The 66866-nt window shown below is 42.8% G+C and overlaps 1 protein-coding gene across 1 annotated transcript; it reads right to left on the bottom strand.

Moving 5' to 3' along the window:
- Positions 1 to 13139: 13139 nt before the first annotated feature.
- On the bottom strand, positions 13140 to 60612 carry mtnr1aa (melatonin receptor 1A a). The gene is made up of 2 exons (XM_080757792.1): positions 60247 to 60612; positions 13140 to 14344 (listed from the first exon to the last, which is right to left on the bottom strand). The coding sequence occupies exons 1-2, from the start codon at positions 60428 to 60430 to the stop codon at positions 13476 to 13478; spliced, it is 1053 nt and encodes a 350-aa protein (XP_080613918.1). The 5' UTR covers positions 60431 to 60612; the 3' UTR covers positions 13140 to 13475.
- Positions 60613 to 66866: the final 6254 nt, after the last annotated feature.

Raw genomic sequence — 66866 nt, 5'->3', positions numbered from 1 at the left:
TAATTGTGCTGAAATGCGAGGTCATTCCACAGCTTGAGACCCAGTAGGGAATAGGGATAATAAGAGAATATTGTGAGGAAAGGAGTGTTGAGCTGGATCTTATCCATGGTATCTCCATGTAGGTGTATTTTGAATTGGATGGGAGCAGCAACCTGCAGGTGCCGGTGTATAGTTAGTCAGGGAGTAAGGAGTTGTGAACATTTTGGGAGGCTGAAGACCAGGGATAATGCAGCAGGCATTCTGGATCTATAGAGGTTTGAGAGAGCATGCCCGCAGACTAGAAAAGAGGGAGATGCAGTACGTGGTCTATAGCCATGAACCACGTGTATTATGTTCTCTCAACTAGTTCCCTCCGTCCTACAGTATACTGTATGACCACCCTTGCTAACACCAGCATGTCTGTATTTCACTGGTGTATGTTGTTTACTCAAACTACTTCCAAAAAATCAACGCCATCCACAACCACAACACTAGAGGAAGCTCCGCTAATCACATTCAACCCAGATTTGGCTCAAACAATGGGTTAAATTTGGCCGTAAAGGAATGTGAATCCAGACTCTCCTTCAAAACCGCTCTTAAAGAGCACACAGGTGGCTGCAATTAGAAACTGGCCCCAGTATATTGTTTTATACTAGTTATATAGGGAAAGTTATAGCCAAATGGTTTGACCAATCTGCAAAATAAATGCTTACAATAGCTTTCTTCACAAATGTGTGAAACTCCCATGGGAAACTTCATGAGAGCCAATCAAAGTTGGAGTAACTGGAGGGCCTGGGTAAAAAACTGAAAGAAATGTATTTGATATCCACTCATAATCAAAATAAAAAAGAGAGCACTTAAGTTCTACAACCACCTAAAAGACAGTGACCTAGATGCACTCCATAATAAGGCACTCACACACAGTGAAAATCTAGAGAGATGCCCCCTCAGCCAGCTGGCCCTGGAACTCCGGGCACAAACACAAACAGAGCCACGAGATAGAAAACCCATTGGACTAAACCAAATTATAAAACAGCAAAGGGAAAACTATCTGACACATTGGAAAGAAGCAACACAAAAGCAGAGTAAACTAGAATGCTATCTGGCCCTAAACAGAGAATACACAGTGGCAGAATACCTGAGCACCGTGACCGACCCAAAACAAAGAAAAATCTTAACTAGGTACAGACTCAGTGAGCACAGTCTCGCGATCGAGAAAGGCCGTCATAGGCAGACCTGTATCCCGAGAGAAGACAGACTATGCACCCACTGCACACTAAACGAAGTGGAAACCGAGCTACACTTCCTAACCATCTGTCCATTGTACCAAGACATCAGAGACACATACTTCCCACAGATTACAACCACACACAGAGATTTTGAAAACATGACCAATGACAAAAAACTCCCATATCTGCTGGGCGAAGTACAACAATGTGCAAACACAGCAGCAAGATTTGTGAGTTGCTGTGATAGGAGAAGGATATCAAATGGAACACAACCACCCTAAAGACTAATCATTGTGTATATTCCTGCACTATACCTGCATCGAGTTATCTTGGTACACAGAAGTTGATCTATTGAAGATTCTGACCTTCAAAGTACATCATTTTTGGTTTTGATTGTATTGCTGTATTGTTGTATTGTTCTTTCTGCTTTGGCAATGTAAACGTATGTTTTCTCATGCCAATAAAGCCCTTTGAATTGAATTGAATGGACATGATGGACATCACAATCACATTGCACATTGCACAATTGTACAATTTGTAGATGCGTTGCTTACAGTGTGTTAGCACAAGTGCTAGTTTTCACCACCTGTCCACAGGAGACTTTTCCAAAAATACGGTAAAACTTTAGTTTAAAAAAAACCCAATCCATCCATCCATCTTCAACCGCTTATCCGTAGTCGGGTCGCGGGGGCAACAGCTCCACTTCCAGACGTCCCTCTCCAGAGCAACATTAGTGACTTCCTCCTGGGATCCCGAGACGTTCCAAGGCCAGTGAGTCGATGTGTTTCCTCCAACTGCGCCTTGGTCTGCCAACCCCGGGGGTCTCCTCCCAGTGGGATGTGCCTCGAGGGAGACGCCCGAGAGGCATCCTAACCAGATGCCCGAACCTCCTAAGCTGGCTCCTTCCCAGGTGAAGACGCAGCGACTCTACTCCGAGTCTCTCTCGTGTGACTGAACTTCTCACCCGATCTCTAAGGGAGATTGCCAGAAACCCGTCGAAGAAAACTCATTTCGGCCGCTTGTATTCGCGACCTTATTCTTTTGGTCATCATGACCCACACTTCATGACCATAGGTGAGAGTAAAAACACAATCAAGTACAAAAAAGGAATATATACTAATAATATTTTACTGACGTACCCTTTGGAAACAGTAACCGTTCTCCACGTTAAAAAGAATACTTCTTCCCTTGTCCAGCCAAAAAGCCTGCATGCTTTTGTGAGGGCTGTGATCCCAGCCCCACAGTGAGATAAGACTCCTCTAAGCTCTAACCCACACAGTCCACACTCACATTTGCATTCTACTCTAACCTCTAGTATTGACATTTGCAATGATTATATTATATTATAATGCATACAACACAATCTGTAAAAATGGCTTGGTGACAATAAGCACTGTTGTACTAATGTTCTGTTCTAGTTCCTGAAATGGCAACATATGGGGCAGGGGGTGGAGTCATCTATGATGCAGAGGACGATACCAACATACTTGATTGAGACGGGGGGAATTGGGAATTGTTTAGGGATTCCAGTTGGCTCTAATTGCTGTCCACCCCTTTGTGTATTTATTGGTTTGGTCCACCACTATATAAGTCTCCCTCATGTGTCATTTGAACAGGTCTGTTGGTTGAGTTCATTTCCTGTTTGGTTCCACATTATTTTCATTTAAGATATGTTATGTTGACCTCAAGACCCCTACCACTTCAGTTGCTGAAACTTTTGTTAATTATTTGTTACTTTTGACATTAAAACAAACTTTGAGTTTGAAAACATGTGTCATCCATAAGCTTTGACTGCTCGGTCCCTCACAGATTTGCTCATATCAAATCAATAAACGATCCACTGAAGCCAACTTTATCCTGAAGCTAGCACTAGATGTTATGGAAAACGTTCAGTTAGAAGGAAATCTACCAGGCTAATTGTCGAGTACCATCGACTTATGTCAGAAAATGTATAGTATTGGTAAAAGGACTGCCGATTGCAAATATCAGCATGCCGTGCCCGTGATTTGGGGTCTCCCTCTCCCGTTACGTGCATAATTGATTGTAAAGAGTAGGATAATGTCCATTATCTTTTCTTCTTTTCTGAACCGACTAGTTTAGGTTGACACTGCTGCCATTGTAATCGGAGGCAGAGACGTCTTTCCTCAATCAGACGATTAGCTTTTATTTCCGAACAGAAACTTACATAACATCTCCAGCAGGACCGAAAAACATGTGTGGACGGTGCTGACATCTCAGCCAATCACAGAGATGGGATGCTGCATTCGAGCCAATATTCGAGCCAATAACATGGCTGATTGATGTGTTCTAGAACTCTCCATATGATTGGCCACTATTACTAATGTCCCGTTATATTTTGAGCAGCTTTCATGCATTTTGAACGTCCACACAATAATATTAAAGTCTCATCTGGAAAATACAGAGGTCATGTCCTCAATGGTGGCTACGGCCCTGAATAAACCCAAGAATCAAAATATACCACACAATAAATAAATATGTAGTACGGCATGTACATGACCAATTTTATGACCAGGAGTACTTTGTTTTATTTTCACTTTTTGTCTTTTTTTCCACTTTGTTTTTGTTTTGTATTTGTTTTTTGGCTCCTGCTAGGTTTCCCATGGGAGTTGGGTTAGAACAAAGTGAGAGCCGTTAGTAGACACCTTTATGAACACATTTGTGAAGAAAGCTATTGGTAAGCATTTATTTAGCAATTTAAAAAATAATGTGGCTAACTTTCCCTAACTATACCTCAATACTGTGCCAAGTTCAAGCCTCTCATTACTGTAGGTCTGTGAGTTCCTTTGTCTAGATTCCCCCTATATGGCTTACCTTTTCAATAGTTTTTCCTCATTTTGTGTTATTTTAAGCACCCTTGTGTTTAAAAAAATCACACCCGTGTGAAGTGAGGGGCGCTAATATATTAAAGTCTAACTCATGTTGATTAGGTGATATAATGGTGATGTAAAACCAACGGTGCCAACACAAACATTAAACGCCATTAACAATAAAGAGAAAATATGACGTAATGAGTTACATTATGACGTAAATGTTCCCTTCATTGTCAATGGCTTTTACAAAACAAACATTGAACTAAAGGAAAACATTTTACCTTTAGGAGGGGCTAGTGCCCCTCAATAACATGTTTATGTCTGAGTCATAGTGACATGCCTAAATATGGGCGTATCGGGTTTGTTTACTATGGTTATGTCTAGGTAATTGTGATCAGGCCGTGGTCCACCCACGGCCACATCACTATAAGACAATGGGAAACCAATAGCCATCTTCGATTGTTTTCCTGTATCGGTGTGTCTGACGTGGGTGCCTGCCTGGGGGAGACCGGAAGCACACAACGTTCACAGACACTATTGGCTTGAGCTTACCATGCAGGGGTGGGGAGATGAGGGAGAGGAACAACATCCACTTAGGACACAGTTGTGTACCGACTTAGTGGCAAGGCGTGGACTGGAATCTTGGTAAATGATTTAAGTATCTTCGTTTGTTAGACCCCACCAACTATAGTGCTGGGAAAGTGTTTTACCATGGATTTCCGCTGATTGTTTACCAACCATGGCCCCTATGTGATTTAACATCAATTGTCTCAGAGACACAGGGGACAAAGTGTGTGCTTCTTGTTGGCAAAGTAGATTTGCTGAAACAAACTTCGGCAAGGCACTGCGTTTGTTCACTTGCTCCTTAGGTGTGTTATTGTTCATCACCAATACAATCATACTATTACATCTTTCACAGGCAGATGTGACTGCACACACTCCCCCCCTCTCACTGTCTCTCTGTGTGTACGAGAGAAGAATTGGATCATTCATGCCTAAACAACACTGAGAAACACATCTATTCCTGGCCTACTACATAATGCAGCACCTAGAGTTCTATAACTAAAGAGAGATGAACACATTACACCAGACGTCAGCACTCTGCACTGGCTTACAGTGACTCATATAATTCATTTTAAAAATATGCTGCTCCTCTTCAAACCAATCTCTGACTTGCTTTTTCTTTTTTTTATAAAACCTTTTGTTATCTCATAGTATTTATATCCAAGTATTAAGTAAAGCAGTGGTTTTCAACCCTTGTCATTTCAAGGCCCATTATTAATTAGGCATTTGCGCCACGGGCCACCATTTGATGACATTTAGCCTCTCAGACCCAAAACTAAAGGATATTTTGTTGTCATTGGATAATATTTTGTCTATAATTAGGCTACATGCTTTTGGCAAATGTTGAACAAAATAATAATTATTCTACATTCTCTTTATTGTGTAGACTTCTTGTAAATTAAGTAATGCCGATGTTGGCGAACACTTGAGAGCGTAATATAAAACCAAATGGACCAGTACGGGTCCATTTGTGCTGACCTCATCCCATTTGTGGGATGAGAGTGTTTTTCGTGCAAAATGGATTCAGAATCATGAATAACCCCTAGTTTGACACGTCACATGCACGTAAATTAAAATGTAAAAAGAAATGTTTGCCTTATAGGATGTTAATGGTACCCAACTTTCAACCCCTGAATTTACCATGATCCACAATTTATATAATAATCTATTTTTAATGTTATTTGGATGACCCTAAGGATCATAAAAAACCTTGAACAATTACTATTGCAATTTCTCTTGGGTCAAATCTTAGATTGACTGGCCTATTGAGATGATAATAACCCCCTGCTGTACACACCATACACAGCTAACACAGCACAGTTTACTCTGTAGTCTGTACTCTATGTCCTGCAAGTGACGTCTTGTGAGAAAACGTCCCCTGCAGCTCCCAGATGGGAAGTGTCCTTTAGCAAGACACTGAACAGTGAAACCCAAACCACTCCCCATGAGCAGGTTGGTGCCTTGCTATGGTTGCCTCTGCTATGTATGAATGTGTGAATAGAAAATGCAGACAATTGACCATAGGTTGCATGGCCTACCATCTCCAGTAGGATGGCAGTTGACATTGGGCATGTCCTGACGTAGCTCTTTGGTTCAGACTGAACCGAAGATACTGAACCATTCAGTATCGTGAAGCGAGTCCATTTTGCGCACGCACGCACGCACGCACACGCACACACACACGCACACGCACACGCACACACACACAAAGACAACACCGTACTGGTGCTGTACTGGTGGGAAACTTTTTACTTTATTTAGTTGTTTTATTGTTGTAATTTCACTGTTCCAGTTCATCATACTGAGCTCAATGTGGCCTCCATTCTTTTTTGAGTGGTGCAACCACTCCCTTACGGAGCTATGTGTGTGGCTGGCTGCCTGGCTGGGTATGAGCACGAAAATAGCATGGTTGTTTTTCACCACATGATTTCTGGGTGTGCCAGTACAGTACAGTACAGTACAGTAGTACAGTACAGTACAGTACAGTACAGTACAGTATAGGGACCACACACGGTAACTGTCATTTCTCAACCGTTTCGGACGTGGGGCGGCTCGCCGGAATTGGCCCGGCCCCCTGGCTGTGCTCCTGTGGGTCTGGAACTTCCGGGGACACCCACACAGAGTTGCACCACTCACATCACACGGGTGTGATTTTTATTTGTTTGAGTGAGTCAAAGGGAAAACACACACACACACACACACACACACACACACACACACACACACACAGTTACTAAAAAGTATGTCCACAACACAATGGTAGAGTGACCTCCACTGTGAGTCATCGCCTGTCTATCTTCTACTTTTTTGTCTCTTTTTTTTGCCTCTGCCCTTCGTCATTCACTGTCGTTCTTCACCTTCTCGGTCTCTCGTCTTCTTCTCTTGCCTTCTTATTGTCATCTCCCACCCCTTTTCACTCCCACTCTTTTGCTTTGTACCCACCCCCCCACCCTCCCACTCCCCCCTCACCTTCTCTCAATCTCTCTCCCCATTCAGCCTATCTCTGAGGTGACCTGTATGATTCTTGTGTGGTCAGGCAGTACGTAGGGCTAACATGCTCTATTGTGAAAATAGGAAGAGGAGTGTTTAAGGGAAAACGATCCATCCACCGAGGGAATAGCTGGCTGTAAGTTTTGAGCAAGCAAGACAGAAAACTGATGAACAGAAAGAGAGGGCCACTGAGTCAGAATACTGAAGAAAAACAAGAGCACACATCACACATTCGTTGGCTTCCCCAAGGAAGACAAATTAATTCAGCGTCATATGCACGTCTGCTAGTGTTATGTGTGTCGTCGGCCTGAATCCACCTCTCACATGGAAACAGTGAAACGTGACCTTGTTGTGATCTGTTTTTCTTTCTTTCTTTCTTTCAATTTGTATTTATTTATCTTGAACACTTGCCATATCTGTCTAATATCGTGATATGGATAAAATGATAATATTAGGGATGTCCTGATCAAGATGTTTTTGCTCCCGATCCGATTCCGATCAATTGAAAATGACGTGATCGGCCCCGATTTCTGGGACAACCCTATACATCTCATTACCCACTGTACCTAATTTGGTGTTCATAACGGGTAAGGACTAATATTAGTCTTTGTCAAGTACCACAAGCGGGACTTGACCAAGGGTGAGGCACTGGGTGAAGAATAGGTTACAAAATGGGATAAATAGTATTTAATACATACTTATTGGCATTGGATGTACAGAATTCGCAGGTGACAGATTATACATTTTATTGATCACATTTACATTATGTTAACTCAGTCAGGCTATGTGCATAGCAGACTATCTACAGTAGCCTATGTATTTTATTTAAATTTGATCTTACCGGTATTCTTGTGTAACTATCTTGTGTTTCATGCTTACTGCGGTTGTTGACTTTTTGGAATTTTATGAATGATTATGACAGTCGAGGATCCTCCTATAATATTATACCCCATTTTAATTTATTGTGTGTGCCCCTGTCATGATATCCAATGCCACCGCAAGGGTCATGCGATGTGTTAAATAATATAATACCCTTTTATTACAGTTGCTGTGGCCGTCTAAACCCAGTAACCCGCTCGCTCTATACAACACTCACTCCCACACCCTTAGATCTGCAAATAAATTCCTACTCGAGGTTCCAAATAATACCAATCTACACCCCTTGGCTTGGCCTGCAGGGCCTATGCTGTCTATATAGTGTACTTCCCTGTCTGTGTGTTTCTCCCACAGATCATGTGGGCGTCGGCCCACTTGAGACTCCTCATTAGGTGCATTAGGAGCACCTGGCCAGTGCTCCTGGGACCGCTATAAAAGAGGGCATGCCAGCCATTCGCTGTGTCCCTCTCCAGATGACAGCACCCTTCTGTTTCCCTTTACTGTTTGAGTTGCACACTACAACACCCATTCACCATATTAACCACACATCCACACTGACACCACCACTGATCTTACTGACTTCCACATATCATACATTCTGTAAGCATTCTTTATATTACGTTAATATTAGTTACCTTTTGTAAATAAATAAATTTATAATATAATAAAATTATTATTATTACAACATTATTATTATTATTATCTCAAACATTATAATTTACAAGCTTTACACAGCATTCTCCAAAAGAGCAACCCAGCTCAGACCTCAAATTTGACAGGCCAATGTCCTTTTTAATTCCCAGAGGTATAATGCTACACAGCACTTCCGGGGAAGTGATCTCATATATTGATTTTGACATTGACAGAAGCTTTGCATGGTGTAATATGGTTGATACACCCAGGCAGTATTGTGAGGTATAGCCCCTGGGCGTGGTGGGTATCATTGTTTTTCAAGTCTTTTGCCCATTAACTGACCAAGCATTCCCAAAGGGCCTTCTAGTTATGTGATATATATATAACATGGCATGAGTCAATATATGTGATCGCATTGTACCCATTGATGTTGCCTGAAGGCGATAAGAAAATTAGAAACCCACTTTACCACTTGAGCTAGATCATTTTCATGTGGCAGGAGGAGACTGTATTCAACTATTGTGGTCACATGGTACAGAATGGAGGTTTTTTGGTTTGGAGTGAACAATGTGACACTTTTAGACTTGACTGCAGGCCTGGGTGTCAGGTGTGTGTAAATGTTACAAATATTATTATTACTTATGTACACACTTTGATACATTTTGCAATGGACACAATCTTTGGTGTCATTCACTAATATATACGATTAGTAAATCCACAAACCGTAAAAAATGTTTATTTTTTATTTTTTCTCAACAATGAACTTTGCACTGAGATGAGATGTGCTCATAGATGTATGCGGTTGCTCTACGGCTGTACAGTGAGGGCCATGCTGTTTAAAGTAATAAATGACGTTGATGGAGCCGAGGCTAAACCAAACTCAATGACCCTCTGCTTTTTACCATTGTCAACATATGCCCCTTTGTGTTGCTTTATTCTGTAACTATAGACCAGTGGTGAGATCATTGTGAGCCTCTACTGTATCTCTGTTGTTTCTTTTTCAGTCCACCACACTCTCACAGACAGTGTTTCCAGCCAACTTGGCCCCTGCAGCTCAGGGGAGTTTTTGTTTCAGGGGCTTACCCTCACTGCCCTCCTTCACTGGGTCATCTCCCTGCCAAGAAGTGGATCCTAACTGCTGGATCTTGTTTGTACACCACCACTGGTTATGGTTAAGGATTGCAGTACATATAAGACATGGATTTCACTTTGACCACATAGTCATGGTCTGTGATGATTATTACTTGTTGGAACATCTTACTGTACCACTAAACACTAACCACAAAATCCCCTCCCATTAACTTGTATGGAGTTGCTCACCCAGCCCCTTTCACCCCTTCTTCCGGAAAAGATGGAAAAAGTGTGATGCCTGGGGCCTATATGGGCCCTATCATGTGACACGTTTTGCTTCGCTTGCGTACGCAGTAGTGTCATATCCGTGCGCAACCCCGAGCGCAAGCTCATGATTCAAGCCCACTGGACCAAACCCTTTTAGCTCGTTCATGTGTCTGGCTCCTGACGTAATACGCTGCGGTATACCTACGATCGGCCAGCATCCATTGCGCTTCAGTTTCTCCCTCTCATGGATCTGCATCATGTCCCATATTCCACCCTTAATAGGCTAAAATTGGCTTCCAAAGCTCACATGATTGGTCCGTTTCGAACAAAATGCCACAAATCACTTTTTTCCAAATCAGCCTCATGGTGGCGTTATAACAGGGCAATTCCTGTTTTACCTATAACTGCATCGATCTGTATACAACTTATGTATGCGCACTCCCTAGAGGCCCATTTTGTACAAAATGCTGCACATGCTGCTCATCCAGAATTCTATCCTCAGAGATGCTATGAGTGATCTGGCTCTGCATTTCCTCAAAAAAGAAAATTGTTGCAAAAAACAAACAAAAAAACTTGTTTATATTACTCCTAAACATTTTGCCAAACATCACACACACTCTTATCCTCCTGTACCCAGACACCTGTACCCAGAAGGGCACTTTTTCTAGTTCCTCTTCCTACATCTCTTCCGCCAATCTTTACACAGTATCTCTATACTCATGTGCTCAAGACGGATCTGTCCGATATTTCATATTCCATCCTAATTGGCTACATTGGATTGGACTACGTACTGTATGTGCCACCATCATTAGTTTGGACATCATTGTATCCAGATGTTACATTACATTTATGGGTGATACCTTTAATGTTGTAATTTTACTGGAATTTACTGAGCTGGATCATTCGAACTACAGCACATGTTTTGTTACCAGCAGCAGACCATTAGATCCTTGACGGTGACCTGTATAGCCATGTCACGGTGGGGCACATCCATCCATCGATTTTCTTTGGAAATTAAACATCTCATCATCTCATCGGAATGGATAATCATAAATCACCACAATGACCTTGTGAAGTTGAAATGGGTTAGTGGCCACAGGCACCACAAAGAAGGAAGAGAGACAGTCAGAGGCTGAACTGTTTCTTTGCTCCTTTAACATCATATTACCGCTCCCTCCATGTGATGTCGTACACACTGGCGCCAGCATGGGTTCTAAAAGTCTTCAGGATGAACAGATTACTGAATAAATCTGTCGGCGAGCAGTGTAAATCCCTGTGATTTTTATATTTGCTCAACCCCGAACCATTCATTCCTTCCCTGCCCCGCTCTTGGGATTAAAGCAGATAGGGGGAGGGGCAAGAAGGGACGGGGGTTGGGGGGCTGTGGTGGGGATTGTGTGTGAGGGAAGTTGGCTCAGTGGGCGATGGTCCACAGACTATTATGTAATGCTGCATTCACACAGGCAGATGCAAAGATACAACGATTCACAGCATATCATTTGTCACTTTGTATCTTTGTATCTGAAGTTGAAGCCACTTCAATTTATTTGTAGCTTATATCTTTTGTGGCAGCTACAAACGTCAAATTTGCTTTGTAGCTTCACGTCGCTGGCTTCCATTGAAAATGAATGGTAGACTATCTTTGTATCTGACTGTGTGAACGCAGCATAAGTCAAGCGGATGTCAAAGGCACTGATTCTCTGTCCTCTTTCTGTGCAATGCACTCTGATGCCTTTTTTCCATATAGCCCACTAACCCATTTTCCCACACATGTGCAATCATTGAACACCTTTGCACTTCAGAGGAACCCATTGAGACCAGAGGCCAATTCTACAAATGCCTTCTAAATGCAAATGTACAAGCTCGCAACTGTGAGCTTGTACATCTGCTATTTTTGAATAGCCAACGCTGAAATGTAAATTGACACAGTTTTAATGGGCTAACCACCAAATAGATACAGACTTGGGGAAGATATTTTTGATGTGATCACAATCAAAGAATACTTCAATAGAGGAATTACTGTGTGTTAGTGGATTCTGACCTAGCATTCGATGTGAAATTCAGGTCCCAGTGTTAAATCAACCGAGCCATGAACTGTCATGGTGTTTCTTTCCATGGCATATCTTCAGTTTGCTGAAGATAATGCTTTACAGGCAAAGTCATGGAAATATATACTGTAGCTTTGGCTTCCATATATCCACGTTCCCTGTTTGCTGTTTGTAATGCTTACTGCTTCATTTCAGGACAGCAGTGTATTATTTCACACCATGTCCTCCAGTTGCACCTGGATTCAGATTTATATATTTACCCCAGAAGAGGGATCAACCGTGACAGCTCTTCTAAAAATGTGCACCGGAAATGCGATTTTCCCACTCATTCCATCTGTAAACGCCCGCTCTAAACAACCACTTCCTCTCACACACCTAGGGCATGCACGGCAAACTCCCGAGTGATCGTTGAACTTTGAGAATGTAGAAATGTGACTTGTAAGGGTTTTCCAGTGTTGTTTCTGGTCACCATAGACGTATGGAGAGTGGGGTTGGGTGTGTAGTGGCCTTGTAAAGGTGTGTACCATATGCTTTGATGCCTGACGTGGCATCTTGGCCCTGCATGGCGAACCTTTTCTGCATGTCAATCCCCTGCATGTACCTGGTGCAGTACGGCCAAACATTAGCAGAGTGAATTGAGTACATGCATAAAGAAGGCAGAGGATTACAGTATAGGAGCTCTTCCATCAATATAATAACTTTATTCTGCATATGAATGATTCCTCAGATCCATGCTTACAGTACACTGAGAGAGAGAGAGAGAGAGAGAGAGAGAGAGAGAGAGAGAGAGAGAGAGAGAGATGTACTATTCTTTCATTCTTTCAAATGTTATCTGTGTAATGAGAGGGGCATTTTTGCATGGTATCAGAAAAACCACATCCACATTGCTAGCACCCAACAAGTGTAACAGTGTCACACCAAAATATGAGGTCATTTAAATTGGTTAACAATTTTGGTTATGTACCAAGCTTTGTAGAAATGTCCTTATCTTGTAATTACTGTACCATAGCTTGATCTACATTTCTCTGTTTATTCTTGTTATTTTATTCATCATTGGACTGTAACTGTGGGTGAGAACCAACCTGATATCGCACTATATACAGTATATCTATATATCTATATGTATCTACATGAATTGCCATATAAAATAAATACATATAATACATCATACATGGATTTGTTGATATCATCACCGTAAACAAACATGAAAAACAAAAAAGGACATCATATAATATATGAATTTACTGTACTTCAGGTACCACAGAAACAAACAAACAAACAAAAAGTGCTTAGTAAAAGATAAGGATACATTTACCTCTGTTCATCTTTGATTGTATCAAGGTCAAGGTCAAAGCACCGTCCGAAAGGGTAGAGGCCATTACATTTGGTACTTATCTCTGTAAACCCGTCGCCATCCCCTGTCCTTTTTCAAGCTCTTTCAGTGACCCTTTGTGCCCCCACCCATGGCGCTCCCCTCGTGACATGTCTCACACAGAGTCCACTTTGACCTGGTTATTGTTGGTCATGAGCGGCGACGGCTTGCTCTTGAGCCGCTCCACCGCATCATTGGAGCTGTCCTGGAAGAAGATGCGCGCCGTGCACACCGACACCACGATGCGCTTGTACTCGCGGCGGAAGTTCTGGTTGAGCACGCCGTACACAATGGCGTTCAGGCAACTGTTGAAGTAGGCCATGAAGTAGCTGGCCACAAACAGCCACTCCGGGATGAGCGGCACCACGACCTTGGGGTCGATGGCCACTGCCAGGCCGATCAGGTTGAGCGGCGCCCAGCACACGGCGAACAGCACGAACACCACAAACATGGTGACAAAGTTCCGCACGTCGTGCGGTGTCATCTTGGGCCGGTTGTCTGGCTTGACTCGTCGCCTCACCTGGATGACGAGGATCCAGATCCTCAGGTAGCAGTAGGTGACGATCATGATGGGCAGGATGAAGTGGAAGAAGACCACGGCGATGGTGTACGCCGAACTGGCCGACTGCTCGAACGTGCATGAGTAGATTCGCGGGTCGTACTGCAGCGAGCCCACGAACAGGTTGGGCACGATGGCCACCACAGTCAGTGCCCAGATCAGCAGCACGTAGCACACCGAGTTCTTGTCGCTGTACAGCTTGTCGTACTTGAGGCTGTGGCAGATGTAGCAGTAGCGGTTGATGGCGATACCGGTGATGTTGAAGATGGAGCCGATGACGCTGACGCCCATGAGGAAGCCGCTGATCTGGCAGTGCATGTAGCCCAGGTTCCAGCCATTGTGGAAGATGGAGGTGAGGACCAGAGGGTATGGGTAGATGGCCACCACCAGGTCTGCCACCGCCAGGCTCACCACGAAGATGTTTCCTGCACAGAAGATATAGCACAAGCACACACACAATTTTCACACTTTTCTTATAGTTGAGATAAGACGGGAAACAGGGAGAGAGAGACAGGGAGTGAGACGCAGAAAAGGTCATCGGGTTTGGAAATCAAACCTGATCTGTCAGGCTGCATAATAGCCTATGTGGTATGCGCCTTAACCGCTAGGCCATTGGCGCCAACTAACCGCAGCCTAACCCTAACCTCAAATCCTGTACCCTTAAATAATTAATTGCCTATTTATTCACAGCTTCAACCATGAAAAAGGAATATATAAATGACCCGTTGACAACTATTTCCCCAAGAAGGTTCCCTTTTCAGGTGTAAAAAAAGAAATCGCTCCCCAAACACCTGCAGGCAAATTCATATACATGTACATCAACTCACTACACAAAGAGCATACACATCGTAGGCCACTAGCCAGGGGAACTAACTTTGAACCTGATTCATTATATGATTTATATTGTGAAGAGGTTGTTAAAATGACTTTAGTTGAGCTCTGCAAACTCAAGTAAATCAATGTTTTTTTTATGTAGGCAGAGAGCAAAAACACACTGTACTGAGAAGTAGTATACTTTCATGTTTGACTATAATGTAAGGTCCACCCCAGCTGGAAACTATCCCTATATTTCAGCAATACAGTCCAACAAAAACTATTTATAATGTCTCTGGCAAGAAATAGGCCATATACTTCACAATGGCTACTTTAAAAGTTTGTTCACAATATTCAGTAACTTAAAGTGCAATTCCAGAGTAGTTTTGAGATTTTTACTACTGTAGTCTCTGTTAATGACATTACATCTGTCTCTTATGTGTACATTCAGTTGTGGTCAGTTACAAAATCACCTACTGTACAAAATAGTGTTGTACTGATGAAACATTTTGTGGGTTAAGTCCTAAGTGATTCATTGGATGAAATAACAATGTTTATTTTCATTTAGTTTTTTTGCAACTTTTCCATAATAGTTTCATATTTTCACCACCTGTGCATTTGACATAAAGTGCTGTAAATTGGGCTACTGCTAATATTATCGCTGATAATAGTGTGTTTCTTATTCGATGAGAAAATGTGTTTTATACGATATTGTAATGTTTACCCATTTGTCATTACACAAGGGAGCAAATCACTTTCGGCTCCAATGGCAGACAGTTTCTTTTTTTAACTGCATAATTATTGTCTTTTGGGTATGGGTTTGGAGGCAGCTCACGTATCTGTCTGTTCATAGTCCCGTGAGACTACAAACACATTTGGTCCACAGGTAAACAGTAAACACCCTCCTCCCCGCTCATGCATTCAAGTGAAAACAGCCTCCTCCCCTCCCTCGGTATGGACGGAGGAGATGAAAAGTACAGATCGCTCATTTGCCATTAAAATTCAATTCACAATTCAATTCCGCTGTGTTATTTCTGAGATTTACTTTTGCTTGCACACAAAAAAGAAATAATACAGGAGTTACTGAAGGAAAACAAATCAATGCTGTATCCTGTGAGGCTGGGAACACTTGGCCCACAGGCCTATCTCACAAATAAATGTGGTGTAACAGAGGTCACTAAACACGTATTGAGCTATGTTTGCAATAGTTGTGGTTTAAACGATTCAAAGGAGCATTAGTTGAACTCCTCAGGCAGGCGTCTCATTTATTAAACTGCAAGGATTCCAGGTTTATGTGCCTCAAAAGACAAATGGCTAAAATATGCACACACAAATAGAAGCAAAGAAGTAAAAAAAAAAAAACGATTTATAAAACCAAGTATACCGAATTTGTATCTGTTAATACCACTGTTAATGCTGTTAATATACTCTTAGTTAGTGCACTTTGACTACATTTATATCTATACCTGTTAATACACACTAATCCCGAGGCCAAACAGGATAGGCCTACTGTAGTATACCTACTTTCCTTTGGTTTCTGATACTTTATTCCTAATCCCTGCGCATTACAACCTGTTAACACTTTTCTGTTATTGTATCCACCAGCTAGGCCGAAGGTATGGTATGGTATGTTTTGGCCCTTGGCCATCCGTCCGTCTATCCATCCGTATGCGCATGGTAGGAACACCTGATGGAGGGGATGCCTCTCCCTGTACATCTCAGTCCTCCACTACCATTAAACCTCACTGGTAGCACATCTCACAAAGTCACACCTGGCTTACATTGCAAAAGAATCTACGTCCGGTTGCACACACATTTCGGCAAACATGACATAATCTGAGGAGGGCTATGTGCCGTCCATCTGTCCGTCCGTCCACGGGTGGAAGGAACACATTATTCCAACCAGTTCCTTTCCCCTCCATCAGGCTATGGAGGGGATGCCAGCTGGCATCAATTTACACCTCCCTGTACATCTCAGTCCTCCACTACCATCAAGCCTCGCAGGCAGCACATCTCTCACACAAGTGGCCACCTGGACAACTGGGCACCTGGATGGCGTGGTTTGCATTGGCGCTAGAGTGAGACTGGCCAAAGGCCGGTGGAGTTCTAGTCTCTTTAAGGCGTGCAGGTGCCCCCACGAGCACATTGACACTCACATAACCCACAAGCGCATGGAGGCTCACACCCCAATATCCCTGTCAAGTTTGTAATTATGTCAGTATGTAATCTGAAGACTCACCTCTGACGTGATCATAAATATATATATCACGGGTGCTCTCCCCATAGCGAGCTGTCTCGCTTGTTTGTTATGAAACAGGGGTTACCTATGTAACCCAATGATGTATTATACCACTTGATGTTACCTTGACTTGTGTTGACCTTGCTCATTGTAAATCGTTCTGGATTAAGAATGTCCACTAAATGTAATTGTAATTGTCAGGGTCAACCTATTATTTGGTGGGTGTTCCGTTAGTTCAGCGGTTCTCAACCTTGGAAATGTCAAAGATAGTATACCTATAAGGGTCCATTTAGAACCCCAGAGACCCCACTTTGAAAACCACTGCGTTAAGATCTTGTGAAGAGTGAGTGAGCAATTTCCCAGCTGCCACCTGGAGTGCACGGTGCATTTTATTCACACAACTAACTTATGCAATATGAGGGATAGCGTCTGCAAGTGTGTGTGCGTGTGTGTGTGCGTGTGTGCATGTGTGCGTGTGTGCATGTGTGCACAGGCGTAATTTCCATGGGGTTGGTGGGTTATGTCAACCCACAGGCCCCCCGTCAGTGACTAGAGGACTGACAGGAGGAGGAAGCACCCGTCAACGTGTGTAAAACATAACAACAACACGCCACCAGCCTGGACATAAGGAATATACACAAGACTTTGGGGCAAAACTTGCTCTGTAAGCAACAAAGGTGTGTTCTTACATCCTCCATTTTAGCACTCAGTGCATCATTGCTGATATGAATGTTTTCTTTCACATTCTGCACTGCAGTACAACACAAGTGATGCTGCTGATGAATGAGTTTGTAGATTATTATGTGGCCAAAGTAACATATAGAACCATGCCAGAACCGTGCCAAACGGTCCAAATTACCCGACAAATACCTGATTTGCGCATGCGAGGTGTGCGCACGCAGGGCCCCTCTGATAAGAAAGTCCACGGCTGATAAACCCTATCTATGCCACTGGTGTGTGTGTGTGTGTGTGTGTGTGTGTGTGTGTGTGTGTGTGTGTGTGTGTGTGTGTGTGTGTGTGTGTGTGTGTGTGTGTGTGTGTGTGTGTGTGTGTGTGCGGGCATGCCCGCGTGCGTCCCGATTCAGCTCTCACGCGATTGGCTTCCTGTGATGTTAGCGAGTGGCGTAAAGGAATGCGCCCCTCTCTCTAATTAATGCACATGGCTAAGAACTCAATGTTGCGTGTGCCAAGCAAACATGAGTTATGGGTGGGTAATTAAGGCCACCAAAGCACTTGCCTGTCTCTAGAACTTCAGGAGCAAATAGAGGACAGTGGGAGGGGTTTAGCGTTGTTGTTTTATTGTCTATTCTAGTGCAGCATTTTCCCTGCTGTCACCTGGATGAGAGAGTGGTGGTGTTGGTCCTCAGTGGTGCCATTAATTAAGAGGTTATGAATGCTAATGATGAGCTTTGCGTCTAAAGAGAGTTTTTAGGGCTGCCGCGTGAAGAGCCTGCTATCACAACTGACACAAACGTGAGCCATTTCCCACTCACACACACGCGCAAGCACACACTTGTGCGTACGCACGCACGCACGCACGCACACACACACACACACACACACACACACACAGACAGACTCACAGCTGCACGCACAAACACGCACGCAGGAAAATAGTCAATTTCTAAACTTCTTCTGTACTTTTGGCCCTCACACGTATATAGTAATACAAGTACACACACTCACACTCACACACACACACACACACACACACACACACATGCACACATGCACACGCACACGCACACACACACACACACACACACACACACACACACACACAGCTGTTCAGGGCTCGGTTCTGTCAGACCCATAGCATCTCCATGCCTGGGGTGGTACTGTGAGTCTGGGCTGGGAGCCAGAGGCAGCATGCAGGCTCTATAGAGTAGCTCTGTCTGGTCCCTGGTGCTTATCTGGCTCACTGGGCTCCGTCACGTGGTCCATACCAAACATTCCTGCAGAGGACCCCGGATTGTTATTAATTAAGCCTTGTCCTCTTAGATCTGTCATTCAGCTGCCCTCTATAGGGAATTGGGTGCACCTGCTATTGTCACAAGGCTCCATGGCCCATGGGTAAGGGAGGAACTGTGTGTGTGTGTGTGTGTGTGTGTGTGTGTGTGTGTGTGTGTGTGTGTGTGTGTGTGTGTGTGTGTGTGTGTGTGTGTGTGTGTGTGTGTGTGTGTGTGTGTGTGTGCGTGCGTGTGTGTTATGTGCATGTCCATACAGTATATGAGCGTGCACATGAGTGTGCATGCATGTGTGTTCACACGAGTGGAACTGAGTGCATGTGTGGACACGAAGAGTGTGCACGAGTCTGTGCCTGTATGTGTATGCGACTGCATGCACGTGGTTGAGCGTGTATGCTGTGCGCGCGTACGCGTGTGTGTGTGTGTGTGTGTGCACGCACCACCGGGTGCACTTAGTGAGCTTCAGTGCACACAGCTACAATGGAAAGATGTCAGTGATGTTCAGAGCCAGTATGGGGACAGAAATGGGGTCTTCTATAGGCTTCGTTGGCTCTCGCTGGCTGCAGCAACCATGTTACAGGATTTTTAAGTCAGTGCTAAGAGCCTTGACCTTGGCAGGGTCATGTATACAGTCCAGGCTCCACTAGATCCCAGGCCGTGTCTTCTCTCTCTCCAGTCACCATGCCTGGGTTACCGATGGACCCATCACTCACACCCTTTCATTTTACTTAGAGAGAGATATAGACCTGGTGCTGCAGTTTCTTCAACCCCACAAAATGTCACCATTTGCTGTGTAGACTTCTACTGAAACAGGACCTGGCAAGATATAGTTTGTCTGGACCCAGGATCAGGGCTCGACATTAACAAAGTACCCATATCAGTAGGCAGAGATCTGTGATCATCTGGCTCCACTGCGACATACTAAAGCATAAACTGATTGTGCTTATATAACCACGCTCCGCTTCTGTGGGCAACACAAAAGTGCCACTAGCCTACAACTGCAGACAGTTTTTTGTCCGATAAAGTATAGTTTTTGACCGTGACAGAAGCACAGCGTCTCAAGCGAAACGTTGCAAATTGAGTCGACTCTGCACTGTTCGAATTACGTCCCGATAGGCACAGAATCGTGAATCATGATTTGAGGTGAGAGTTTCCCCCACTCAAAGTGACTAGTAGCCAATCACAGCGTGTCCTTGCACAAGCGGTAGAGGCTTTGGGATGACGCAGCTCCACCTACGTTTCCATGGGGAGTTTGTTGGGAAAGCAAAATGAGGAAACGACAATGGAGAGTCAGTCAGTCAGTCAGTCAGTCAGCCAGCCAGCCAGCCAGCCAGCCAGCCAGCCAGCCAGCCAATCAGCCAGCCAGTCAGCCAGCCAGCCAGCCAGTCAGTCAGTCAGTAAGGAGCACATACGTTCTCAGAGCTAATGTAACACTGTCGATGTTGCTTTACAGGGCTAACAGATGTACAGGTTAATGATTGTTCACCAAATCATCTGTGGAGAACCATCAAAACAACTTAAACGGCACACTGTACATTCCCTAAATGTCATACATGTCATACCTCATGGCTTGTATACACGCATGCAGAGATGTTGCCGTCTTCATTCTAGAGGTCAGTGGCCGTTGGCCATGTAGAGTCGAAAGCCTGATTTGTACTGCGCACCGGTGTCACACACTGAAAATAGTAGATCCACGTAGCACACTGTGGGCTTGTAGATGTGCAATGTTGGTGTCATGCACAAGCCTCAGCCAAGCTGCTGTGACTCCCCCTTCAGACCTGTGGTAAGTAATGAAGCCTAGACATTTCAGTGCCCCAAGGTCAACTGCTATAGGCTGCACCGCTGGCCTCCCCAGGGGACTTACAGCCCAAGCTGCTCAGTGAATGTTGAAAGGTTAAGTCCCATTCATACTTCGCCGCATGGCAGTGTTGCGCGTCGAAAAATAGCCGGACTACAACCTCACTGTGCATCCGTGACGTGTTGTAAGGTTGTAGATCTTTTATTTTTAATTATTATTATACTTTAGCCTATTGAAAAATCTTGAACATTTGTGCTAATCTTTGAATGTGTAGTTTTAACCCATTAATCTGACCTAGCGCCATTAGCGTAGATCTACACCAAATGGTATTTTATAGTGCTTATAGATCGATCGAGTCGTGAAGCTACTTACATTAGCACTGGGTTACTAGCTGATGTTGTCAACAGCAATAGAGCATTTTCAGATGAGTGTCGGCGGCCAGATACATATCATTTTGGGGGTCCTTGACATGAAAAACACAACATATGTTTTTCAGATAACTTCTAGGATTGAGAACATATTTGAAGGAATAGGCTCAGGTCTAAATGGGTTAAGCTTCCTGTGGGCCCTCGTAACGTGACCCCATGGCAGGGTATTATGCAGGGCTTTGGCGCTAATGTACACTATGTTAATGTATGGGACGGTATGGGAACCCAGATCTGCATTTCAATAAGTCAGATTTTCTCTTTAACTTGAAGAAGTGGATGTATTTGCATGCCTCAATTGCAATTCTGCAGATGATGTGTCACCTTTCTGCCCTGTTTCCTTTTTCTTCCCATAGTTTGTTCCGATAACGAATTAGTTTGCCACGGATAATAATGATGAGGACCTATATCTTGTATAAGAGATCAGTGTGCGCGTGTGTGTGTGTGTGTGTGTGTGTGTGTGTGTGTGTGTGTGTGTGTGTGTGTGTGTGTGTGTGTGTGTGTGTGTGTGTGTGTGTGTGTGTGTGTGCATGCGTGCGTGCATGCGTGCACGTGTGTTTAAGGGTGACTGATGGGGGGGTCATTTTGCAAGACAAATTGAATTCACTTAAAATATCTCCCAGCTGCCACAATGAAAAATCAGGATTAACGTGCACAACGTGCACACAGTATAGTGACGAAGCGCACATGAAACAAACAGCCATGGCATCTCACTGAGACCATTTTAATCCACAACACACACACACACACACACATACACACACACACACGCACACGCACACACACACACACACACACACACACACACACACACACACACACACACACACACACACACACACACAGAGAGAGAGAGAATTTGAAAGAGAGAGGACCATGACACAGTAGAATAGCCAAATCTACACGCCGAAAGAGCAGATCGCCTATTTTCTAAAACAGTGGTTAATGCATGTTTTTTTTTGTAATCTACATTTAAATGGTGCATTAATATAGCGCCTTTATCCATTCATTACATTCACCCAGACATTCATACACCAATGTCGGAGGAAACTATGCAAGGCACCAACCTGCACATTGGGAGCAATGAGGTCAGAGTCTTGCTTAAGGACACTTCTAAATGAACTCGGGAGCCCGGGTTCGAGCTGGGAACCCTGCGGTTCACATCCGGCCACACTACCCCTGAGCCTGCACTGCCGCCCCATTTACACAGTAACTCCACAAATATTTGTAGTGGAGTAAAACAAAGTACAACATTAGACTAGAGTAGTTGACATATACAGTTTGAGGAAACCATTCAATGGATTTCAATGGACAGGTGACGCCATATTTTTCATCGTTCATCATTTTCGACACATCATCACGCATCACGTTTTCGTTCGAAGGAAGTAATTAAAATCGGATTATTATGGATAGCATTGGCTATTCGAAAATATCGAAAAATACACTTTTTGTTTTTTTCTCTTCCAAAGGGTCCCTGCCCATGGCGCAAAAAGAATTCAGATGGGGCGTCCGCGGCCAATGCACACTGCATTACAGAAAGAACACTAATAAACATATCGTCGCTTAGGTGGAACTGGAAACCGCATATGTCCATAAAACATTACTACTTATAGGTTTCTGCCCGACAGCGATGACATATTTAAGGACCTTGTAAAGCTACGTAAATCTGTCAACTTCCGCTACCGTATGGAGGTATTCCAAGTAGGTGAGAGGGGGGGCTGGGGAGGGGGGGTATATGATGTAACGTGTTTATAGAGTAAATGGGGCGCATACTTCATACAGTATATTATTAAGGAACCAGAAGGCAGGATTTGACAACCTGGCCTGAAACGCCTCCCTGTGGAAAACAGCAATCACAGAGAGATGTCTCAGTGGAAATACATGCAGTAAATGTTACCCAACAGGGTTTAAATTTAAATGCATTTGAACTCAAAGTATTGGAAGCCTTCCCAGAGGCAAACACAATGCCCCCAGCCCACCATACGTTGTACAAACAACCAAGCTCTTTCTGTTCTCGAAATACACGTGGATGCTTCATGCTTACAGGAAAGAGCACCTCCAGATCCCAAGAGAGCTGCCCCAGCCTCCCGTTCCCCACTCACGCACCACTGTAAGGAGAGCGTAACAATGACTTCCCTATTCTCCTCATCACCGTGTGATCGCTGGCGGACTGATGAAGCAGAGTCCATCCGCTGGCGCTGCCCTCATTGAGGGAACCCAGACCATCACTTTATCTTCACCCAAGCATCAGTGTTAACTTTGTTGACTATAGGACTGAAATACTTCAAAAGACTATGAATTTGCTTTCAAAATTAACACTGCCACGACTAAGACTCAAACTGAGTGTTTTTCAAAAGATTACTTAGGCCGGTAATCCAGCCTGACGGCGTGCCGCGGGTTCGAGTCCCGAGCCTGTTGGCCTTTGCTGCATGTCTTCTCCCCCATCTCTCTCCCCCTTTCCTGTCACATTATACTGTACCCTATCAATAAAGGCAAAAACGCCATAAGAAATATATATATAAAAAAAGAGTGGTGCAACTCCCCCCCCCCCCTCTCTGTCTCTCTCTCTCTCTCTCTCTCTCTCTCTCTCTCTCTCATTAGCAGGCAACACTATCTCTCTCTCTCTCTCTGTTTCTGGCACAACAACGCCACTTTTGCCCCTACTGGTACTCTAAACGGACATAGTCACATATAGTCACATAGTTTGGGACATAGAGACATTGCTTGGAGTGGTTGCACCACTCAAAAAGACTACATCACAAATTCCTGTCAAAGTGAACATCGCCCAGCAACATAGCAGAGCTATACAAGCCCACAACACACTGTGTTACGGCACGTTGGGAGCTTGTCGACTGTTATGGGCGCAGGTATTCGGCTCAGACAGACAAAAGGCAGTCCAAGTACAGCACCAACTCAGCTCCAGTTTACTAGAGGGTTTATGTAAGTGCTTAGAACGTCCTCCCTCTCACATGGCCACGGTGTTGCATAGGGTCTCTTATTTTGAGGCTCATGTGCTGTGAAAACACCTGTCTGACACGCTCACGTTCAATGTCCAGAGACCGGGGATGACACAACACCACGGGTGGTGTCACACGGGATGTCACCCCCCCATCCCCCCTCCCCACAGCTGGTGCTCTAGACACAGCGTGACAGGTTCCCTGTCACATTCTACCAGACACAGCCCCCCCGCCGCCACCACCTCCAGACAGGCAGTCCAATGTCATCATGTCACTCTGATTACATAGCCTTCATTTGTCATTAACAAACCCTCCCCCCCAAAAAAATAAAAGACATTCTAAATCGGATGCAGATGGATGCCTGGGCTGGCTGAGTTGAGGCGTCAAACTAAATATTTGTAGTGCTTGTCTAATCTGTTCTGAGGACAGTCAACACAGGAAAAAAAAGATTAATAATGAATTCAGTATGAATTAAAGTGCCCCTCGGGGCACAGGTCTCCACCAGGGCAGGTCACGTTGTGGCCTCCTGGTGGCGCTATAATAGGCCAATGTGAAAAGGGTGCCTTGGATGGCAATTGGATGATTTGAGGCATTTTGTTCCAAAAATGTGTTTTGCAAAAATCCACCTGTTGGTGGCGCTATAACAGGCCAATGTGAAAAAGGTGGGATATATTCCTCAGCCTAGTAGGAAAGTCTGTGAAAGATTTCACGTCAATTGCATGCTGCGTTCATGATTTGAGGCATTTTGTTCAAAACGGACCAATCCTGCAAACTTTGAAAGCCAATGTTAGCCAATTAGGATGGAATATGAAATATTGGACAGATCCGGCTTGAACACATGACTATGGAGATAGTGTGTAACGATTTGGATTTTTGGATTTTTCTTTTTTTGGATTTGGATTTTTGGACAGAATCTGGAGGAGTAATATCCAAAAATGTGTTCTTCAAAAGTCGGCCTCCTGGTGGCGCTATAACAGGCCGTTCTGGAAAATTTTAGGCAGAGGTTCATTGTTGGCATCCAGGGAGTGTGTGCAAAACTTGGCATCGACCACGTTAACGGTGCTGGAGATTAGCTGTACACAGAAGGACGGACACACGGACGGACGGACAGACGGACACAAACACACACACACACACGGACAGAGTGCAAAACATACTCTCTCCCCATGCCTTCGGCCTGGTGAAGACAATGAATGAATGAATGAGCCCTGTTAGCGGCCCCTAGAGGCTTTAGTGCTCCTTATACACAACCAGGCCAAAGAGGTTTGAACTGACTAATATTTCCATATTTAGAGCACCCTTAGTCTGAACTCACTATTGCGGCTAAAACCGGAAAAGAACATTATGTTGAGATATCTTGTGTGGGAAGTGAATATGTTGGCCTAATTTGTGATGCTCTAGTCTAGAGACCAGTGTTACTCAAACATTGTAATGTCTTTTTAATAATATGTTTACCCCCGGCTGATAATATTTGGTGCCAGGGACCCCCATACAAGATTTGTTATAATGTTTAAATGCAACTAGCCGATGTACATAACACAGGGTTAAAGTTGTTAAAGTGATTTTGATGCTATAATAACTCATTTGACTGGGGACCCACTAGCAAGGACCTGTGAGAAGCTCTGCTCTAGATGAAAGGCCACGCATGGGGTCACCTCATTCCATAGGCTTCATTCCCAGTGGGACATGAGAGCATATGCAGCAAATTAAATGGCAATCCCGCAGGGCAAAAAAAAAAAGAAAAAAACTAAATACCATATAAGAAAAAGGTTCGCATGTAGCTCTTTGGGGTCATGCCTCTCTGTACCATCCATGCTCCGGCTGCTTGATTACTGTCAGCTGTAATCACGTGTCATAACAACAGAATATGCGCTAACCTTCAATATGGCATGAACTGTGCCTGGTCTTTCTTAAAGCTGCACTATGTAACTGTCATACCCCAGATTTTAACCAGCGTCTCATGCACGAGAGAAGTGTGACCTTCACGTTAAAATGAATGTCAAACCAGAAACAGCGTTATACCAAAGGTACTATATTCAACCTACAGTAAACACAGGATCTATAAATTACTCAATAAAAGGAGGAGACCAAATACTTGGACAGTATCCCAAATGTCAAAGGTGATAGACAGAACAGAAGTGTCCAGATGTTATATCCTTTCTTATACAAAATCAAATTTTGTTCACTAATGCAAATGACGTAATAGCACTTCAACATCAGATGAAGTGTGGGCCATCCAGAGTTATTATAGTAAAACTAACCAAATAATGAAAACTTGAATGAATTAATGAATTAATTAATTAATTAATGAATGTGTTAATTAATTAATTAATTAATTAATTAATTAATCAAGTAAGCGGCTTCACGAAAAAAGAAAAGAAAGGAAAAGAAAAGAAAAGAAAAGAAAGAAAAAAACGGCCAACTGCAGCCCATGCAGGCTAGCTGAACCATGTAGACCGTATAGCATCTTGTAGCCTGGGGTGGAAGCTCCAGCATCAAGTGTACAGAAAGAGTCCCATGTGGACACAGAGCCCCACATCACATCTGCCTGTCTCTCCCATTCACAACTACCAGCGAAGAGCCTCAACCAGAGCACTGCACTCTGCAAGATGATGACAGCTAAACAAATAACATTTCTATAGGTGGACCAGACTGGACAAGAAGTACTACTGAATATGTCTAAGCCAGTGGTTTTCAACTTTTTCATATCAAGTTTATTATTTATTATATTTATTCAGCATTTGAGCCACGGACCACCATGATGACATTTAACCTCTCAAACCCCAAATATTTTCGTTGGATAGGATTTTGTGTATTTATGTATTGATGTGGTATCATAGGAGAGTTAACAAACATTGATCAAAATTTCAACTTTTCTACATTCTCTAATTTTGTAGACTTCTTGCAAAGGTAATGCAGATGTTTAATAATAATGTAAGTCTTGAGAGGGTAAAATGAAACCAAATGGACCCTCACAGGTTCATTTTACACTCAAGAGTTAAATAAGCATCTCCATTTGGTTACCAATTCTCCATCATTTTGCTGGGGACAACCTAGAACACCCTCAAGGACTGCTGGTGGTCCCCGGACCACTGGTTGAAAACCACTGGTCTAAGCCATTATTATAGGTGTTCAAAGAGGGGTTTTATACTTTGGCTATTTAAAAAATAGCCGATCTACCTATCTATGAACAATCCGATCCGTGAGCAATCTGGTTTGTGATTTTGTAGATGATCTATCTATTGTTTTGGAAAGAAGAGCTCTGACCTATACCAGAGTACAGGAAGTATACCATCCTATAAAGCCATGGAGATAGTTACATTAATGCTGTGCACATCTGTTTACATTCCCAGGTCATAAGCCTATAGACGCATTCAGCTGGAGCTCTTTTCCAGGCTCTTCGCCTCGTGAGATAAGACTGGGAACAAGGTTAGCCGGGCCGAAGGCTGACGCTGCCAAGCACTGATCCCCTGCATGCGCATGGCTGTGGCATTAAAGTGACAGCATCAACATTGTCGGAAGACCTCAAAATGAGCAAGCTTATATGTGCTTGTTGCGTGTATATTGTTATAAAACGGGGACACGGAAGAAAGAAAGAAAGAAAGAAAGAAAGAAAGAAAGTAAAGGTAGTGTTACATATGTTCATATTCAAAGACACAATGTGCACTGTGGTGTTTACTGTGGGGCATTCACAACTCAAATAGATTGACGGAATTGAAACAGGCCCTGTTATTTCAAGGGTATTTTCAGCCCTTCCTGGACAGGTAATTGACTTCTGAAGTGTGTGTGTGTGTGTGTGTGTGTGTGTGTGTGTGTGTGTGTGTGTGTGTGTGTGTGTGTGCGTGTGTGCGTGCGTGCGTGTGTGTGCGTGCGTGCGTGCGTGCGTGCGTGCGTGCGTGTGTGTGTGAGGCGGGTGTATTGGACCAGGGGCCTGAAATTGCTTACTGCCACATTGGTCGGAGGGAAGGCAAATTAAACAAAAAGCGAAACCAACATTGCACCCACACAAGATATACGGCTACAAAAGACATTGATTGTGCTCCAGAAACTTCCCACGAGCTCTGTCTATTCTAGAATGATCGTGTCAATCGAGCTGACCACACCAATACATTAATTAATCCTCACCCCGGCTGCTGCCACTATCATTTCACTGCCATGTCGTTTTTGTAAATGAACGCCCTACTTTTTTTAAGATATTTTTTTGCGGCTTACGCCTTTTATTGGTTTTTTGAAGGGACAGACAGTAGGCTGACAGGAAACGGGAGAGAGATGGGGGAAGACATGCAGTAAAGGCCGTGTCGGGAGTCGAACCCGCGGCACACTGCGATTGGATTACCAGTCGGGTGCCCAGAGGTCACATACTTATTTAAAAAATCCAGACACCCATAACCACTTCCAATTTCACATAAAAACTGGTGAAAATAGCAGATCAATACAGTCAACCTCACAAATGTGTGTTGCATCTCAGTGAAGTAGGGCATTCATATACAAAATATACAAAAAAAAACATTGAAATATGGTAATAAGCAACGTTTGCTTGGAGGCACATGGAGTACAGACCGTCTAATCTGCCTTCCATCTCTACCTGGGGGGGGTCGGTCAGTTGTATTGGAGCGTTGACTGGACACATTCAACAAGGACATGGACAAGGAGCCATTGTAAGGCTCTATAGACGATCACATGGACCTGGTGGCTGCACTGTCCAATCCTTTTCATTTAAAATCCTGTTTAATTGGACCACTTTCAACCTGGCCTCCCCTACTACAACAACAAAAATACTCACACAATATACTCAGGTAACTGTACAGTTACTGACTGTCCACCAAATGCTAAGATGCGCGGCAAGTACTGGGATATAGTGGTAGGGGTGGCGCTCCACCTCTGCGATCCGCAGTGATCCAGGGGTCTCTAGTGCATGCGTTGTAAAGGTGATAAATGTCCTCGTTGCTACGGGCCCCCCGGTACTTAGTGTAGCTACAATGCATACCGCTCACCTTGCCCAACAGTAACACATTTTTATCTCCCTCAGACAGCATGGCCTGCGGCGGGGTCGTACATCTCACCGCTCGGTGGGAAACTTTGCAGGCACAGTAGTTTTGCAACAGTATACTTAATACTTCCATCATGGTTTTTCTTCAAACTGAATTCTGGGAACTAGAAAAAATGAAGCGCCCTTTGGGCATCTGAACAATTTATGTCTGGTTAGCAGTGTTGTGTTATTGGGGCAAAAGTTGAGTAATTGTTAAGATGTAGGTGTTTTTTTGTAAGTCGTGAATATCACGCACGCACGCACACACACACACACACACACACACACACACACACACACACACACACACACACACACACACACACACACAGAGAGACACAGAGTGAGATGCAAGACATAAATATTCCAAATAAAGTAGCACAATTTGTCAGCAAATAAAGACAAATAAGTGACGAAAAATAAAGTGTATTTGACCCTGCATGTTTTGTTTTTTCTCGATCCTCTGGGTTTCTGATCCGGTCGGGCGTGGAAATAGATTTACGCCATGTTGTAGTCACTGGTTTGTAGCCATCAGGCGACCGGAACCAACTGCCAGAACATCACCCACAATTATTCCCTGCGATCAAGGGCATCATAACATTAGGGCCTACCCAATAAAAACCTTCATAGTTTAGCTTAGAGGAATAGTTTGTTTGGTATGTCCATCTTATATTTCAACTCGTAGTGACTGGGGAGACTAAACTTGTAGTTTGTAGTGTATTGCTTAGCCAGGGACTACTTTATGTGGAAGACCTGCACTCTGCCTTGTGCTAGGTGCTCTTAGGCCCTGCGCAGCTGCATTGTATACCCTTGATTGATGTGTGTCAGTTCTGGCTTTGACCAGTAAAGTACTAAACCTGAGCTCCCTTCTCCAGTGCTTTATTTCTTTATTAGTTGTGTTCATAGGCCACATACACAACATAGTTTATACTTGATTCAGCATTTAAATGGGGATTGGAAGAACCAAAACAAACAACAGCGCCGAAAAACCGTAACCAGCAACAAGGAACCATAGTGTTTTTTTTCCCCTGTTTAGTTTTTACAGTAGCTCTCTTTTAATACTGTATGACTTTAACAATATTATGTTAACTAGAATGTCTCACGTCTAATTTGTTTACGTTTTTGTTACACTTTCAGAGTCAAATGAACACTCAGTGATTCCATGGCTGTGGAAGCCCTCTACAAAATTAGAGCTGCGCTGCATGGAGCCTATATACACACAGGCACACTCACTCACACACACACTCACACCTCAAAATGTGTATTCCCTCAAATTCTACTATTATGGTGGAGACATCTGGCCCTCATAAGTGCAGTAATACAAGTACACGCATGTGCACGCACACACACACACACACACACACACACACACACACACACACACACACACACACACACACACACACACACACACACACACACACACACACACACACACACACACACTTAACAGGCAATTACGGGGTATCCTGGACTCCCATTTGCAATTACCAAGCAGGCTGATTCTGCTGGAAGATTGGATTGATCCCATTCATGGCTTTTAGCTCCGCGCAAAGGAAGGTTTTAACCAGAGCTAATGCCTCTCCTTCCAGCCGGACTCAGTCCTCAATCCATTTCATCAGCTCCATAACCAGCTCACTGTGACTCCATCAGTTGTAAAAACGGGAATAAGACCTTTGGATTAACTAATGGTCCTTTTCCACCATGAAGGGTAAAGCTTCTGAAACCTTCCGGAACCCGTGAAGTTCTGTGATGGCTTTGTGTTTGCAATTTACAATGTAGGCATTTAGCAGACACATGATTTGGAGGTGGTCCCCAGATGACAGTGAAGTGACAATCAACAATTATAAAGTCAAACTAAATTGAATGCCTCAACACCTATACATTCGGGGGTCCCCAGTTCAATTATGATTATTTTGGTGGGTCACGCCCCGGAAAAGGTTGAGAACCACTACTGGTTCTCAACCAGATCATTTCTGATCCTGTCAATCCTTAAAGTGAATCGTAGCATCCTCAATTCTAATTCTGCCACCTCCAACTCCACCCCTTGTCTTTTCCTCAGTGCCTCTGCCAGATACATGGGGTCCTTGGCATGCATGTCACAATTATTACATAATCGCAATTATTTGAGATAATCGCAACTATTTTTTGTAATAATTGTTTCCATGTTAAAATGTTCATGTATTTTATAATAGATGTAAAATAGTGGAAATACTAGATCTACAACCACAAAACACGTCACATTGCGACGCTTTTTGAGCTTGTAGTTTATTTGTCATATTATCTTTCCTGTGCAACCTTTTTGTTTACAAAGTCTAAAGGCCAAACAGAAATCAAATTTCCATTCGTAATGTTCCAGCAAGGTTTGAGGCCAGAAACACAATTAATTTGTTACAGTAATTGCAATTTCTTCAGTGACAATCCAATCCAATCCACTTCATTTATAACATCAGTGTTGAACCAAAGTGCTGTACGAAATGTGATTTCAACACAGGCAGGGTTTAACATGGGGTGAAAGCTCGTTCCACAAAAACATTTACTCTGGGTGTAATAATAATATCAACTTTATCAGTCACACAATGTCACAATCACAGATTTTCTTTCTTTGTAATGTTCTAGTTGTTTTGGTTCTATGTTCTTGTCCTCCCCAGCTGTAATCCCATGTGTAATCAGCCATCATGTGTACAGTCTGTTTCATAGCTGCCTCATTGCCTGCTGCAGTTCGTTGAAGCCATGTGTGTTGACGCCCGGGAGGGCGGAGCAATGAATTTACACCGCTGGGGCGGAAGTGAACCGGACGTGTAGAAGACACGCTACGCCACCCTGCCACTCAAGTGACTACTGGCCAATCACAGTGCATCTTTTCCGGGACTTGTCAGACCCGAACATCCGCTCTGTGACGCACTGCTCATGCATCTGCTATGCTTCGCAAGGAATCTCGGGAAAGCTTTGCCCCCTCTCGAGAACACAGGCCCCAGAACCGGAAGAGGCGTCTAGGCCTATACCTTTATGTCTACGGTCTTGTTTCCCAGTTAGTTCTGATCGGATAATTGTTTGTGTTGCATCACCTGTATTAAATTCCCCCAAAATTGGTTTTGTGCACTATTCTGCATAGCTGTCCTGCATTTGTGTTTTTAACACTTGCACCACCACCAGATCGTGGTGAATATCTACACATTAAAACAAAGCAAGGGGGGAAAAAAAACATTCCATTTGTACACTCTCCAAGTTACAGACCAGTAATGGAACATGTGTCGTGTGCGGTGGACCCATGTAGTGGTCCCTCAGTCCCTGAGCCTGACATTGAGAAGCAGTGCATTATGATGAGATGGACAGAGGCAGAGCTCTGTTATCTTTTCCATCTATAAGTTTGTTTATAGTGCAAAGCAGCATCAGCATGGATGATTCAGAAGATAGCTGTCGTTGAAACCTTGAGATCAGATTAAACAGACTGGTTTAGTGTTACGTACACCAACATAGTCTGCTGATGAAATTTGACTGTTGGAAAGGTCTCTCACGCAACCTCGCTTTTCATAACTGAAATCACAACACAATTGGCGATGCCCACTTCTGTGCCTCTAGTAACTCGAACACACTGAGTCGGCTCTAGCGGCCATCATAACCTTCAGCACATTGCCTCTTGTTGCTCATGTTGTTTTCAACTGTGTTTTGCCTAACTACTGCTATTGTCATTTCTTACTGCTATAGTTTTTTCTCACCAAGTGGGCTGAGTGGCATGAAGAAGTCATATGCCAAGACCTAACCTTAAAATAAACACTGTGATGAGAAGGATTCAAACCTGTGGCACTGGGATTGGAAGGCTATCATGCTTAACTGCGACGCCACTGTGCTATCTGGTTTTAGCAGGAGTTATGTCCACCCATGTGAGTTATGTCCACCCATGTGAGTTATGTCCACCCATGTGAGTTATGTCCACCCATGTGAGTTATGTCCACCCATGTGAGTTATGTCCACCCATGTGAGTTATGTCCACCCATGTGAGTTATGTCCACCCATGTGAGTTATGTCCACCCATGTGAGTTATGTCCACCCATGTGAGTTATGTCCACCCATGTGAGCGGCAGCTCCATGTGCGTCACAGAAGGGGGCGTCGTCAATTGTGTGTAATTTCAGGGAGAATGATTGCACATATACCTGGCTCACACGCACGCGCGCGCGCACAAACACACACACACACACACACACACACACACGCACACACACACACACACGCACACACACACACGCACACACACACACACACACACACACACACACACACACACACACACACACACACACGCACGCACGCACACACACACACACACACACACACACACACACACACCCCACAGGACATGGGGTGGACTAGGATGCCAATCTTATCAATGCCATCCTTAAAACCTGCTGTATATCTACCCGATCTACAAGCTCAGAATGTGCCGTTCTGCAATGCATTGTGAGCTTGTAGATAAGCTATTTGCGTATGAAGTATAAATACTCAAGTAAAGTAAAGGTCGCCTACCTCGAACAAGTACAGTCTAATACAATACAATGTTACTTTTCATCACTGGTGGTCATAGTGTTTGTGTGCTGCATCAAAACTCAAAGTTTTTGTCCTGACATGCCATGGCTGCGGGGCACATCAGTGATTACACAGGCAGGCCATCGGAAAATATCCCCAGTCTCCCTCCGGGCAATCCGGACCTGGCAGTTATATCTGAAGCAATGAGATTACTGCTAGTTTTATTTAAAACAGATATCTAGAATTCCTGTCAGTACATATAAACAACAGGAACTGAGCATAGAGCAGTTGTTTTCAAACTTTTTTTTCTTTTTTTACTTTCAAGGACACCCACAACAGTTCCATCTGTACACTCAGAGTTACATGCATGTAAGGGTCCATTTGGAACCTCCTGGACCCCATTTTGAGAACCACCACACTGAAACCATGACTTGGATGGTCTTGTGATTAAAAGGAGGCTGGCCTTTATGTACACAACTTATATCCTGAAATTGACAATAGAACATGCTGTCTGTAACATAAACTAATTCTACCAAAACTAAGATGTAAATCCTAGTAGTCTATATTTTCCATTCCTTCTACCTGAGCCTCAAGGCCAAGCAGATAATGCAGGGTGAGTCATGGGTCGACCAGCTTATACCATACCTAAACCTATTGTGGCAAACCAGGGGATGACTCAGATGTCAGTCAAGACCAGTATACTATCAACATCACTCGCTGTCACAAGTGGAAGGACGTTGGTGCAAGTCTATTGAGCTCCGGTGGGAGAGCAGGGTTTCCCCACCAATGGAACATATAGTCACGGCTCTCTCTCTCTCTGCTCTGCCCACAGGACACCAAAGCCCCTGGTGTGTAACCTAGGCTGAAATCCTGTACCACCCCAGATGAGAAGAATTCTAAGTTTACCTTTTGATGACCCAACTACTTTATCCCTAAACCTTTTGAATAAATTAATTGAAGAATAAAGACAATTTAAGTTAATTGAAGTCTGACTCCGGATCTCCTATTTTATTGTGAATCTCACCTCCACTACCCCTGGGTTGCCACATTAAGAAACAGTCAAATCAAATTGGGGACACCAGTCTTTAGCAGAAACACACGCATGCACACACAAACAGTGTCGGTGCGTATCTTATATTGTATGTCGGCAATGTTCAGTATTTAAATTCACAATGTACTTCTCCCCTTGAGTGAAGTATCCCAAAAATACAAACACTCGGGTAATGTAGGTAAAAGAGAGACGATCAGGCACTCAAAGTTAAAAAGAGGAAAGCATTTATTTAATTAAAAGGCAACAACCAACATGTTTCGAGTTCGACCATAACTGGTCTTCATCAGGGCAAGAATGAAGAACATCGCCAAACACACTCATTATATAGCAACAAGAACAAAGCTTTGCAGGTGTCAGAAGCACGTGAGTGCCAATCAGTTAATACATATATAATTGCATAGATATGCATATAGGCACTCAATCAACCACTGATGCCACGTGTGTGCGTGCGTTTGTGCGTGCATGTGTGCGTGCGTGCGTGCATGTGTTTGCATGTGTGTGTGTGCGTGCGTGCGTGTGTGTGTGTGTGTGTGTGTGAGCATCAAATATTTAGCAAAAAGTGGTTGATTGAGTGCCTACAGTATATGCAGATCTATGCAATTACCTATGTATTAACTGATTGGTACTCACGTGCTTCTGATACCTGCTAATTGCCTCATTGCAAATCTTTATTCTTGTTTCTATAATGAGTGTGTTTGGTGATGTTCTTCATTCTTGCCCTGATAAAGACCTGTTGGCTGTTGCCTTTTAATTAAATAAAGGATTTCCTCCTTTTAACACTTTGACTATTCACGAGTTGCCCGAGCTAATTAATTGTAGATCACTTTCCCTGCGATCCGCGAGTTGCCCGAGTTAGGTTTTCATTGTTTAATCCACGTTTTTAATCAGTTTTAAGTCATACGGTCCACCAGACAGAATGGGATATGAGACGCGTGTTGATGTCATCATCGCAAAGAGGACCGTTGCGCCAGCATGCAAAGGGTTATGGGAAATTGAGTCCCATTGTTTACAATGGCGAATCTGTACTTACAGCTTTAACACGCACACACATGTTCACACACATCAGTGAAGATATTATGTTTCTCTACAGACATAAACACCCTCACACAAGATAAGCTTAGTTAGCTCTCTCTCTCTCACACACACACACACACACACACACACACACACACACACACACACACACATACACACACACTTGTCAGTGAAGATAATGTTTCTCTATCTTGCATAAACACACTCACACAAGATTAGTCTGTCTGTCTGTTTGTCACTGTCTGTCTGTTTGTCAATCTGTCTGTCTCTTTTTCTGTTTTTCTCTCACATCAGTAGTCTACTATCTTCCCCCATGGCATTTATCAATGTTATCTTTTCTATAAAATACCACGTAGCCACACCGATATCGATCACACAAATACTGTCACCCACACACCAGCACGACATTCATTAACATGCATAAAGCATATGAGAACTATTCTATTCTCCTGAAGGGGGTAGACATAGCTACCTATCAGAACTATTCTATTCTCCTGAAGGGGGTAGATATACCTATGAGAACTATTCTATTCTCCTGAAGGGTGTAGATAGACATGGCTACCTATCAGAACTATTCTATTCTCCTAAAGGGGGTAGATAGACATGGCTACCTATCAGAACTATATTCTATTCTCCTGAAGGGGGTAGATAGACATGGCTACCTATCAGAACTATTCTATTCTCCTGAAGGGGGTAGATAGACATGGCTACCTATCAGAACTATTCTATTCTCCTGAAGGGGGTAGATAGACATGGCTACCATCAGCGCTAGTGTCAAACTTCACACATAATTTCCTTTCACTTTTCTGATGGCACCCAGGAAGAGCTCGTTCCCGTTGCTCTGGACAGAGATGTGTGAATTTATGACGAGTGATAGACAACAAATGCTGCCATTTAGAGGCAATAATATATCCTGGTAAACCCTCCACGGTTGTACAATTGCTTTTAATTTCCATTCCACTAACGGAATGGGTTTACGGGTAATTAATGTGTACTGTGAAGCCAGGGATGTTACTTGCAAATGATGACAAAATAACAAAATGTCATGTTGTGTATTTTTTAAGTGTATACGTGTGTGTGTGTGTGTGTGTGTGTGTGTGTGTGTGTGTGTGTGTGTGTGTGTGTGTGTGTGTGTGTCCTGAGCATGACGTTAAACTGCTCCATTGTAACTACCATTGTTAATGTAGTGGGTGCAGATTTAACGACAGATCTGCTATGGAGTGACCGGCTTCCATAAAATGTCTTGCGACAGGAGATTTGATGTCCTTGCAATTTGCATCTAATGGCACTCATGTGTTCTATGATGCGTGTGCGTACTGCCCTGGATGTTTTGCCTACTGTACACACTGTAGATTGCATTTGCATGAAATCATGTAGACTACATTAGAAGAACTACAATTTACAAATTGTCTGATAGTGTATTGTTTGTTAGTAACTGCACTTGTAAATGTGTTCATTTTCTTGGAGTTTTTACAGGCCACACAATGTAGACAAGGGTAATAACAAACAATCTTTATCAGCCAAGTCCCTGTCTTTATAACAGAGGGCATGCCATTTACAACAACAACAAAAAATCATAAACCAGTGAAACCACCAAAGTGGAAAAAGTGGCGCTCCAAAATAAAAGATGGAAAACTGGCTCAGATGCAATTTCTCATTTTATTGAGAATGCATTCCATTTACATTTGCAACAGTGCTTTGATTGAAAGGTTGACGTCCCTGTGCTTGCGTTAGCTTGCACCTACTGAACTTCCGCTGAATCTGGATCAAAAGTCTAAATCCAGCAATGGATGGATGAGAAAATGAAATTTCCATCAAACAAAGTTTGTGAAATAATTAGCTAATCATCCTCTAATAATCTCAACAATCCTATGTCAATACACTACCAAATGTCACATAATTACATTTAAAACTTGAAAATCATGTTTGCCAATGGAATGAATGGCTGCATTTAAAATGCTTGGATCCCTGAGGGGTAACTTGTTACAGAGCAGTCCCAGAATAATGATACAGATCAGATCATGAAGGAAGGAACACCACTAAAGTAAAAATAAACAAAATAAAATAAATAGTCCTATAGGCTCAATCAAATACAATAGCAGTTAGATGAAACATAATGGAAGAGATTGGGCTCAAAACCACAGGTGTCAAGTGTGGAAAAGTGTCCATTGTAGCAGGAATATTATTCTCATATTGTAAAGAAATACTCTCCTTGCCTTACACAACCCTGCTGATGTACTGCCTTTAAGCAAGGCAGTGAACTCCAGTTGCTCCATTGGAACGGCTAAGCAATAGAAAGACCTAGGCTGTACTGGGACTGTTGTGAAACGGAAGCAGAGCTCGTTCAACTTTCCTAACAATAACATGTTTAACATGACGAGGCTCAGCCATATCCGCTCCTGTTTATACCGAGCTCTGTTCTGATGCCAGACAACGAACAACATCCCTTATGAGTGTTCTGCCTGGTAAACAAGAACCTGATCTGTGTGTTTTAATATAAAAAGTGGTCTTAAGTAGCGGCAGCGTGCAGTTTAGCTAGAGAACAAGCGGTCCTCTGAGTAGAGTTTAAATTGTTGTCCTATAATCAGGGGTCAACTCTGTGGGGGGACATTGAATAATCCAGATTCCTGGGACCTATACAGAAGCCCTGGAACACAGCAGATATACCAGGCTAACCGGTGAAGCTTGCTGATGGCACGGTACCAGGGTTAAGACGATAATCAAAATCTGCTGAAAACCTAAAATGCCACTTTTGGTAAACACCAATGTCAATGCAACGAACATGTTCAAGAGAAAAGAGAGACTTGAAGAAGCTGGTTAAAGAAAAGGTTAGTAGAACAACGCCCAGGGATGAAGCTCCAGAGCAGGTTGAGACAGAGAGGGGGAGGAGGAGGCAGAGACCCTGCAAGAAGAAGTGACAGCAGTAGGACCATCATTTCCCTTGTGATTATGGTATGAATGTCCTAAATACAATATAGTAAATATAATGAAGTAGCCTAATGCAGGTGTAAGACCTGTTGTGTTTTATTTGTGCCGTGTTATTGGTTAGGTACTATATTTATAACTAGGGATACATCAGAGATTTTCTTTTTTTATTTCAATAAAAATAGTGTGTCTAAATAGTCTTGTGTCTAATGTAAATCTCAAAGAAAGACGTATACACAATGATATTTTGTGAAAACGGTCATGTTTATGCTTGATGTCCTCCTGGGGCACTAGTTCCAGCAGTGGCAAACACCTGGTATCATAGATCATGCAAACACGACATTCACAGAGGGGTGAAATAGATCCATGATGAAAACAAAGGAATGCAACCTATGATAATGTCCTGTAGGCCTACTATCTATCTCTGAATGAGCCATGCAAATGGTGATTTCTCTACAAGAGTTTTAACTTTGACTTCAGTTCCATAAGCTGTAGTTGCAAGATTCACTCAATCTAATTAACCAATACATAATTATTTTTGCTATGATTCCCTGCTTTCATATGACATGACAAAATACAAAATGACAGTCCTTCTATAGTTCTAATAAAAGTAGTCACATATGTTTGCCTTTGAATAATTGAAAGGCAACAGACTAAACTAGAGTAACATACATTTCACACATGGCATAAGTGTTGTATAAAAATATAAAGATCGGATCGGGAAAAATTGGTATCGGCATGTCTCAAAATCAAATGATCGGAATTGGATCGGAAGAAAAAAAAACATGATCCCTAATTAGATCCCTATTATTGTTTTTTATGTTTTGGGGAGTTCCGGCAAGAATTTCAAGCCACTTTCACCCCTGGCTCAAAACTATTTTAGAACACATTTTAAGGACATGTTTACGTTACTTAATTGTGTCATAATGTTATTATGGGCCCTGAAGTCCAGCTCTCAGGGTTTCTAGGAACAGCCTTGTCAAGTGACAGTCTTTATCGAATACAAAACAGACATTCAAACCTCTTGGATCCAAGAAATGCCCTGTCCATCACCGTGGAGACTGGTGTATGATTCCTTTAACCGTGCTGACCATCCAACAAACACAATTTTGCCATGTTCATGGATGGGAACTGAAGCCAGCAGGAGAGCATGGTCTCTGTCACTGCAATAGTACATACTGTACTTAAGTACTGTACTTGAGGCTTTTATTTTACTGGAGTATTCCCAATTTTCTATACATTTTTGAGGGGCGCTAGCCCCTCCTATACATAATTACATATAGGTTTAATGTTTGTCTTTAGTTCAAAGTTTGTTTAGTAAACGCATTGACAATGAAGGGAAATGTGTCGTTTACGTCATATTGTCTCTTTATTGTTAATGGCGTTTGTGTTGGCACTGTTTGTTTCACATCACCTTTACATCACCTAAACAACATGAGTTAGACTTTAATATATTAGCGCCCCTCACTTCATACTTCTACTCCACTACATCTCAGAGGAAAATGTACTTTTATTTGCTCATAATTATTTGGGGTCTGGATCAATGGAACCAGAAAATGGCCCCCACTGCTATGCCCTATATACATGCCTTCTCAGTGAAACATTAAATGAATTAATTAAAAACCCACTACTGCTCTCACAACTGCAGTCCTCAGCAGCAACAAACCATTAGCCATGAGTCATTTAAGTGGACTACTTATTGACAAACAGTTAAGTGATATTGGCATTCTAGGTGATAAGGGCTTTTAAAGATCAAACATAGATTAATTCCTAAATAGACACTCTGCTCCCACTGATGTGTCTTGACACTGTGGTCTATATAATCTATTCTGCACTGTATTGTCATTACGTCCGATGTGTGTTGGAAACTATCCACGGGCACTCTTCACTGGAAAGATAGGAGGGGACAATAGCAAGCAGTGGCTCTGAGTGAGACTGATTACACTGCTTCAAAGGAGAACTCCACTCTCAACAAGTTGTTAATGATAACAATGGTTTATTGTATAATGAGACTAGTGCCCAAATCTGTTAACTGCTACAGTAGCTGTGTGCTTATCATGACTTATTTAGAATGACGCTGTTGACTCTTTAGTCTTTACTGATCTCTACCGCACAATTATGGCAATGTAATCAATTACAAATGTTAAAACACACTTTGTTAGCAGTGCAAATGTGGCACAATGCTGAAGTGTGAATGATTGACAGCCATTGTGAAACACAGATGAAGGTGTCCGAGATGGGACATTAAATAACTTTGATGTGTTGGATACTGGCCATTACACGCCACACTGCTGAATTATATTAAGACAATGACGAATGGCACGAATGCTTTTTTTTGGGAGGGGGGGGTTGTTCCAATTTTGTTGGTTAAACTACCCGTTTTCTGGGCGTAACGCAAGGTGCAAGGTGCAATAGGGGTTATATTTAATTCAGTCATTTTGGGCATAACATCAATAATACCAGAGTGTCGTCTCTGGAGTCGGCCGCATGTCAGCCCTGATGAAAAAGGATTTTTGTCATTTTGAATTTGAACACCAGAGGAGTAGGAGCTAGTTGCACCGCAATCGGGGAGCATTATTATTTAAATGATGGATTCAGCAAGTTGGAGGAGGTGTAAACAAGTTTGTACCGAAGATTGCATTCGACCGTTTACGGAGCAGAAATAATAATGGGATACAATAATGTCAGGAGACTTGTTGGGGGAAACAAAAGCTCAGCCGCTGCTCACCGAAACGTCACATGGACTACATGCAGTAGAAACATCACCCAAACATCACGTGGAAGCGAGAGGTGGACTATACCTGCTGTGGCCATCATGCTGCGGTCAGAATCACACCTTCCTCCTGTATCTCCGGGTCTCTTCTTGCCCATGAGACTATAACAACTTAATAATATCATGCTTATTCTCAGTTAGGTTGTTTCTAAACCGCATTTGTCGACAATAACTTTACTGCCGTACAGAGGAGGATAAATAAAGCCAGAAAGTTATGGATTCACAACATTCTCATATGATGAGGTATTGAGGTATTTGAACACATTTATCAGCAATAGATTTTGGATATATTAATGGCATTCTTAATTAATGATCTGGCCCAGATCATTAATTCATGTTAAAGCTGAGTCCCCTGGCCCCCCATCTACCGTATGTTGTGTGTGTGTGTGTGTGTGTGTGTGTGTGTGTGTGTGTGTGTGTGTGTGTGTGCGTGTGTGTGTGTGTGTGTGTGTGTGTGTGTGTGTGTGTGTGTACACATGTGTGTGTGTGAGCATGCGTGCGCATGAGTATGTTTGTTATCAAAACCCATCAACACATTTACAGTAAGCTGTCCAGGAAGTAGATGCTTCCTCTCTCTCAGTATGCATGTGTTGTTGCACAGTTCCCCTTGGACAAGCATTAGGCTTTACTTGATCTCACTGCCCCAAGCGCGCCATGTGCGTCATCCCCTGCTCCTGCCAAGCAGAAAGCGCTTCTGTGCTGTACTATATAGTAAATGAATAAAAATAGCCCCGGACAGAAGTGTGTGTGTGTGTGTGTGTGTGTGTGTGTGTGTGTGTGTGTGTGTGTGTGTGTGTGTGTGTGTGTGTGCGCGCTCGCACTGCGTGCCGTGCATGCGTGCGTGTGTTTGTGCACGCACACTCGCGTGCATGCTCATGTGTCCGTCCTGCCTTCTGTCCATCCAGCTGTCCATGTGTGATGGAGAAGGGGAAGGGGGAAGATCTCGACTTGCTCATCTCTGCATTAAGTGTTTGTGGATGTGGACCCAATGCATCTCCCTTTGGAGAGAGAGAAGGGGGGGGGGGAATCCACAAAAGTCAATTAATGTTCCAATTTTGGAGGTCTGGCTCATGGACTAAAAACATGTGACTAGCACATCTGCAGTATAGTTTCCCTACTCTGAGCCTGGTGCAGTATAGGACACCTACTGGCTGACAATGTTCTTTGAAGCACTGCTTCTCAAGGTGGGCTCCGGGTGAACCCTGCAGGGACTACATTCCCAAAAGTGTTAGACAACTTGGCACCCATAACAACAGCCAGGGTTAAAGCCTGCTCGGAGCCATGGATAAACTCGGACATCAAGACTGCTATGAAGGACAGAGACAAAAGTATTTCTGAGCGTTGCCAAAGCTGTGCTGAGAGTGAGCAGTTCAACACTGACTTGTACCTTATAAAACGTACTAATGAGCTCCACAAACAGAGAAACAAACCTACGTAACTAGTTAGTGGCTAGTTGGCATGATTAAAACTACAAAAAAATATTAAAAATAAAATAAAACTAATTTGACAAACCGTGGGAGCTATGGAAGATATTTAATTTTAGCTTAACGGGACGAATCTGCCACAGGAAAAACAAATTCCCTGGGGAGATTGGTCTGGCACATTTTAATTACATTTCGCTCAACCCAGAGTTGTGGGTGACCAATCAGAGCCCACTATTCAAAGTGAGCCTTTTTTGCTGTGGTGTTGGAATAAGCTTGGCCCCTTGGAAATAAATCTTCAACACCAAAGTTTCAGACTAATATCTACGCAGTGATATTAGTCTGGCCATGCTAGGCTAATTTAATCTGAAAACTGGATCCACAAACATCGATGTCAATTCCAATGGAATGCTCATGGCAGATAAGCTGGATGTGGCTGATTGCTCAAACAACTTCTTTACAACCATAGCCACCACACTGGTACAATACTGCTCTCTCATTCTGGGCTTTATGGGGTCAAACACATCTAATAAGCATTCTACAAAACTCTAGGTGTACGTGAAGATTCCTTAAAGTTTGACAACTCCCCTCCAAATGTCTCATAGACGCAGCCTCCTCTATTGTTCCAATCATTGCCCACATAACAATAACTGTTCGGCTGAGTATGAATCTCAGCGTTGGGTTCCTATTAATAACATGTACACTGTATAATCTGCCAATAATTCTCAGTAACCTACTAAACTATTACTGGGCTGTGACCAAAGCAGGCCCTGTCTATACTGAGTTGACAAAACTAAGAGGTGTGAAATAGGACACCAGCCATAGATAGGGGGAAGCCACCAGCTTCTCTCACAGGCACACAGCGGGGGTCCTGATAAGGGCATATTCTCCACTGTCTCACATAGCCACACGGCACATGTAGGCACATGGGCCGGATTCACTTCCTGGAGGTGACAAACAGCCAGCACCAGTGGAAAGCTTTTTTACCTAACTAACTAATCAAAGGCCTGAACAAGGGCTAACACTAAGCCGATTTAAAGAGCTAAGCTCATTGTGTTAAAATGTATGTTCATGAAATCATAATAAAAGTATATAAAAGACACATGAGTAATGTTATTTAGATTGCGAATGGCCTGAGATTCGAGTAAATACGTTGACCCTGTGTGAAGTTGTGCTCCTTTCGGGGGAGTTAGGAAGCACGATATGTTATTAATTAGCAAATAAATCGTAGCAAGCTATGAATCTGAACAATAACAATAATCAGCCATGCAGGGGCAAGATTAAAAAATAGGGAGAGTCAACGCACGCACACACGCACACACGCAGGTAGGCAGGCAGGCACGCACGCAGGCAGGCAGGTACGCATGCACGCATGCACGCATGCACGCACGCACGCACGCACACAAACACACACACACACACACACACACACACACACACACACATACATGAGCCAAACCAACGTTGTAACCACATGAACCCTAGCATCCCTATTCTGGGGATGAAGTGGTTAAAGGTCAAGGACCATTGGTTAATCTCTCTGCGTGGAACAGCAGGTTTTGTGAGGCACCTGGGTTACTGGCCCGGCTGGCTTTGACGCGGAACCATATTGGCAGGACAGTGCTACAGGTATATGGCCTGACACTATAGAGCCCTCATTCAGCAGAGGGGCTGCTGGATGTGAGTGATGCAATCAGACAGGGTGTCATAGAGTATAATGCAGGATACATTTAATGAGCGTCAGAGAGAGAGAGAGAGAGAGAGAGAGAGAGAGAGAGATGTGGAAACATACTGGGCGATGATGATGTCTGGGAGGCGTAACGAGGAGAGATGGGGAAAAGGGAGGTATATGACGTATACGCCCTGAAGTCTACAGTTAACTCCTCTTGGAGGCATGACTGTCACAGGCAGCAATGGCTCAGGAAGTAGAGCGGTCACGTTAGGACGTGGGACGTTATTGGAAGGTTCCCAGATCGATCCCCAGCTCCCCCTGCGTTAGTGTTGAAGTGTCCTTGAGCAAGACACTGAACCAACTGCTCCCGATGATGAATGGGCTGGTGCCTGCGTGAAAGGGTGAATATAAATGCACCATTTTATACAGATTGTTATGTGCAGAACTTGACGCCAGAGAGCACTTTTCACATTTATTTCGTTTGCATTTGGGCTGTGAAATGTCTACCTGACCTATTTGTGCAGGTCAATGTTTTGCTTTTCTTCTTGTCGTGTTATTAATCTTGTGTTTTACTGTTTGTACAGCACTTTGTAACTTTGTTTTGAAAAGTGCTTTATGAATAAAATGCACTTACTTACTTACCCACTTACTTACTTACCTACTTACTTACTTACTTACTTACTTATACTTACTTACTTACTTACTTACTTACTTACTTACATTCTTCTCCTGTTACTTCCTCAATCTGAGCCGGCTATGTCCCGCAAATCTATCATGGTCCAAATACGCCAGTGGTTCTCAAACTTTTTCATGTCAAGGGCAAATTTGCATATTTGAATATTCATAGATTCAGACTTTCTCTATACAGTCAGTGTCTAGTCGAAGTCAGGGGTGTGGACAACAAATCTGTTCTCCCATGCTGGAAATGCTGGGAGCATGATTTTTGAACTACATTCTAATGTCAACAAGTTGTCATGTCCTATAGTCTTGTGTGGCCAGGCCTCTGATCTCGCTCCACTCCAAATGGAGGCCTGCAGAAATTCTCAGACTTTTTTGTGGTAAGTGGGGCACTGACATACATGAAGTACAAGTGTACGTACACGTACTGTACACACATACACTGTACAGTGTACACACATATATTACTCCACCAGGCCGAAGGCATGGGGAGAGAGTATGTTTTGCACTCCGTCCGTCCGTCCGTCCGTGTGTGTGTGTGTGTGTGTGTGTGTGTGTGTGTGTGTGTGTGTGTGTGTGTGTGTGTGTGTGTGTGTGTCCTTCCGTCCATCCGTGTGTCCGTCCGTCCGTCTGTGTACAGCTAATCTCCGGCACCATTAACCCGGTCGTTGCCAAATTTTGCACCTGAACCTCTGCCCAACAAATTCCAGAACGGCCTGTTATAGCGCCACCAGGAGGCTGTAACGAAGTGGTCCTCCGTTACTGAGAGTGGGCACATTTAAGTATGTATATTGGCATAAAGGAAGAGTCATGAGTCTAACTGGGTTATTGAAAGTATGATGAAATGAAAATACAATTATGTAATATCTGCTTCTGTTCTGTCTGTTCCAGTGTGTTCAGGGAACCAGGCTACCAGGGCACCATGTACTGGACTGGACCATGGTGGAATAGCCACGGGGGTGTTTGAGGGAGGCATTGGGGCTGCTAAGGATAATGTGATGTGGGTTATGTGGGGGTTGCATGTTTAACCAGGTGAAATGGTACAGCCCACACTGATTGGTGCAGCTGCCTATAAAAGGCTGCCAGGAAGCTCACCAACTCAGTGTTGAATTCAGTGAGAGGGCAGGGTGGAGCTGCACACCCACCTGCCCTGTTTGTTTGTTGCTGCCTGCATGCTGCCATTTCCATGCTGTTCATCTCCTTTTTGGGAATAAACCACGGTGTGGCTGCTTTTGTACATCCTGACTCTGTGCTCATTTCCAGCCGCGTTCGGGCAAACACTATACAGAGGCTGACTTTTGAAAAACACATTTTTGGATATTACTCCTCCAGATTCTGTCCAAAGATCCCACAAATCGTTACACACTATCTCCATAGTCATGTGTTCAAGCCGCCGGATCTGTCTGAATATTTCATATTCCATCCTCATTGGCTTATAAAGTTTGGTCCGTTTTGAACAAATCATGGACGCAGCGTGCAATTTATGTGAAATCTTTCACAGACTTTCCTACTAGGCTGAGGAATATATCCCACCCTTTTCACATTGGCCTGTTATAGAGCCACCAAACAGGTGGAATTTTTGTAAAACACATTTTTGGAACAAAATGCCTCAAATCATCCAATTGCCATCCAAGGCTTAAGAAGAAATGGAACCCTTTTCACATTGACCTATTATAGCAGCACCAGGAGGCCACAACCTGACCTGCCCTGGTGGAGACCTGTGCCCCGAGGGGCACTTTATCTAGTTCTATCTGTGATTGCTGACATTACAGTGTCTTACATTACGTTAAGTTTCATATAAAATAGTTTATTGGCGTGAATGCAATGTTTTCCCCTGCGGTGAGAACAGATGTAATGTTTTTGGGGCATTCAAATGCTGACTGTACCATATCTATGAGGGAGAAAGAGTAGATAGTGTTTCCACCCAAGTTTCCTTTATTTTCCTTGCAACCTTATTACGTGGGAAAAGCAAGACAACATATTAATCATAGCAAAGTATTTTTAAATGCTTGAAAAATGTGTTTGGATAAGAAGAGAAATGTATTGCAGAGGACGCAGACCAGCGAAAGAGGGAGAGGGACAAAGTGTGGCAGGTTTACTGGGATAAATACATCTGTGGATTTATCTGTGGTTATCAATTTAATACTGTGAACTACACAAGAAACACACAACGCACACACGCACATACACACACACACACACACACACACACGCACACACACACACACACACACACACACACACACACACACACACACACACACACACACACACACACACACACACAACGCGTGACATCACTTCGCACAATCACTAGACAGACAGACAGATGCATGCTACACATAACCACAAACTAATCTCCTTCTGTCCTTCCCCATTAGTGAATTATTAGATAGACAACCTGTTGTACAACTACCGTAAGCAACGAGCCACAACAGTTGAGTAGGGAGTTCAATCTCACTCACATATTCTCATGTGACATCTCCCCGCTCTTCCTTGTCCTTCTTCTGTGTGGACCTGTCTCTCCTGCCTTCCATGTGGGCCTGTCTCTCCTGTGGTCTGTGTGCCTGTCTCTGCTGTTGTCTGTGGACCTCTCTCTCCTGTGGTCTGTGTGCCTGTCTCTGCTGTTGTCTGTGGACCTCTCTCTCCTGTGGTCTGTGTGCCTGTCTCTGCTGTTGTCTGTGGACCACTCTGTCCTGTGGTCTGTGTGCCTGTCTCTGCTGTTGTCTGTGGACCACTCTGTCCTGTGGTCTGTGTGCCTGTCTCTGCTGTTGTCTGTGGACCTCTCTCTCCTGTGGTCTGTGTGCCTGTCTCTGCTGTTGTCTGTGGACCACTCTGTCCTGTGGTCTGTGTGCCTGTCTCTGCTGTTGTCTGTGGACCACTCTGTCCTGTGGTCTGTGTGCCTGTCTCTGCTGTTGTCTGTGGACCTCTCTCTCCTGTGGTCTGTGTTCCTGTCTCTGCTGTTGTCTGTGGACCTCTCTCTCCTGTGGTCTGTGTGCCTGTCTCTGCTGTTGTCTGTGGACCACTCTGTCCTGTGGTCTGTGTGCCTGTCTCTGCTGTTGTCTGTGGACCACTCTGTCCTGTGGTCTGTGTGCCGGTCTCTGCTGTTGTCTGTGGACCTCTCTCTCCTGTGGTCTGTGTGCCTGTCTCTGCTGTTGTCTGTGGACCTCTCTCTCCTGTGGTCTGTGTGCCTGTCTCAGCTGTTGTCTGTGGACCACTCTGTCCTGTGGTCTGTGTGCCTGTCTCTGCTGTTGTCTGTGGACCTCTCTCTCCTGTGGTCTGTGTGCCTGTCTCTGCTGTTGTCTGTGGACCTGTCTCTCCTGTCATCTGTGGTGCTCTCTTCTGTCCATCATGGACCTGTGTCACATGTCCTGTCTATCCTGTCATCTGTCAAACCTGACCCCCTCCACCCTAGGCTTCATGAGGACTTACACAGAACAGATGCAATGAGAGTAACAGTAGACACTCAAAATAATCTTCACAGTTAGGCACATAATCATTTTGAACAGGACAATGTAGAGAGTAGAGACCGACAGAGAGAGAGAGAGAGAGTGAGTAAAGTACCAAAAGAAAGTACTCATCTATCTATCTAAAATCTTATCTCATCAATCTATATATGCACCATGTCTCTGTCTGTCTGTACGTCTGTCTGTACGTGTGTATGGCTGTAATGCATGTAACTCGAGATCGAGAACCATTATAGCCCCACCGACTTCAAATTCGACACACGTGTTCCACACCCCCACAGGGAGTGCAGTGCCCGGTGTCGAGTCAGTCAGACCCACGGTTGTCCAGAACCACCACAAAAGGCCTCAGCCCGGGCTCTGAACAGGGCCCCTGCCCATGAAGGCTCCATATGAGCTGCCCTGTTCTGACATCACAACACTCAGGGCATGCCTGACACATAACTCCATATATACACTAGGAATAAAGAGACACAGAGACAGATACTGTGGCGATCCGTTTGGAGCCACCGTTATTTCTACCAGCAACCTAGAAACTGTCACTCAAACTTCACACGCACTCCCATTCACACACACCTCTGTTGTCTCGACTATTGAGAAACGCTCGTACATCCACAGCACAGAGCACGTTGTTACGTGTTATGAATGGATGTTGCACATTGTGTTTAGTTAGCTTCAGTATTAGCTCTAGCTCTGCGTGTTCGCCAGGAGAACCGACTGCATCCAGTCCTCCTGAACAAGCGTAGCACAGAGACCAGCTAACGACAATGTCACTTTGTTAACACACCAGTGCTGTCTGTGTATGTGTTGCTGCTGCTACTGAACGTGTGTTGCTATACTGAACAAACATCAAAACCTGGACAGGGTGGGAGTGGAGTGGAGTGATTTCATGCTGCTCAGTTTGTAGGGGTTTATGTGCAAGGAGTACATGCACCCTTTGTAGCATTTGATTATTTGTATTTAATACTTTATTATTGCCAGGCCTCGCCCTGACTGGTACCCCACACCCAATGTAAAAGGTACCATTTCAAACCGCTACATACGAACAAATTAAAATCGACGGTTTTTGTTTTTTTGGGGGGAAGGATTTGAGAACTTTAGTTTAATGTGGGCCCAGTCATAACTGACTGACATTGTAATGCAAATGAAAGAGAGATGTACTGTAGCTCTACTTAACTACTGTACCAGTAAAACGCATAAGGGCGAGGTCGCATGCACGCATCCGCCTCGTTGATGGCAGACTGCTGGGCAAGCGCTGGCGCTTTGGCATGGGGGGGTCAGAACGAATAAACATGGAATGAATTCTGTACTGGCCATATAAGGAGCATGTCTTTTGTATACAGGGTTTGATGAGGTCAGATCAACATATGGAATGTCAGAACAGGTCAGCTCCATATAGTTGGAGATTCTAGGGTGGCAGCGGGGACAGTGTCTTGATTGTACAGGCCAGGGTTTGATGAGGGTCCTAGTGCCGGGCCTTAATTTTCGGGCCTGTTGAGAACTCTTTTCGCCGGCTGCCGGGCGTGGCTGCACTAATAACTTTGGGGCAGGCCCATCTAGAGTTTGAAATTTGAATGGACAGGTATACGTCAAAAGCAGACAGAAAGCTGGGTACATAATCTATTTATAGGTAGAAGTATAATGTGTTTTATTTTATTTAGTCATATATTCTAATTTCTAATATTCTATTCTATTCTAAGTTTATTTCATGGAAAAGCCATTTGTGTTAAATGTGGGTCAAGTCATAAATTAGTTACATTGTGAACCAACTGAAAGAGAGATGCTCAGCTATCTTTATTGTTAACCCACTTGATAGCAGGCAGACAAAGACAAATAGCAGACAATGTACATTAGTTTGTTTCATGAAAACAGTTGTTTGTGTTGAATGTACAAAAGAGAGAAAATTGCCAAGCATAAAAGAATGCATATTGCACTTCTCTTTTCATCCATTAAAAAAAAAGCAAAAACATTATCATTAATGTTGTCCTTTTATCAACTGGGCCCTGGCCCCTTGCCATTTTCATAATGTGGCCCACAGGTTCAGCTATTGAGTATCCCTGTCTTACAATATATTTGATCATTTACAATTACTGAAAACAATTTCTGTGCTTTCTCCTCTGTGCCTTAACTGTTACAGGATTTTTGTGGCTATTGTGTCAGCGATGAAGAAATGGTGAGGAGCTCTCTGCTTTCTTTGCCCTAAAATAGCTGCGTCAATGATGCACAGATCTTCCTGTCAATCCTAAAAACACAATCCTCCATTAAATGCTTTAATGGCCTCTTTGACACAAGTCCAAGATTCCCAAACTCTTAGACTTAATGACGTCAAAAGAAACTGAACTGACTTGGTTCAAAAGAGGATAGATCAAGATCAAGATCAGCTGCTTTGGATCCTCTTCGACTGCGTCGTGAACAACAGGCATGGAAAATGGGACTGCGTGACTGATTGTAGCTTCTCTCCTCATTTTAGCCTTTTAACCAAATCATCCTTTTATTAACTTAAATATTGCAAAGGATCATTTCCAAAAGACCATTTGTTGCTCTGCCAACAGATACATTCCTTTGTCTCAAGCAGACTAGAGACTAGTAGCAGACTGTTCTCCAGCCTTCCCAACAAATCAATTGACTGACTCCAACTGATCCAGGATGCAGCTGTGTGCATTCTTATCAAATCCACGAAAAGAGAACACATTACACTCATTTAAGCCTTGCTTCGCGGGTTCACTGGTTTGATTTAGGATTGATTTGAAAATGTTATTGAGTACTATTAAGACAGGAATGTGACTGGTGTCCTGGCTGTATCGCTAGCCTTTGAACTCCGAATGAACCTTCACACAGAGGTTCTTATGGGGTCATAGCAATTATAGGTTCATCGGACAAGACCCTCCTTTTAAGTCTCTTCTTAAGGCCTCTGGACTCAGGGCACAACCTAGCAATTAAAACTGTTGAACCATGAACCAGTTAATGTGAGTTATTAAATAACTTGTTTTGTCTATGCATGTTTAGTGGGGCTAATATGAAAGACAGTATTTTAACCATCCTCATCTCATCCCTTTAACAAGCTTCAAACGAACAAAACACATACTGTACTATAACGAAGGTATCTCATGCTAACTTAGTATGGTTGTGTGTGTTTGCGATGATCTACTGTTTTGTATCAATTCTAAAGCTACATTCAAACCGGCATGATAGTTTGAGCGGTGCGATAACAAAGTTAATGCACGAACAGGCGTGATGCGAACGAAGGCGAGCGGGATGACGTGAATGAAGCAAACAGTCGTCTGGTATCTTAGCCCCAGCTGGAAAAATCCAACTGAAGCACTTTCCCCCAACTCCACCCATCGCGCCCTGCCAGTCAATCAGCGTTGATGTTGTCAAAATGTTGTTGAAATGTTTTGGCTGAACTGAACCGCTACTATATCATAAATGATATAGGCCTAGTAGCAGGAATTATGTTAAATAAATTGGATATTTTTGGGAGTATTTTCTAGCTTGGCTCTAGGTGTTTTGAAGTACAAAATGGAACGAGCGGGTCCATTTGGTTACATTCCCAAAGTTCAAACTGTGTAACTCATCAACCACAGTGGAAGTGGAAAAAGCGGCAATCCAAAGTAAAAAATGGCTCAGATGCAATTTCTCTTTTTTTCGATTGAGAACGCTCAATCGAAGTATTATAAATGACTGTGTACTTTTTATATCAGTTATATCAATAGTATGCAATAATCAATAATATAATCCACCACTCGAGGGAGGGGGAAGAGAGCTACAGCTACAGATTTGTTTTACCAATGTGTAGCAATTGAAGCGATTGGAAACTGATACATCTTCAGCTTTGAATGCACCTTAACACTAACAAACCTGCTGTGACAGTAACTTACACAATGTTGCAATGTAGACTCATATGGTGCATGGAAAGGGAAACGTGGTGAGTAACTGACAGTTCTCACCCACTGCGTCACACAGTCCTGCTGATTTAGGTGACCTTGCCTCTAGTGCAATCATTCTTAGCATGACACTCAGTCTGAATTTTCATTTCTTTTCACTTCATTATTCCAGAACATATTTTTTTTAGCGTGGCTAGCAATTCAGGGCTGGAGCCAGGCTAGAGGACCCCTACTGTTTTTGGTGATCCAATAGACTTTGCTCCAATAGACTTTGCTCCCAACTATTGCACATATGATATATCAAATGGGTTTGCTTGCTACAGTATGAATCTTAATGTGCTCAGCAAGGAGAAACCCTACTGATTTTGAGACCCCATGGTCTTTCCTCGAGTGCCAACACTTCCAGCCTCTCTGCGGTTTACTTGTGTTATAAAATAAGATTTGTGTAGGTGAGGCAGACGGTATTTAAACTGAGAGGGAGACCGTGTACAGGAGACAGACATTCAGGAAGCTGAGAGTGAGACAGTACAGGGGAAGCAGACAGTAGGAGAATTAAGAGGGAGACAGTGTGGGGGAGACAGTAGGGACTTGCAACAGCAAGGGCAGGTCTCACTTCAGAGTTGTGTGGCTTGATCACTACTCAACAACAAGGTTTCTTAATGTGACAGACAGAATACCGGAAGAATGTCAAGCCTGCATTCATTGGGTTTTGGGTTAGGGTTACGAGGACTGCACTTAATCAAAGTTTTAAACTACAAATAGCTAACCTAAAATGTATTTTCATAACCTTGTGTTTCTTTAAACTCTTCCTTATACGAGAGACATACTAGGCCGCTGTGCCAGTCCTACTAACACACACCGAGTATCAAATTCAAGACCAATGTTTGTACTATTTAGGCTAGTCCCAACTATGAAAACACAAGAGAGCCCTGAGACTTCTTGGCAATAAACCTCGTACCAACAATACCTCTTATAGAATACAGGCATACTAAGCTATGACCTTTAGCCTTTTTAAGCCTCTGGAACTCCATAATAGCTGAAGCCCTGAGGCCCACTTTAACAATAATAGCTGAAGGGTTGTGAATAATATTCTAACACTTCAACTCCAACAGCCCTATTGTAAAATAAATGGCAGCAAATTACATCGAATGTATTTCTTTTTGACAAAGTTAAGCCCCAGATATAACATGTCTTCACAGTATAGGCCTACGAGATAATCATTCATTCAAATCGACGCCACCTCAGTATTGATGTGAAAACCTAGCATCTTAAGCCAAGATGGGGCCCAGTGGGGTTCAAAAATAAGAGGCTGTAGTGTCAAGGGTGGCAAGTAATGATGAGGCTTCCTGCTGGGAGATGACATGTTGTGCAGGTTAACAATGCATGCTACCTCACTACCTGCTTATGGCCAAACATTCTAGGAGCAAGTGCTTCATGAAGACAGTAACAAGCCAATAATGTGATTGGGTTTTCGATGGAGTTAGCAGTAATAAAAAAAAAAATGAATAACACACTTTTCTGTCTGCCTCGTGCTTTTTTTTCATCTTTTTTTACACAATTGTCAATTCCCAATTGATGATTGATGATTGATGATTTTTTGGAATTGAGTGCAATTGAGTTAAATTACACAACCCTAGTATTAAGAGAAATCTAGTGTACACAATACACATGCGTATAAAATAGGTCACAATTTTCAGTGTAGCACTGCTATAAATGCACATTTAGTAGCGTAACATAATGAGTGATTACACACTAGTACATGATTACAGATCGTCTGAAACTTTGTTGTATGGAACTACTACTAGCCTACTGCTGATCCAAGGCTACTGGTTGGTCTTGGGGAGGGTGTAGACATTAGAACCATCCACCCGTGGGGAGTTTCAGGCGGACATAACATAGGAACATGCTATTCTTCCAATGGCCAATTGTGATCCTCGATCACTATTATAGGTTATTTCAGTTGGGATTCTAAACCCACAAAACACACATGACAAATTCCAGAATGCCAACCAAACAGCCACGTAATGAGTTAGGTAAGTAAGTTAAGTGAGGCTCTTATCTTAACATTCTAGTAACCAATACAGGATGGTCAGAAGTGGACTGCATAATGGTGGGCAAGCAGATCCTCTCTTCCAAATAAGCCACCTATTAGAATGGACAGCAATGAACAGTAACATTTCTACTCTGAGCCTGTGTAACATGAGTGCAACAACCACTGGTGTAGACAGGGGTTAGACGTTTAGTAGGTTCCAGGGGGCCATGGGCTTAGAGGGGCCCTCAAAGGTACTATGGTGTGTATATATTTAATCGTTGAAAAAATATTTGTAGGTTCAGTGTCATATTCATAGGCATCAGGATCCAAATGGCTTCATTGGGTTTATCTAGCACAACTGGTCACTGGTTTCTCCCAGTTATATTCAAATAAACAAGGCATAAATGCTGCAGTTCCTCACAGAACCAAGTTTTCCAACATGTGATGAATGTTGCAGAATCAGTTTCTGTATTGTATAACGAGGAGGTGGTGGCCTTTGGTTGCGTTTCACAAAACTTTCATTAGCCAATTTAAAACTAAAAAATGCACTTTATTTGGAGAAACATAAACACACAAATAACCCTTAATTGCTCGCTAAGCTCTTCAAAATGTTTTATTAAGTTGAGAGCAATAATAACGGATACTTGAAGGGTAATGAATGTGAATGATCGGAAATAGCTTGTTTGCTGGCCCATAGCCAAAGCACACAAAACTGAGAAAGTATCGTTTTCCTTTGGCATGTACACAATGTCAGAGAGAGCAACTCCCATCTCTTAAAATGGTGGTGTACATATATTCTGAGCAGCTTGGTTGGAGGGTGATTTTCCACAGTAAACTAAAACATCCTCCCTCTCTGTCATTATGTGTCACGATAGATTTTGACTGGCGTTGTTGAGGCTTGTCCACTGAATGCTTCCGCTCTCAATCAAAACAAGGACAAATATACAATGAAAATAAATCGGATAAGTTATTGGCCTATATTAACACCAGTTGCCGAAAAACATGTTCGTTGACAATGACTGGGATGAGGTCACTGAGACATTCACTCACTTGCTCTATTGCTCATTCATCACTCTAAACGATGTCACAGTGACACACGCCCACCCCACCCACGCACAATTTCCCTCCAACAATCTCTCTCTCCGAGTCCCAGGTCTATGCTGCCTGTTCCATCCTCCTGACAGAGCATCAGTCCATACAGTGGGCACTGTCAGTCCCTGCATCATGGCACAGGTGTGACCCTCAGAGTCTCACATCTCCCCAAACTGACACAGAGCCAGGCTACCCAATCAACTGAATATCCAACGTCCAGAATTCTCATCAACGAATGGACAGTCTGTCTTCAGCATCATGGTGCTGCTTAAAAAACGGTTAAAAAGAGGGGAAAAAAGGATAATAATGAATGAATAAAAACACACACACACACACACACACGCACGCACGCAGTCACGCATGCATGCACGCACACACACACAGTATATATGCAGCTTCTACTGGACATCCTCAAATGACTTATGGTATGAGCCGAGAATTTTTTAATCCCCCTCATTTCTTCACGGATGAGAATCCATCAGCAACATGAAATGCAATTGCCAGAGGATTGAGAATGTGGAAGGTTAGACAGATCTCCACAGCTGCTCAGATAGCTGGCTGCTGCGCACGGAAGCTATAAGTCAATGTCGTCTAGACTGCTGTCTTTATATATTTTTTATGACGTGGAAGATGGGAAGTAGTAGGTGAGCTATCTAGAAGAGGTGTGTGTGTGTGTGTGTGTGTGTGTGTGTGTGTGTGTGTGTGTGTGTGTGTGTGCGACTGTGCGTGCGTGTGTGTGCGTGCGTGCGGGTCTGTCAGTATATCTGTCTGGCCGTGGCTAATCTCGCAAACCACTGGACCGATCAACGGCAAATTTCTTTAGCTCGCTGCCAGTAGGCCATGGAATTAAACCCATGAATATTTTTCACATTTTGTGAATTCATAATCTCAGGCCCACCATCCGGCTGTCCCTCCAATGGGAAGACTATAGGATGTAACAATTCCCTCAACCCATGATTTGATTCCAAGAATCACGATAGGCTACTGGGTTTGCGATAGGATTTTGTCACGATTTTCATTTAATATATTATGATATATATAGGTGGCCTATTCAGTTGTGATTCTAAACCCACTAGACTCCAGTTTACATTTGGAGTGATTATTTTCATTATTACATGCAGAATATTCCAATAAATACAGTATTTAATTTATTTTATCTTTTCTATATCCAGAAAACATGCACAAACACATAAAGACCCGCACACCGTCTGCACTTGCAATACGAACACTTTATTTAGGCTCGTTTCGGTCAAAGACCTTCAGGTATCTGTTCAGGCAAACACTTGTGTTTTCTGAATACATTGAGCCCTGCCTACGCACCCGTCTCAGAGCATATCAGGTGTGCAAACTGTGCATAAGACTTTGTTGCCTATCTTTTCTATATCCAAATAAGTATGGTTCAGGTTATGGTTAATGTACACTCTGAATAACAGATCTACAAGCTCACAACAGGTTGTTGTGAGTGGCAGTGACTAGGCAGGGTAGAGTAGAGTGGCCGGTAGAACAGCCGGATAGGAAAACCGTGAGGTTCCCAGTTCAATCACGGGCACTCCCAGGGTTATTGTCGAAGTGTCCTTCAGCAAGACTGAAGGACCCTATGAACAATTTAATCGAGGTATGGTTTTGCCCACTCAAATCGTAATTAAATAAATGCACCATTTACTATTTGTTAATTGTGAGCTTGTAGATAATGCCGTAACGTTCATGTTTGTAGTCTTATGGAGACATCAATGGGTAATTATCTAGCATGTTAAAGAGCCCTGCCAGAAGTCTGTTGGATATTACACCAAGTCAAACACAGCAAGATTTGCGTTCAGTCTGCAGGCGGACATCCACCAGATCAGAAACATCAACAGAAGGATTTTCTTTGCTGTCATAAACTGTGCTCACAGTTTACTGTTGCATTCACAATTCTACTGCCAAAGTCTAATATCTACTCCGTATAGTGCAATGTGTGTGCATGCATGCATGATTGCATGTGATGAACATGTTTACAACATGTCTTTCACAGTAGGCCTATACCGTGTTTTACAGTGCTGACAAATTTAGAGAAACAGGATGACATACAACAACTCACAGGTGAAAATACGGATTTGAACGCATTATTTTGCAGTTACAGTACTGTGGATCAGAATTTTTTAAAGAGGGGGAAAGTTGAGAGGTTTCTATGTTGTTAAATATGGCTGTAAATTCACCTTTTTTCCAATGCATTTTTCTTTTCTTTTGCATGAATAGATCAGAGAATTGCAAGTCTTGGGATAGCACCATCGTTGGGAACTGGGCTGGAAAATTGCGAATGCTCTTGTAATGCTTGAACTGGAAGAGCCAGGCTAACAGTCCGCACTGGCTAGTATTCCCTCAAACTTGTCACTTAGTGTCACGTAAGACACCATTAAGTCCTATTTTTGCTGAGCTTACTTGAATCCTCCAATGTTAATGCCATTTTATTAAGTGCTTGGCTAGTGTATAAACATTAAAGTGATTGCCTTGAAGAATTGAAAAAAGAGAAGAAAAAAAAGAAGACACTTTCAGACATGAATGGAGCATCCATGCTTATGATACAGGGCCACATATTTGATGCTAGGAATCAATACATGCTGTGAAGATTATCTAACTCACTGCGAGGTTGATTAACCTCCATCTACTGCATTATGACCTCTTTACATGTAATTAATGCTGCATTCACACGGGCAGATGCAAAGCTACCATTCATTGTCAATGGAAGCAGATGCAAAGATGCATCTGACAGTTACAAAATAAATACATAGCTTTACATCTTTGTATCTTTTTAATCTGCCCGTGTGAAGTTTGTGAACACAGCATAAGTCATAATGAATTGTGTGAACATCACTCGTAACTGACTTTGCTGCTCTATGTTTGGGGAACGAGTAACACACATAGGCCTACATCAGAGAATATATAGGCCTAATCTCCTTTGTCCCGTACCATTCTATTTATGTAACCGCTAGGATAGTGTTGTGTGCACACACCACTATTAAAAGGCCTAAATCCGGGACAGCTATGGTATACAGTTGCAGTGTGTTTTACCAATGAAGGGGGATTATCATGAACCAATGAAATCAGAAGAAGTAATAATCATATTTCCATACATGTGAATGATGTGTGTGTGTGTGTGTGTGTGTGTGTGTGTGTGTGTGTGTGTGTGTGTGTGTGTGTGTGTGTGTGTGTGTGTGTGTGTGTGTGTGTGTGAAATACTGTTTAGGCTAATAACAGTGTTGTATAATTACACTAAATGCGAAACGCAGAAATTAAGACTCACTGGTCACACTAATATCTCTTTTATTTTTTTGTAGGCTACTTTCTTTCTTTCTTAGTGTCAATTATAGGTAGGCTATAGATGTATAGCCTGCTGTCCGCCCTGTCCTATATTAGTAGCCTAACTGTCAGTCAACTGATCGACAGCGACAGGAGCGCAGCATCCCACTGTAGTCTACTGGGTCACTCGACTATAAGCGCACATGGCTCCCTCTGCAGAGATTATTAAATTATGTCCAATTTCCCAAAGCTCAATTATAAAACAAACAGTCATTATGTGTGTCAATCTTGAAGTGGGTTTATGAGCGCACCTCTGTGGGTCATATCACATTATTTAATAACGCAACAATGTTTTGTGTTAATTTGTTCAAGAATGCCGGTCGACCCGTGACGCAAACTCCATATCGTTGAGATATATAGGCTAACTCAAGTACTCAACATTAATTGATTGCCATCTTCCCAATAGCACGTGGGTCAATAAACATCGATATGCTTGGAATGGAGGGGAGAGCTTGAGGAGATCGGCTATACTGTCAAAGCATCGCCAAGATAAATCGCTTCTCTTGGCACCGGATAACGTGTCAATCAAATTCCTGCATGTCTCTCTCGGTTCACTTGGCTACTTAATGCCTCCACTAAACTATAGGCTAGCCTTGGATCAAGACTGTCAGATAATATATGACAGTCTTGTATCAAGGCTACCACTAAACCTGATTTATAGCCTATAGGCTATATGCCTAATGCCTGAGAGAAAGAGCATAATAATAACACTGATCAAGCATAAATGTAGTATCACTCGATAGTTGCAAAGCAGTGCTTTGATTTGAAAGCACACCGCTATTCGCTATATGGGATATTCTTATTTCAGAAATACACCATACAGACTATAGGATGCTCCATTTGGCCAATAGCCTATCCTTTTCCCCTTCTCCTTTCTTTGATTAGCCATTCATTGAAAATGCAAGATTGTGGATCATGCATGTTTGTATACCAGTCCATACCCCGCTGTTTATACGGTCGTCTGCGTCCTAGCGCGAGACATCCTATTCCTCCGGTAGTATGCGTTGAATGGGGATATATTGTTACATTGTTACATATATTGTTACACATTTTCGCAACAAATTAGAACCCAGTTTAATTGAACAAAAGCGATCTCGTTTCAGTCGTTTGAATGAACTCCAAAAAAGCGCAGCTTTGAGCCTGTGTGGGACAGGCTGTGGCTGTGCCGCGCGCACCGGGCGCCACCATGATGCCACTTGTCTGGGACTCACCTGCGTTCCTGAGCTTCTTGTTCCGATACACGGAGAATATCACCAGGAGGTTCCCCAGGATGTCCACCACGATGGTGAAGATGAGGAAGCACCCCAGAGTTGTGGTGACCCACGGGGGGCGACTGCTCAGCTCTTGGTCCGGGTCTAGCTCAGAACTGTTCAGGTGAGACCCATTTGTAACCATTGTCTATAATGATAATTCACGCAACTTTTACGCACTCAGCCAAATAATCGCTCTGCCGTCCCTTCAAAATATGCATGTCTAAATCCTAATCTAGATTCCGAAGATGCCGGTGTGCTGCCGCTGTTATCATCTTCTCCTCCATGCTGTCAGGTGAACTTTATTCCCCCTGTTCTTCTTTCGTCTCCCGGCCACGCTGCTCCAGTGTCAGTGTCTCATACTTTTATGACTGTGTGTGTGCGCGCCCATCACTTTGTTGGTATAGCCTACATGTGTGACATGAGAGAGGGAACTTCAGACCTCCCTATAACATGTGATTAAATGGCTAAGCGACGTGAGGTGCTGTTGTGGGGCGTTTTGAGGGAAATACTGACACTCCGTGGCCATACAGCGGTATAGAGCCTGGTGTTACACTAGACTTGAATTAATGTGCAGTTTTGTCACTCCAGATGTTAGTGGAGAAGCCGGTTACCAGTCATGGGTTTTCATGATTTACATAAAAAGTAAGTTTTCATGTTTTAGCATGTCGTAGCCTATATTAGCACAAACTATTATTATTAGCCTACCCTACATTATACACAAATAACTTTAGAATAGCCTAGGTTTGACCGTATAGCACTAGTATAGCCTATAAATGGCAGTCTACATTCAACATAATTAAAAATAAAAGGCCTACAATCCCTATAAAATCATCAAACGGGGACTTATGGTCACATATTTCGATAGGTTATCCATTTCAGCATAACAATAATCTTTAATTTGCAGGAACCATTCCCAATTCATTTTCTTCTTTTCCCCCTTCAGGAAAAAGAACAACCATTCATTGAATTCGGTGGTTCAGCTTACTTTGAATTCCCGCGTACATTCATGATTATGTTTTAAATTAAATCCATTCATATTTCGGATGGGACAAAAATACTCACATGGCGCTATAAAGAAACTCTACGCCTACGGGCTTACATTGCATTAGTAGTAGGCTGTAGCCGAGCGTATAACCTATAGGCTACTAATAAAACAGATGTTACCAAGTGATTCACAACAGAATAGTAAAGTTCACATTGTGATCGATGTAGTGACGTGTGGCCAGTATAAATTTCCCAGGCAGGCTACAGCATAGCTCTCAGACACACAGCACAGACAATAGACGTGCGAGACAAAGGAATCTCGAAGCCTGCGTGTTATTGTCAGCTATAATGTGCCTGCAATAACTGGGTCAGTAGAGGGAGGGAGAACAATGGGCATGGAGCTGTCAGCGTCCCCGCAAGGTGGGATACACGTGCACGCACGCGCGCGCACACACGTAATTAACTACATTCACTCATTTGAAGTATAGGCCTATAGCCATGCAGGGCATTTTCACTACTGAGTAGGCCTGCCTATACTTCCAATTGCCTTTTACTTTATAGAGAGAGACAAATATTGTACATGCACTAATTTTACTATACTTATTTGAAAACTTTAGTTGTATTATTATTATACAAATCATGCATCAACCACTTTGGTCCTATAACATTGTGGTCAAAATAGCCATCTAAGCTTGTCCAATCAGCTTGTAGATCTGCTTTATCTTTTTTTTTTTAAACTTGTGAAATGGGACATTCTGCATAATGAGTAGCCTACTTTCTAAAGTAGCCTATAGGCTACTAGGCTACCAATACGTTTTTAATTTTACTCAGTCCATTTCAACATTTACTTACACAATTACACAATGTGGTATTGATATTGATACTTTTACGCTCACTTCACCAATGTGAACTGTGAAGTGAGCGGTGCCTTTGGAGTCAAGCACACTTGTTGATTTACCTCGGGGTAACAAATTAACAATATAACGCAATAATAATAATAAAACTATACTTTTATTGTGTGTGTGTGTGTGTGTGTGTGTGTGTGTGTGTGTGTGTGTGTGTGTGTGTGTGTGTGTGTGAGACAAACAGTCATTTCGTGCTGAAACAGACATGCACATGCACATGCACATGCACATGCACATGCACATGCACATGCACATGCACATGCACATGCACACATCATCATATCATCATCATCATCATATCATCATACTATAATTCAGTCAATGTCTGTCTAAATGTGTGTCTGTCTGTCAGAAACACCGCCATATCTCCTCACCGCCTGCACCAATCGCTCCCACTTCTCACACAAGCATTGACCATAATAATATGGAGGTCTTAACGAAGCCCTTTTTCCAATTTAACAAATTATAAATTCATAATTAATTTATTAGTGAATTCAAAATGCGAAAACGCACCCAGGGCGCAGTACCCCCGCTCACAACGGGTAAGGGCTAGTATATACACAAAGCTGTTCCTCCACTCCCTTGCTGACTCAATGAGCCCTTACTGACTTAGCTGCGCGTTCATGTGAAGTCTGCGAGGGCTTGAGGGATGTCCCATTTGAAATCGGTAAGTCAGTGAGGGCTCAGCCCCGCCCCTTTATGTGCCCTTTGCCAAAGTCAGCGTTGATGCTGACTTTAGCAAAGAAATTACCCACAGTTCATAGCGTTACCAGGGGAATGAGGGGGATCCTCCAAACGTCAATCATTTAAATATGCAAATTAGTTATGTATCGCGATTAGAATGTCAACAAACACAATAGTGCTTTCTCACTGTTCTCAAAAGGAGACGGAATGGAAGGATATAGGCTATATATTTAATAACAATAATAATAATAAGGGAAACATGATGAGAAATGACTAATGACCAAAGTAAAATAATATGGAAATGAAATGTATAATGAATATTATTATATATGAATATTACAACCCATATCACACAGGAAAGTGTATTTATGAAACTAATAATAAAACGATCAGCTTAAATACTAAAATAGACATGATAGACATGTATAAATAGGCCAAGCATGTAGGTGTAGGCACTGGCTGTGAATAAGGACAGGTTTTATAAAGTGATGCAAAGTGTCATGGACTCATGCATGGCGGACTCATCTTCAAAGTGCTGTCCCATTTCTTTCACAACAATGTGGAGCCCTTGCAGCCTCTCACCCTCAAGCACTTACAGCTGACGTCATTAAAGTCAATGAGGGTCCAGGGCTCAGGGCTCAGGGCTCAGGGCTTGAGGGAGGCAATTGGGATTGGGCCCGTCACACTCTGTCCTTGAGTGAGGGTAGTGTGTGCACAAAAGGTGTGTGGTAGGTCCCCCTTCTTAAATATAGGCTAGGCCCCTCCCACTGGACCGTACCAACCTTAATTGATTCCACAATTAACAGCCCCATCTCCAGAGACAATAACTACTTTAACACATAATCACATTTAACCCTTGTATAATTCACATTTAAATCATTACACATCATCCACAATAATGCACATATTTACAAAACCTTACAGTTGGTCTGATCCAGTGGGATGGACTGAGCATGCTCCCTAAAATGGAGTCAGGCACTATAAAAGGCAGCCTCATGCTACAATCGGGTCCTTCCCCACTGGTCAGCACTGTGGTAACACATGTCAAACATTCTCCAAACATGATTCACAACTTGGAGAATAAAGGTGAGACTTTAACCCATTGTTGTGTCCTCATACTGTGTATATGTATACAGTCATTTAACATATAATTTAGGGGAGAACACAAGAAAACAGTCTATGTCATCTATTAAATGAGTCAGTGGCAAGGTAATCTGCCACAGAGTGGCTGCACTGCTACAAAAAAAGTGCAGTGCTTTTTCCACCACTGCGTAACATCACTACCCACCATCACTACACTGACTTGCTGCAGGCTACTCCACTAAACCAACTATTTCTCTCCTGCCTCTTTCTAGCCTATTTGTCAACCCTGAACAACAACTCAAAAGCAGAATAGGCCTAGTTCACAAAGAGGCCTATATAGCCTAACTATATTAGCTCAGTTTTCACAAATTGACATGATTTGTGTGTCACACAGTGATGTATCTGTGTATTATGACGGAAGCTCAAATTACATACCCTCTTAAATATCAACTGAGCATTTTGTAGTTTAGACGTCTAAATGGCTGTCTAAAAATGGGTTATAAATGGTCTATAAAAATGGTTGTAGCAGTATATAGGCTTAGATTAGACATTGAAACAATGTCGTTTCAACATCTATAGACAGTCTATATAGACATTTGAAAAAAACGTTCATTCTTAGACCAATTATAACCCATTTTAGACGGACGTCTAATAGCCAGCCGATTATTGCTCAGTGGGATGATAACATGAATCATGATACACAGATTCTGATCAATTGGAATTGGAGGACCCTTGTGTAAACAAGTCTTATTGCTTTTTCTTAGTAGTTTGACATATACTTTCCTTGAACTGTACCCATTCTGCTAACGGTTAATACAAATTTAAATCAATCAAGCAAGCAAGCAAGCAATCATCAGACTGATACTGATAAAAGATCAAGATCAAATATCACTATCTAATTTGACGACCACTTTTCAATTCAACATTGGGTAAAAAAAACCCAGGAACCCAGGAAAAAACAAGTCCTGTTTCCCCTTTGAGGACACAAAAAACAGTCTGCGATCTGTAAACCAGCGATTATGATGATCTGTACTAACTTTTTATGTATTTATTAACTTACTTACTCAATTGAGCCTCTCTGCCGGTTTCATGTGGTTTTATTCCTTATATTTTCAACATGATGTCTGTGAGTATGAAACGAGAGAATGTGTTATTATTACGTGAATTGACCTCACATTGCTTCTAAATGTTAGATAGCCAGCAGCATATCGGAGGTTTGTCACAAGCTGCCCTGACTCATCACTGTAATCTTCACTCCAGAGCTGGTTGGACATTGCTGACCTTTTGGCTCAGACATCGGTAGGCATGCTACATTTATAAAGCCATTCAAGGTGACCCCCTACATACTGTATACCACAATCACAATCAACGTTGGTGTCACATTTAGTGAAATGTTATATATTACATTTGGCGCGCTATAGTATGCCGTACGATATAGGATATAGCCCATGGTCCAAAATGATGAGAAACGAGGATAACTTTTTTTTTCAAAATTTCAAAAAACATGGGCTATAACCCATCGTTTTTTTCATTTTTTCATTTTTGTCAAATCATCGAAAATTATGAAAAACGGCGCGCTATAGTATGCCGTACGATATAGGCTATAGCCCATGGTCCAAAATGATGAGAAACGAGGATAACCTTTTTTTTCAAAATTTCAAAAAACATGGGCTATAACCCATCGTTTTTTTTCATTTTTGTCAAATCATCAAAAATGATGAAAAACGGCGTGCTATAGTATGCCGTACGATATGGGCTATAGCCCATGGTCCAAAATGATGAGAAACGAGGATAACTTTTTTTTCCAAAATTTCAAAAAACATGGGCTATAACCCATCGTTTTTTTTATTTTTTCATTTTTGTCAAATCATCAAAAATGATGAAAAACGGCGCGCTATAGTATGCCGTACGATATAGGCTATAGCCCATGGTCCAAAATGATGAGAAACAAGGATAACTCAATTCCTCCGCAATACTCCGCAATGTTTTTAAAAAAAATCAAAAAAACGATGGGCTATAACCCATCGTTTTTCCGCAACACTCCGCAATTCCTCCGCAATACTCCGCAATTTTATTTAATAAATCAAAAAAACGATGGGCTATATAACCCATCGTTTCTTTTTTCAATTTTGTTTTTCCTCCGCAACACTCCGCAATTTGCTAATGTTTCTCATCCTCCGCAACACTCGATTTTCACCTTTTTTAAATCCTCAACAATGATGAAGACTATAGCGATGACCTCTGAGACCATGGACCAATGAACCATGTAAATACAACAAATTGAGCAGGGCACTGCAGGGAGTTGCACCCCGTTCCGGTAAACCAGAAGTATGACACCAGTGCCTTAGTTTTTGTGTTGTCATTTACAGGTCCTTTGGTTAAAATGTAAACTTTACATTTCAACAGTAAAGTAATATATAAAGAAGAGAAACACAAAAGTACAAAAATAACATTATCGAATTACCTGTATTTGCTTTGATTTTTTAAACTTTCTCTAACAATTTGACACTTTTGGTTGTTGAAAAACAGCTTCTAACCATTATTTGACACTTTTGGCTGTTGAAAAATAGCTTCTAACCATTATTTGACACTTTTGGTTGTTTCAAAATTTCAAAAAACATGGGCTATAACCCATCGTTTTTTAATTTTTTTTCAAATCCTCAAAAATGATGAAAAACGGCGTGCTATAGTATGCCGTACGATATGGGCTATAGCCCATGGTCCAAAATGATGAGAAACGAGGATAACTCTTTTTTTTCCAAAATTTAAAAAAACATGGGCTATAACCCATCGTTTTTTTTTCATTTTTTTCAAATCCTCAAAAAGCAACTGGCAACTAGCAACTGGCACTAGAAACTGGCACTAGCAACTCGCACTAGCAACTCTCACTAGCAACTGGCACTAGCAACTCTCACTAGCAAC

This window comes from Protomyctophum bolini (genome assembly GCF_963924005.1).
Source record: "Protomyctophum bolini genome assembly, chromosome: 3".
In the NCBI taxonomy this organism is placed as follows: domain Eukaryota; kingdom Metazoa; phylum Chordata; class Actinopteri; order Myctophiformes; family Myctophidae; genus Protomyctophum; species Protomyctophum bolini.
This window is presented reverse-complemented; position numbering and strand designations above follow the sequence as displayed.

Bases quoted from the DNA above. Each gene is read 5' to 3' on its own strand.
- mtnr1aa (XM_080757792.1), bottom strand. From the start codon at position 60,430: ATGGTTACAAATGGGTCTCACCTGAACAGTTCTGAGCTAGACCCGGAC. The intron at 14,345-60,246 runs GTGAGTCCCAGA...TCTTCTGTGCAG, and splicing joins CAAGAAGCTCAGGAACGCAG to GAAACATCTTCGTGGTGAGC.